We start from the raw sequence: 70,891 nt of genomic DNA on the forward strand, positions 1-70,891 counted from the left end.
GGTAAGCACAGGTGGCCTCTCTGACCCGGCTCTCCCTCCCACTCTCCCATACCCCTCTGCCCTCAGTCAAATGCTGGCAAAGAGAATCTGCTTTCGTAGATGTGTTCATTTGCAATCTTACCACACAATCACACCACTTCTAGGAATCCTCGTCACCTTTCCTTCTCTCTGCTGGACTGTGAGCCATCTCCAGAGAGCAGCAATCCTTACCAGAATCTCAACACTCCATTCGGACAACTCACAAGCATTCTGGAAGTCTGAACTTTGTAATGGGCAGCTTCTTGCCAGATTCTACAGTTCATACATAGCTTCCTAATTTACTTTACCATGAACTTATCTTATCTATTTCACTCACGTGGCAGCAAGAATTCCTATCTGCTAAGCCATCTCCCAAACTTATTATTGCTTCTAATACAAATTTTATGTATCAAACAAAAGCAATTTAAGAAAACTACCAAGGAGGAACCACACAAACAAAAATTTCTTCCAGTTGTGAAGCCTGTAACCCAAACACACAATACTCAAACTTATTAACGCACAGAACAATACCATAGGAAACTATTTCTTGGCCCTTTCCAGGAAGTCTCTCCTACACGGCAAGTCTCAGAAGCCTGCTCGATTCAGGGATCTCCTGACTCTTCCCAGGCTGGAGCTATAGGCGGGTTGCCATGACCACCAGCTTCTTACATGGATCCCGGAGATTCAGAGTCAGGTTCTCTTGCTTGCAGAGCTGAGCCATCTTCACCAGGCCCTCGTTTTAAAAATGAGCACAGAAAACTTTAGATCTCAATCCTGGCATTTTCAAGCTCCCGAGAAGCTATTGTTCTTGCTCTCATCCTTGAGCTGGGTTTGTTGATTTTCCTCTCTCCTCTTGTCTCACTGCCCACCTTGTATCCTATCCCTACCCCTTTACCATCTCGTGTACCACGTGTCCTATTACTCTCCGCCATTCCTGGAAGTCTCTTCCCCCCTCGCACAGTTTCCATTCTTGTTTCATACCCGGTACCCACACTCGACGTCTTTTACACGCTTACCTATAAACCTGAGATCTGCACATGAGACAAGATCTGCACATGCTGTTTTGACTTTGTAAGCCTGGCTCGGCTTATCTGGTATACTACCCAGATCCATCCACCCTCCCTGCAAACCTCAGGGTTTTATTTTCCCTTACAGCTGAACACATCCCACTGTGTATATGTATCCCGTTTCCACTATCCATTCATCTGTTGATACACATCTTGGCCCAGACAGAAGGACAGCCACTAAGAAATCTCCCGACAGCACAGGCTAAGTGGCTCTGTGAGTCAAGGCGGCTGAACTCGATGACCTGAATTCTATCTGCAGGGCTCATGTGGTGGAAGGAGAAAACTGACTCTTTTTTTTTTTTTTTTTTTTTTTTTTTTGACTGTTCTAAATTGTTTATTGGATATGAATTTTTACAAATAATACGTGTGTTAGCGGTAACGGTGGAGCTGGACAGTGTTGGGCCTTCTCCAGGCTGCATGGGCGAGATCTACCAATAGTGTGCTGGAACTTGTGACCCTTTCCAAGGACACAGCTCTTGCGGCCAGCAGATGTCAGCCCACGCATCTATCTGTGTTTGTGGACTGGTTTGGTGATCCTCTGGGTGTCAGGATTTCTTCTGATAGCTTTATGGAATGGATCAATGAGATTAACCTCGAAAAATTTATATGTGGAATCTTCACCAACCCAGTAGGAATTCAGGTCTCTCAAAGCCACGCAATGGCGCCCAGCTCTCTCCTCAGCAACAGACTGAAGGCTTCGGGCAAATTTCAGCTGGTTAACACCACGGTGGACAGGATTGCCGTAAGTTGCACCCTTAGGAACTGGGCGTTTGCGACCACCACATCGGACATGAACCCTGTAAATGACACAACCTTGCTTAGCCTTGTACCCCAGCCTTCGCTCTTTATCAGGCCGGGTGGGGCGGGGGAGCCCTGTGCAGTGCGGAGAGCTGGCGGGATTGCCAGCAGCGGACCCTCAGAAGAAAGCGCATCACTTCGGACTGCTTCTTCCTCCACAGCTCCTGGATGTTCTTGTATGCACCCATCTTGGCTCGCCTGATGGCTACCGCCAGAGGAAACCAGAAAACTGACTCTTACAAGCTGTCCTCTGACTGCCACAAGCTCACTGTGGTATATGCCTTCTTGCGACGAAACAAACAAACCGATAAGTGTAGTTTAAACATTTAAAAAGAAAACGTTCTGATGACAAATTCGTCCTAGGATACGAGGAAAGGGAAGCTTATTCACTGTTGGTGGAGCTGTAATTTAGCTCTACCATTATGGGAACCAACGTGGGGCTTTCTGAAAAACTTAAAATCTGTGTGTTCATTCGTTTCCCCCAATTTGACACAAGCCAGAGTCACCGGGGAAGAGGAGCCTCGGTTGATGAGTTACCTCTATCAGACTGGTTTGTGGGTTTGTCTATGTGGCATTCCCCCCCCCCTTGATTGTTGATTGATGTGGGAGGGCCCAGCCCACCGACAGAGGTGGGCTTGAAAGGGACAAGAAAGGTATGAGCCTGAGAGCAATCTAGCAATCAGCATTCTTTCATGGTTCCTGCAGCTGCTCCTTCTTGAGTTCCTACCCAGCTCCCCTCAGTGGTCAGCCGTGATGAGGATGTGTAAGTAAAACAAACACCTTTCTCCCAAAGTTGCTTTTGGTAAATATTTTTATCACAATGGAAACCAAACTAGGATACAAATTGGCACCAGAAAATGGGACCTTGTGATGGATGGGTCTGATTGTGGTGTTCTTTTGGGAGAGTTGTGGAAGTCTCTGGAACTTTGAGTTGGGAAAGCTCTCAAGAGCTTATTGAGATAAACTGTTGGAGACTGACTGGTGAGAAGGGCTGAGATAAATAGAAACAATAGAGTAGTGAAGTTTTAGACGGACATTTGGCAGTCTTAAAAGACTTTGTCTGGGATCTTTGCGTAAGACTTTGAATTAAGACTTTGTGGTTTCTGGTCAGCTGGGGCAGAGTCAGCAGTGATCAACAAGAGACCAGAGACACTGAAGTGAAACCTTTGCTTCACTGGGACAATTGATGCTGGTTTACCAGGGCTGAAAAAAATCATCTGTAACCAAGGAGAGACCGGCATCATTGAGGCAAATTCTTCTGGGAGCATTTCCTCATGGTTAGCACACAGAAGCTGTGGTCTAGGAAAGGCCAGGGCTGCACCTTAAGCTGGTAGCAGAACTTGGCAGTGTTTAAGAATCTCTCCCATGTATATTGGCTTTGGTGGTACAAAAGCTGCAAGACCAAAGGGTTAGCAGAGTGGCTGGATCCTGGCCTTGTGAGAAGTCACGGAAGGCCACTGGGGAAGGAGCAACCGCAGCAGATTGTGAATGTCAGAACCATGGGATGACAGCTTAGCACCGTGGCAGGTGTGAGCAGAGCTATGCTGAGCCTGCCTACAAGATACTCCAAATAATAGAACTGGAGAGGTGGGCAACCCAAGTCCTGTGGAGCCCAGATAATCACAAATAACCAAGCAGACACTGGGCACTGACCCCATTTACAGTTAAACTTTGGTTTTCTTTGATTGTATTGTAATTGTGTCCAGTTGTTCCCTCTTTAGACCAAGACAATATTTAAACTATTTCGGGCTATACAAGATTCCACAGTTAAGAATCTTTGGATTTCAAAAGAGGTTTTGGACTTTTAAAGTGCTGAAAAAATTTAAAGACTGAGAGACCTTTAAAGTTATATTAAGTTTTATGTTGTGATACTAATATGTGATCTGGGGGATAAGTAAGAAAGGGAAGGTTATGGTTTAATTGGCATTATGTTTATGCTGTTATGTGTCAAGTTGACAGGAGGTTAGTCATACTGGTTAGTTTTTATCAACTTGACAAACGGCAGAGTCACCTGAGAGGAGTAAATCTCAGTTGAGGAGTTGCTGTCTGTGTGGCATTTTGCTGACTTTTTATTGATAGGAGAGGACATAACCTACTGTGGGTGCTGCATTTCTGGCACAGTTGGTTGTGGGAGGTATAAAAAAGATAGCTGAACACAAACCTGAGATCAAGCCAATAAGCAGTATTCCTTCATGGTTTCTGCCTCTGTTCCTGCTTGAGTTGCTGCCCACCGTCCCTCAATGGTCAATTGATTGGGATCCATGAGCCAAATAAACCTTTCCTTTTTCAAGTTGCTTTTGGTGTTTCATCACAGCGATAGAAAACAAACTTGGATGGTTTACCGTATGATCTAATGAAACCGTTTCTGGGCATGCGCCCAAAAGACTACTAGAAAGACACTTGTACATCCATGTTAACTGCTGCTCTCTTCACAAAAGCGGGGGCGGGGGGGGGACAACTTATGTGCCCTTAACGCCCTTTGATTTCTTCCTGGGTGTTTCTGAGCTGCAGCACGGTGGTACACACTCACAATCCCTGCACTTCTGAGGTAGAGGTAGGATGCTTGTGGGTGTGAAGGCAGCCTGGATTACATAGTATGAAGCTATCCTGGGGCTTACATGGGACCCCCCTCATCTTATAGAAATAAAAAAGCAAAACAGAACAAACCCAAAAACCACAGAAGGAATTGCATTCCATAGAAGCACATGCAATCAAACACAAGTTACCACTGCTTCCTGTCTGCCTCCATTATCTGCCTCAACTTCTGGTTTCACTTCCTGCCTGCCTTCTTCGCTTCAAACCAAACAACTCCACTTGGGCTGCAGAATACACATTCTGGGGTAAAAGAAAATTTCTCCTGAAGTAACCAGGGTGCCCATGCTTTGCTGGTCCAGGTGGGTTGTTTCCCCTTCATTAATTTTTCTTTTACTTTCATTACACTTGTTCTTTCAGAATGGCAAGATAGCTCAGCAGATGAAAGTGTTTGTTATAGGCACCAAGCCTGATCACCTGAGTTTGATCCTCGAGTGGAAGAAAGAATGGATTCTAGGGAGTTGTCCCCTGACCCAAGGTGTGCCCCTGATAACCAGGGTAAATAAATAATAAAAGATTAATTATTTTTTTGACAGTTTTGATCACTGTCACCTCTCTGAATTCCTCAAACCTCTTTTGCCTTCTCTCCTCCCTATAACTCATGCATGGCATTTGTTTTATTTTGTGACCTCATGAGTTCAACCAGGACTGCCTGTGTGACCATGGGTTTGGAACTGTTCATCTCTGGGGTCTGATGGGCTTAAGGGTAGGTATGCCTCTGAAAAATGATGCCTCCCCCACCCCCAGAATTTGACAATAGCCGATAATTCAGAAGGGATTGGTAGGGACCCATGAGCTCCTCCTTAATCCACGAGTGACTATTGACAAGTCAAGTCTTTTGCAGGCCTAGGGCAGGTAACTTCTGCTGGTCACGACTGCAGTGGCTGAAATGCCAAGAAGACAGCATTTCACAGTGTTTCTCCCAATGTTCTTGCTCTTAAAATCTTCTGGGATGTTTCCCGAGCCTCCGAGGGAGAGGCAGCGGGACTGTTGAGGATGCAGGGACTTTGGGAATCTGTTTGGCAGGTTTATTTACATAAAGTTAAACACAAACTGTGATGGTTAGCATCGGCTGTCAATAGGGTCTAGGTTTCAGATTCCAGAAGCACCCAAGAGACAAGCCTCTAGGCACACCTGTGTGCAGGTTTCTAGACCAGGTCAATGGAGGTAGGAAGATCTACCCTGACTATGGGTGGCACCACTCCGTGGGGGTGGCTCTTAGCCTGAAGGTAGAGAGTGAGTTTGTTATCCTCTGCTTCCCAACTGTGGATCCGTGTGGCCCATTGCCTTAGACTCACACCACCGTTACTTTCCACCCATGAGGCTCCGAGCTCTTGAACTGTGAGGAAGAATAAATCTTTCTTTACTTTAGCTGCTCTTTGGGTATTTTGTGGAAACAATGGAACAGGTGACTAATGCCCACCTTCCCGTCATGATGCTATCGGAACCTGGCCCGAACATGCTGTTTGGACTTTTTAATCTCCCAGAAATATGCCAAACTAACTTCTTTACTTTGGGGAAAGTTTTAACGTTTCATTTTTTAAAATATCTAATTGCTAATCATTTTTTTTTGTGTGGCTTATATGTATGTGTGAACACACTCGTGTGGATGTGTGTTTATGGGCACATGCCTCCATGAAGGTGTACATGGAAGCCAGAGGTTAGTGTCAGGAGTTTTTCTCATTCCTTATTCCCTCACCTCGTCTTACTTTTTTTGGAGAGGGTCACTACGCCAGAGCTCACCAGAGTTCTGGTCACTAAGCCAGAGTTCCGCCTAGCCTGGCTGGCTGCAACCCCCCAGGGTCCACTCATTTCCTTTCTCCAACACTGGGCTTACAGATGCATACTCATGTGTCTGGTTTTTATGTGGGTCCAGGGAATCTCAGCTCAGTGTACTTACATAATTATACAGTAAACACTTTTCTTAACGAACCATCCCCCAGCTCTTCTCTTTTCTCTATAATGTGTGCAGCCTTAGGTATTTTTTTGTGTGTAATGAAAAACAGGTGACTTCATGCATTAAAAGGGCTCAGTGGTTAAGCTCACTTTCGGCTCTTGCAGAGGAGCGGAGTTTATCTCTCAGCACTTACAATGGGTGGCTCACAAGCCACATGTAACTCTTGATGCCCTCTTCTGGCCTCCATGAGCATTTTCATTAATGCGTCTATGCATACAAACCTGCACACAACACCCTGCCCCAAGATAAGCTATAAATAAATCTAATGCAGATCTTCACTAGATATTGTCATGATGTTTTTGGATTTTCCAGGTCCCAGAACCAAGTAAATTTCTGTTCTTTACAAACAATGTGGTCTCAAGTGTTTTGTTACAGCAAGAGAACTTTGAAAAAGAACAGCCATAGAAGATTGATTTATATTAATTCACATATAAGCAATCTAAACATCTACCAACAGGTACTTGGATATACAAATTGTGGCCCACTCACTCAGTCAAATAGGACTCAGCAATAAAAACGGCAATGCTCAACAACATGCCAGAAGTGTAGAGACAATAGATTATGTGTCCTGTATGGTTTCAGTATACACATGTAATATACTCAATGTATGTGGAGTGTGTGAGAGTGTGTGTTCATGGGGCTCATATGTGTGTAGGTGCGTGTTCTAGTTTATTACTCTGCTGAGTGACAAATCAACTTGGATCAGGAAAGGGTTTACCTCAGTTTACAGGTCCCGGCATGGAGAGAAGTCAGGGTAGGAGCACAAGGCGGAAACCAGAGGCAGACACTGAAGCAGAGACCCGCGAAGGAGTGCTGCCACTGGCTTGCTCTCCAAACCTTGCTCTGCCTGTTCTCTTATGGACCCCAGGACCACTGACCCAGGGTGGCACTACAGATGGTGGGCCAAACTCTCCCACATCAATTGTCAATCAATAAAATGTCCTATAGACATGCTCAGAGACTAGTATGATGGAGGTGACTCCTCAGCTGAGATTCTTCCAGGAGACTCTAGTTTGTGGCCACAGTGTCCATGTGTGCTCATGTGTGTGGAGGTTAGAGGTCAACTTCAGAGGCTACTCTTCAGAAGTCATGGACTTTGGTTTTTGAGACATTGCCTCTCTTAAATATCATATAATAAAAAGATGAGAATTGTGAGAACCTTTTTAAACTATCAAAGGTAATCAGCCTGATAGGAGCCCATATTTTCTGAACCTCCCCCTTCTTTGTGCCAATTAGCTGTCATGTCACAGTGTAAAACTGAGCTTCTGCCAATGGGATGAGGTGCAGTTATCACTTATATCAGAGATAAAAGACAGAGGAGAATTTGAGCAAGTGTGCGGTTGCTAGCCCACTTTTGGTGATAGCACACCCTTCCTAGAAAATAAATTACAAAGTATGTTGCTTTGTGGGATACAGAGACCATTTTTATCCAACAGAGATCCAGAGGCTAGATTATTTTTCAAACATTTATTCTCTCTCTCTCTCAAACATGTGTGTGTGTGTGTGTGTGTGTGTGTGTGTGTGTGTGTGTGTGTGTGAAGATAGCTCCAAGTCAGAGGGGTAAAATGGGGGATGAAGGAAGATGGAACAGCTCCAACACTGTCTAGGAAGGTAGGCAGGGGATCAGATGATCAGGGGTTTAGAGCAGTGATTTTGAGACCGACGGGTTAGACTAGAAAGTTTAGGCTGCCTCGTGAGTTAGAGCTGGGATCTCTGGTCAGGCTGAGTGGCTCTTATTAACTGAATGGTGCATTGGGAAAAAAATCGCCTTGGTAGTGGGCTCAAGGAATAGGAGACACACTTTGGATCTCCCCCCTTGAGGCAATGGACATGCGGTCAGCAACTGCTCCTCTTCTCACAGATCCAGCCATCTCTCTCATTGGAACACGGCGCATCATTCCACAGCCCCGAGTGTAGCATCATGACACAGTCCTCGTGCCCCCTGGAATCATTGGGCTCTCCAGAGTTCCAGTGGCTGTGGTGGTTCAGAGTGTTACTGGGACTGAGCATACACCTAGGGTCAGACCTTCCTTTCCAAGGCCTTGCTTGCTTGTTGCGTGGCTCTGCTGTAGACACCCTGAATGCCTAATTTGAGTTTCTATTTGCAGTGTACATTTGTAAGGACCCTTAGAATTTAACCCTTAGTTAATTCCTAGGATCTAGCATCTTCATTTCTTAAAAGGTTAGTTCAGGGGCTAGGATATTTCTCAGTGAGAAAGAATGCTCGCAGGATAAACATAAAGACCTGAGTTCAAATCCCAAATAGTCACATAAAAAGCTGTGTATGGTGGTGCATGTGCTTGTAACCCAAGCAGGGAAGGGTTTGGGGACAGGAGAGCCTCTGAGGTTTTCTGGCTGTTTGTCAACCTAGATCCAGGTTCACTGAGAGAGCCTGTCTTACTGGAATAAGGCAAGGGATGATAGACTAGACCTCCCAGAGTTTCCCCCTAGCCTTTGCACAAGCACGCATGGGTGTGCACGGTGACATATGCACTGTGCACAAGCCCACCAAAGCATCAGCAACCCTCCTTTCCCAGGAATTTAGTCTTCAGATATCCAAAAGCATTTTCCCTAGGGTCTAACTCAACCCCCTTTTCAAATTTCCCTTGGGAACTTCGCCTTACCTGAAGGTGAGTGAGGCTCCATCCACCCACTGGTAGCCTTGTATCTTATTAAGGTGGCGAACCGCCCTCAGACCCAGCCAGTAGCCCCGGCCACGTGTATGCTGACTCAAGAAGTTCTGGAAGGAAGTGGACATATCAGCTGCCTAAGTCTGCCAAACATCCTGGACCACAGCAGCTCAGGTAAACCGGGCTTCTCCGTTTCCAATCTGAGCACCTGCTCATTCAGTCCTCTGACAATCACCAGATGGCCACCTTGGCCTCCACAGTAGCTTTGTGCCGTATCCCATATGGCCTGTGTCTCAGAGAAATAATAGCAGGAGCCCTGGAAGGGTAACCAGGATGGTGGGCACTGCTCACAGGAGCCTGTCGGGTGGGGGTGGGAAGGATCAGATTGTTATGGAATGGAGCCATTGGGATGTGACGGATGGTGCTGGGTACCAGAGAAACAGGGGTGTGTCTGGTGGAAGGAGAAGCCCTGAAAACCCCCAGCTTGGCCCACTGTCCCCCATCCCTCGTCTCCTTTCTGGCTCACTGTTCTGGCGCTTGGCTGCTTCCAGTGCCCGGAACAGCTCTCGGCGGATGTTCTCACGGTCTCTGCTTGCTTTAGCCAAGTCCTGGGTTACTACGAGGTCAGAACAGCGAATATTGATTGGTGAGGTTAAGACTGGGACTTATGTATAGGTCAAAATATATGTCCATGGTCAGTTCATGGATGGTATCATGGTTGAGAATAACATCAGTTTGAATGTGGTGGTTTCAGTTACTCCAGATGGCTGAGGCAGAGGAGGATTGTAAGGCCAAAGCTAGCTTGGACTACACAGAAAGTTTAAGATCATCCTTGGCAACTTAGTGAGACCCCGTCTCAAAATAAAATGTAAAGCGAGTGCTGCTAATAACTTTGGCATTAGAGCACCTGCTTAGAATCCTGGCCGAGGCGCGGAGGGCTTGGGCGTGGCTCAGGAGTGGAAAGCCGAGGGACTGTAACCCAGGAGCGGCGTGGCTGTGGTTGGGGGTGAAGGTGAGGGAGCAGGGGGTTGTGTTCGGCTCTCACCACGCTCCTGCAATTCTTTAAGGAGGCTCTCCTGCTCCATCAGCTTTGCCTGTGCGTCCTTAAACTCCGCCAGTGTGGTTTGCAACTGTGCTTTTGTCACGGAGCCTGTGGGGGTGGGGCAACAGCCAGCGTCGCCCCCCCCACTTGCCTCTCCCCACCCACCTGCCCCATTTCCCAGCCCCTTAGCTTTCAAGCTTCCACTAATTTCTTACAGCAATTCCTGCAGGCTCCGACATCATCCTTCAGGGAACTCAGCATCACCTTCTGCTCTGAGGCTGGAACGACCCCACCACACACACACACACACACACACACACACAAGGTCAGGGGGACACCCTTTTCTAAATCAGTCAACCCTGTTACTGCAGGGGCCTTAGCTATTCACTACCCAGTCCCACCTCCCCGGCAGTCCCTCCCTCGCCCTGCCCCTGCAGCTCCTCACGCACCGTTTGTCTTCAGCAGGTCCTGGTGGCTGAGCAGCACCCTGAGCTTGCTGGAGGCTGCAGAAAGATGCAAGCAGGAGTTGTGAAGCCTCTGCCTGCTCAGAGTGTGTGAGGACACGCGTGTTGTTATCCACGAAGGCATAGGCTAGGAGACATGCATAATGCATACACACGGGGCGAAGCACCAGTGGTCCTCAACCTTCCTAATGCTGTGCATTCAAAACACGTAATTCATATCATGTAGTCCAAGTGTTTTCTGATCTCTTATGCCAACCCTGTGAAAGGGTCGCTCAACCCCAAAAGGGGTCGCGATTCATGGGAACCACAGTTTACACACATTGTCGTCCAGGACCCCATGTGGTACTCCGCATAGGAAGCAAGTTTGTGCTTTATCTATCAGGCAGCATAACTTGCCCCTGTAAAGGAATCACTCTGGTGGGCTGACGCGATGGGTCAGAGCTGCTGTCCCAGAGAACCTGAGTTTGGTTCTTAGCACCCGCACCCACATGCAGTGGCTCACAACTGCCTCTAACTCCAGCTGTAGGGGATCTGATGCCATCTGCCCATGGTGGGCACTTGCGCATCCGTGGAATATCCTCAGACACATACATGTGCACATAAACATACATCACTCACCGTTGGACAATAGCATGCTCAGAATGAGAGCCCACAGAACTGTGGCCACCAGGAAAACCGAGACCAGAAAGAAACGTTTTTGCTTGTAGTATTCCCAACGTCCCAACTGTCCTAGTAGAACACAGATAAATTCTGGATCCCTCCAGGACAGAGGTACAGACAGCTTAAGTACCCCACTACCACATATGGCAGAGTTAGAATTCTTTTTTTTTAAATTTACATTTAAAAATTTTTTTTATTTAAAATTTTTTATTGGTTATTTTATTTATTTACATGTCAAATGTTATATCATTCCCAGTTTCCCCTCCACGAACCCTTTATCCCATCCCCTAACCCCTGCTTTTATGAAGGTGCTCCTCCACCCACCGACCCACACTCCTGACTCACTGCCCTAGACTTCCCCTATGCTGGGGCCTTGAGCAGAGACGGAAGGAAAGGCCACCCAGAAACTGCCCCACCTGGGGGTTCATCCCATATGCAGACACCAAACCCAGTCACTATTGGGGATGCCAAGAAGTACTTTCTGACAGGAGCCTGATATAGCTGTCTCCCGAGAGACTCTGCCAGAGCCTGACCAATACAGATTCGGATGCTCGCAGCCAACCACTGGTCCGAGCACGGGGACCCCAGTGGAGGAGTTAGGGGAAGGACTGAAGGGGCTGGAGGGGCTTGCAACCCATAGGAAGAGCAGCAATATCCACTAACCAGACCATCCAGAGTGCCCAGGGACTAAATCACCAACCAAAGAGTACACATGGGGGGGACCCATGGCTCCAGCTGCATATGTAGCAATGCTAGAGTTCTTATGCAGTGTGACTGGGGTCTATATGTAGCAAGGTGATACCTGCCCCCCAAACAGGTTTTCCTGGGGGACACTCCGGTGATGCCCTTTCTCAGTCCAGGATCCAGGACCCAGCCCTTAGTCCTCAACCCAGGTTGTGATCTCCCCATACCTATGGTGCAGGCCCCACCTTTCTGTAGTCCTGTCCATACAGTGGTGTCTCCTGTATGGCTCTGTCTCTCCTTCTCCCCCAACCCCCCGCCCCCCGAAACTCCAAACATTAGAACAGAAGAGCCTTATGAAGGAGGATGAGGCGATCCTCTCTCTCCTACCTCGGGGGACCTCTTCGACTGTACTGCCCAGCTTGTTGTACCCACCACTGTTCATGACGGTGGTGGCATCCAGCCCTGGACAGAGATATAAATTTATCACCACCCTAGTCCTAGCCTATCTCCCTCCCTCCCTCCCTCCCTTCCTTCCTTCCTTCCCATGGCCTCAAGTCTTGTGAGTAGGAAGCCAGCTAATGGTCAGTCACAGTGCAGGGCAAGGCTGGGGCTGTGAGGGGCAGATCCAACCTCTGTGACTTGACCACTGTAGCTGTGTTTCCTGCTCAGAAGGTGCGAAGACCCATGTCTTGGTACCTACAGAAGTATAGGCCAGGAATACAGCACCAGAGCATAGATAGGAGACAGGCACAATGTTGTATACACGCAGTGCCAAGCACATATATGTTTGACTTATACCAGTGGTTCTCAAGCTCCTCTTTGTCTGTCTGTCTGTCTGTCTGTCTGTCTGTCTGTCTGTCTGTCTCTCTGTTCCTGTCTGTGTGTGCGCACACGCGCGCAATTGTGGAGACCAGAGGACAACTTCAGAAGCAGAGTACTTCTGATGGTCAGGTCTCTGTCTCTTATTGGCTCAGTTTTCTCCTGACCGGGAGAAACACCGAACCAGCCAAATGTCTCAGGACTCTGCTAGATCCTGACAAAGCTCCTTAAGTGTGGCCTTGAAAGCCAGCTTAGCCCCAAAGGTGTTGGTCGAACACTGTACTTGACCTTCATGTGATTATAGCTGACACTGATCAGAAAGAAGCACACAGATCTATGGGAGCTGTTAGCTGAGCTAGCTGGGGATGGGTAATGGCCTCCAGCTGCTGTGTGCTTTAAAAGTCTTCTCCTTGTGCTCGCTTCAGCAGCACATATACTAAAAGTCTTCTCCTTGGGGAAAAAGGAGGGACAGTGACAGGGCTTCTTCCAAGGGGCTGCTGGGATAAGGGGCTAAAGTTATGGGGCTGGGAGATGCTGTGAATTCAGGAGGGCCTGAATCTGATTTCTATTACTCATGGAAAAGCTGGGTGACGTGGAATGTGTTTGTAACCCCAGCACTGAGGAAGTGGACACAAGAAAGTCCCTGGAGCTGGCTGACCAGCCAGTATAGACAGCCTGTGAATGCCAGGTCCCTGTATCTCAGAAACGAGGTGGGGGCCAGTGAGATGGCTCATCTGGCAAAGGTACCTGCCTGATAACGTGTGTTTGATTCTACATGGTGGAAGGAGAGAACCAGCTTCTAAAAGTTTTCCTCTGACATGCACCTGTAAACCTGTGCACTAAATAAGTAAATATAATTAAAAATGAACACATACACACACACACACACATACATACATACACACATACTGAAAACCTGTACAACTCCTGAGGAAGAACACTTCAGTCTTATATGTGCCAAGGTAGAAGGATCTAGAGTTCAGAGATTAAGGTTCAGCCAGGATTATAATGTAATGAGCCCAAGCCTCAAAAAGAAAACAAAAAAGAAAAAATGAGCCCAAAGCTAAAAAAAAAAACCTCTTTAATAAACCACGAGCAAACATGAAGCTGGAGTTGCTGCTAAGTTAGAATATTTGTTGCCTACCATGCACAGAATCCTGGGTAGGATCCCCACGGGGGATGAACTGGATGTGGTTTTGCTCCTTTAATCTGAGCACAGGGGGAAGGCCAGTCTAAAAGATCAGATGTTCAGGTGATTCCTGTCTACTCAGTGAGTTCGAGGCCAGCCTGGGATACCTGAGACCTGCCACAAAGAAACAACAAACTCAAACCCCAAAGCCTAAATCAGCACTAAACATCTCCAACCACTAAGTGCAATGTGTTCTTTAAACAAATATTGGGTATCTGATGTTTGACTGAAATTTCTCTGACAGGTGGGTTGCATCAATGAACAAATTCTTTCTTCCTGGGTGGTAATATTTCCCAGGATGGTCAGGGGAGACAGGCACTATGTTAGATTTATCATGGGTGGGGCCACATGCCTCCAACAGGAGCTGTTGGCAGTTAAGAGGTGCTTGGATGGGGGTGGGGTAATGTTTTCTTAAGTGCTGTAACCCCTGGTTACTTACCCTGCTCCTGTAAATAAATAGTGTTCTGCCTGGGTTCATGGAAGCGACCCTAGCCAAACTCAGTGGGCCACACTCAAAAGAATACGTGGCCACAGGAGGGGAACTCACCGAGAAGGCTTTCACTGGGAGAGAGAGTGATGGAGGGATGGAGACAAATAAATTGCATTTCGTAAATACATTTTCAACTTTCAAACAAAAATCCCCTTTAAAAAATAAAATAAAAAAATTATAAAAAGCGAGTTAGGGAGTTCCTAGTAGCAGAGGAATGAATGGAGACAACATGGTTCACAAAGTCATAAAGGATAAATGAATGTCATTTACAGGAAAAGGGGTGGAGCTGAAGAAAAGCGCATCAGGTGAAAGAAGCCAGCTTCAGGAAGACGAATATTGAATGCTTTCTCTCTTTCGTGGTTCCTAGATTTTATAGTTAACGAAAAAACCACGGATGTATACATAACAAGGAAGTAGAAGTGAAACTCTGCAGGGGAGAGAAGGGGACTGAGAGGAGGGGGAGTGAGAACGGGAAGGCAAGAGATGTGTTTGATGCACGCTATGTACTTACCTAAAACGGTGCTTATGTGATGCATGACCTGTGCAACAAACACATACAATGACAATCTAAAATGAAAAGCAAAACAAAAACACCCCGGAGCTGAGAGTGGTGGTGAACTTCTGGAATGCCATGGTGGGGAGAGTGTGTCGAGAGCGTCATGAGTTCAAGCCCAGCCCGGCCCACATGGATTTCTAGGACAGTCCAAACTGCACACAGTGAGAGCATTTCTCAACAAGTAAACACAAAGTGAAGAAAACCAGCACGAACCGAAAAGGGAAGTTATTAAGGTGGGGGAAAAAAAGGGGGATCGTGGGAGAAGATGGAGGGCCAGCTATTAAAGGCATGTGCTGCCAAGCCCGATGATCTGAGTTTGATCCTTGGAACGCACTGACCCCTCACTGACCCTCTGGAAGTTGTCTTCTACACCAACATCACACATGTTACTACACCTGTTTTCTTTTAGCAGTTTTAGTGTTTCAGGTTTTACGTTTATACCTCTGATCCATTTGGAGTTAGTTTTTATGCACATGGGTCTGCCTTTATCGTTCTGCGTGCAGAACATTTTTCCCAGCATTATTTACTGAAGATGCTTTCTTTTCTCTAGCTTATCCTTTTTCTGTCATCTTTGCCAACTATTAAGCAGATGAAGTTATGAGTACTCACGTTTTGTTTTGTTTCATTGGTCATGCCTGTTTTGTTCCAGTGCCATAGGGGTCTAAGACAACCATAAACATGAGATGCCTTTCCATTTCTAGTGTCTTTTTCTCTTTTTATTACTGATATTTTATTTACATTCCAGCCACTGCCCCCCTCCAGGTCCCAACTCCCACAGTTCCTCATCCCATTCCCCCTCCTTGCCTCCAAGGGGGTGTCTCCTCCCACCCCCATGCACTCCCCCTTCCCTGGGGCCTCAAGGATTAGGCACATCTTCTGAGGCCACTGAAGATGGCAATCCTCTGCTATATCTGTGCTGGTGCCTTGGGCTAGCCCGTGTAGACTGCCTGGTTGGTGGCTCAGTCTCTGGGAGCTCCTAGGGGTCTGGGTTAGTTGAGACTGCTGGTCTTCCTATGGGGCCATCCTCCCCGTCAACTCCTGTGTCTTTATCTCTTTCTTCACAGGTCTGATGCTTTCACTGTAGAAGGTTCTTCACTTCTGTAGTCAGGCTCGTCCTTAGATATTTTTTTTCCCAGGCTATTATAAATGGGTATGTGCCTGTAGTCTCCTTCCCTATGTATTTGCTGATCACACTATAGATTGTGTAAGCTGATTCTGTATTTTGCCACACTATCGAATTCGTCTACCATTTCTAGAAGTTTTCCGGTAGAAAACTAATGGTTAGTATCGCATCAAATGGGGGGGGGTTTGACTTCTTTCTCTGTTTGCATCTCTTTAATTTCCTTATTGCTCTAGATGGTACTTTGAGCACAATATTGAAAAGGAGTGGGAATTGTGGACATTACTATTTAGTTCCCGATTTCAGTGGGATCTCTGCTCCCCCCCCCACCCCCGGCGCCTTGTGGAGAGCTCCAGGCTTTCAGATTCCATAAATCAGCAGCCACAATGGGATGGACCTCCGGTAATGCAGCTGCATTTAAGTTGTACATGCTTCTGTAAGCAACTCCTCACACACATTCCTGTGAATTTCCTCATGTGGATTTATCATGTTGGACTTTAGGGGTGGTATCTTTACTGTGGTTTGTTGCTGGTTCCCTATCCAGGTAAGCAGATCTGTGTTCACTTTTTTCAAGAATGGTGTCACAGGACCCTCCCCCACCCACCTGCACACATACACAGAGCTTTATGTATTTCTACATAACCTAGGATCTACAAACAGAGATCACTACAGAGGAAATTTAGCATTTGTCTGTTTCCTAATGTATTTTGCTTAACATGACAATTTTCAGTACAGCCATTTACAGCAGATACCAAAATTTCATTGTTTCTTGCGGATGAACAAGATTTCATTGTCAACAAATCACATTTTTAGTAGATAAATGTAAACATATTTATTCATTTTCTGTTGACGGACATGCTAATTCTTTATCTTGGCTATCATGAGTTGTAGAGCAATAAACCTGGATGTTCTTTGGTCTTTTTCATCTGTAACTGGGGATGACACAGCTGAGGCACAGGCAGTCGTAGTTGTTTCAATTTGGTGAACCGAGCTGTAAGCATACAACATTCATTTCTCTCTGCTCTTTACCCATGCTGTGATGCGTCCAGACACACTTTAACATCCCTCCATTTTGACTTCCTTGCTATGAAAGACTTCGTAACCTGGCACACAGTGGAGTTGGATTCTTTCATTAAAAGAAGAAACAAACAAACAAAAACCCCAAAACAAAACAAAAAAACAAAAAAAACCAAAACAAAACAAAAAACAAAACAAAACTAAAAAACAAAACAAAACAAAACAAAAAAACAATGTCACAAGGCAAAATAAGCCAGAAGGGCAACTATGACATGGTTTTTATCTTTTGCAGAGTCTGGATTTAGGGTGAAAAAGCTGACAAGAAAGTCTAACTACAAAAAAGGAGGACGAGTCTACGTGATGTGTTTGTGTGGGTTGGGGAGACTTCATTGGCACATCTAAAACTGATAATCACTCGCTTTCTGGAATCTGCAAAGGTATTTATTATGCAAATTAAAAAAATCTACAGACATTAGCAGAAAAGCAGGCCAAGGGAACGAAGCAGCAAAACGTAGAAGGGGAGACCCCACACAAATGTGCATGACTTCATGGTGGTTTGGGTTTGTGATCTCAGCACTCGGGGACTCATACAAGAGAACTGCGAGTTCAAGACCAGTCTGGATCACACAAGACCCTGGGTTCACACAGTTACATGTACACACTTATAAACACATATTTACAAAATATTAAAAACAAGCGGATAATCTTTCATTTGTACGTAGCTCAGGCTGGCTTTGTATTCACAACTCTATTTCAGCTTCCTGAGTTGTAGGATTACAGGTGTGTACCACTGCACCTAGGTGAAAGTGTGGGCAGTTGTTAGAGCCGGTGAGGATGTGGGGAGAAGAGAATCACTGTTCATTGCTGGCTGCAGTGTAAATTTGGTCATTTGGGAAAGCAATTCGGAAGGTGAAAGTACATAGTAAAAGTGTAACAGCAAATGTCCTGTGATAAATTTGTGCATGTGAATCTGTGGGTGTATGCATGTGTGTATATATATGATGCATGTGATATGTGTGCACATGTTAATGTTGTATGCGTATAATGTGTATGTACATGTATGCATGTGTATGGTGTGTGTATACATGTGTATATGTATATGATATGTATATATGTATGTGCATGTGTATGGTGTATATGTATGTATGTATATGATATGTATAATATGTGTGTGAATGTATATGGTATACTTGTGTGTATGTATATAATGTGTATGTACATGTATGCATGTGTATGGTGTGTGTATACATGTGTGTATGTATATGATATGTATGATACATGTGTGCATGTTTATGTTGTATATGTGTGTGTATGTATATGATATGTATGGTATGTGTGTGCCAGAGGTCAAGTCACATGTTATCCCTTATTGCTATACACATTATTTTTTATGTTCTCTCTGTATGTGGGCACATGTGGAGTTCAGAAGACAGCTTTGTAGGTTGGTTGTCTCTCAAGGCTCTCATGACATAGATTCTGGCCCCTAGGCTTGCAGGAGGAGCACTTTTACCCATCAAGCCACTCCACCAGTCTGACTATATCTTTTTCTTTTTTTTTTTTAATGAAAGGGATCTCTCATTGAACCTAGAACTAATTGTTCCGAGAGACTGGCTGGACAGTAAGTCCCGGGGATTCTCCTGTCTTCTCCCATGGCTGGAATCATAGATGCTTGCTGCTGAGTCACATACTTTTATGTGGGGATCTGAATTAGGTCCTCATGCTGGCAAATCAAGTTCTTTACTGATGGAGCCATCTCCCTAGACATTTAGAAAGTGTATATTCTTAAAGTGAGGTTGTTCCAAGGAAACATTTACTTCCCAGGAGGCTCATTCTGAGTTGTTTATGGCATCAGAGTTGGGGTTAATCCTCTTGTTCCCTTGTGCATGAGTGGTGAATGAATTCACATGGTTTGATGAGGACATAGATCAGCCAATCAGTCACTCCTTAGTCATTCAGATCTCAAAGAACTGATGATGGGAGAAAGGGAAATTACTTCACAGTTAAAAGAAATGGGGGGATTAAAATGAAGAGGTTGGAGGCACAGGAAAGGATAAACAAAAGGGCTTGCAGCTGGGTGGGAGAGAGCCAACCCAGCCTGCGAAGGACCAGGCTCTGTGGGAATAAAGGCCCATCTGGGCTCCCATCGGTGCCTTTAGGAGCTGTTTCTAAAGGAGCACAAAATCCTGTTCCCTGAGGTACACACACAAGGCACCATTGCTCTTTCTTCTAGGTAACTTCTCAATTTTAGTCATAGTTATAATTTTATATGTCCTTTTAGTTCAGCTGCATTTAATTGTACCAGACTGAATTGTGGGTAAAGATGGCTCCAAGAAAACCTCTACCTGCCCCAGGAAGGAGACATTCACAATCCCTTCTCATGACCAAGGAGGGGAGGAAAAACAAAAGAATAAGACATTTAAGTGGCAGCCCTCACTAGGGGCCACTGAGCTGAGTGAAAGCCAACCCCTTTGGATGGTAGACTTTGCTTTTTTTTCTTTCGGTGTCTCCTAAAAACAAATATTGACTTCTATCTCACTCTACATGTGCTCCAGCATGAATTCTTCCTGTTTGGGAGCTGAAGGCACAAAATTACTGCTGCAGTTTGGATGGGGGATTTCGGAAGGCATCTCCCACCTGTAGCAGGAATAACAGGTGATGTAATTACACACACACACATACACACACACACACACACACACACACACACACAGAGAGAGAGAGAGAGAGAGAGAGAGAGAGAGAGAGAGAGAGATAGAGAGAGAGAGAGTCATGTGTAAACTTTAAGCACCTGCATCAAACACATTTTCATGGACCTCTAGGATAAAGAGTTAAACCCCTTGGGTTATCAGTGCTTAAAGGAGTCCTGTAGGGCAAGGCAGTTGTCTTTCCAAGAAAACAGGGAGGCCCTACTTTTCTTCTCAGAATATTTCTTGTTGAGAATGGCACTTCTATTTCCTTCACTATCGGGAAATGATGGGCAGGGCATGTCAGGACCAGAGCTTCCAGGCAGGGCACACCCCAAGTAGTTAAGAAGAAGAAGAAGAAGAAGAGGAGGAGGAGGAGATGGTGGCATAGGAGGAGGAGAATAATAGAATGATGAGGAAGACAGACAGATAGGTAGAGAGAGGGAGATTGTATGACATCTTTTAGACATACTTAAGAAAGGGTTCATATGGAATTGATTCATCGGCTCTGATAAAGGAGAACATGTTAATATACTTGGCAGAGGAGGATTTCTGAGAGAGATACTGTTGGGCACATGTGCAAGGTCTAACTATGTAGCCTTGGTTGACTTGATCCTCACAGAGACGAACCTGCCTCTGGTTCCCAAATACTGGGATTAAAGGCTGGATTCTGCTTTGAAATGCTATTATTTATGTATTTATTGTTTTTAGTTTTAGTTTTTGTTGTTGTTGTTGTTGTTGTGTGTGTGTGTGTGTGTATGCACGTGTGTGTGCACGCACAAGAGTGTATGTATGCCATGCTGCTTGTGTGGAGGTCAAGCACAACTTTTGGAAGTTAGTTTCCTTCTACCAAAAGGGTCTCAGGTATTGAACTCAGGTCATTAGGCTTGGCAGCAAGTGTGTTTAACCTGAGACATCCTGCCAGCCCCTAGCTTCCTCCTTTTCATGTAGTCTAGGACTGAACGCCATCCACCTTTAGGGTGAGTATTTCTACTTCAATTTAATCAACCCAGCACCTCACCCCTCCTCTGCCCAAATCCTTGTTCACTAGGTAATTCTGGATCTATCCAACTCCTTGGAGTTGGAGGCTTAAGAGAACTGCTCTCCTTGGAGATGCTAAGATGAATGGAGGGAACTCATCTGAGGTCAGGTGTCAGCTCTGGCTAGACTATATAAAGCAAGCATAGAGTTTTGATCTGGACTAATCGGGGAAGACGTGAACCCAGGATTGAGCCTCAAGGCAAGGAACCTTCTATAGCTTGCATCCTCTTTAGCTCTCTGTGGCCAGAGCATCCTGGAAAATCTCCTTTGACTCCCCAGGTAAATGAATGAGTCCCTCACCCCTTTCTGTTTCCATGTGTCTGTTTCTGTATGTATTTCACATGTGCATGTATGTGCATGTACATGTGAAAGCCCAAGGTTGATGTTAGAAAACTTCAACCACTTAACTGTAAAAAAATAAAGGATAAAAAAAGATTTTATTTATTTATGTGTATGAGTACACTGTAGCTCTCTTCAGACACCCCAGAAGAGGGCATAGGATTTCATGAACCACCATGTGGTTGTTGGGAATTGAACTCAGGACCTCTGGAAGAGCAGTCAGTGCTCTTAACTGCTGAGCCATCTCTCCAGCCCCAGACCATTTTATCATCTTTTTTTAAAAACCTATCTATCTATCTATCTATCTATCTATCTATCTATCTATCTATCTATCTATCTATCTATCTATCATCTATCTATCATCTATCTATCTATCATCTATCTATCTCTCTATCATCTATCTATCATCGATTATTTATTTATTGAGCATGTGTGTGTGTGTGTGTGTGTATGTGTGTGTGTGTGTATTTGTGTCTGTGAGTGCATGGGAGTGAAGATGGGAGGCCAGAGAGGGTGTTGGATTCCCTGGAGCTAGAGTTACAGCACTTGTGAAGCTGCCTGACACTGGTTCTGGGAGCTGAACACAGGTCCCGATAAGAGCAGGATGTACTCTTAGCCACTATTTCTCCACTCCTTAGATATTTAGATATTCTTAAAGGCAAAGAAAACAAAACAGATACAGTGGACATTTTAGAAGATGCTCAGTCCCTGCGTGGTATTGTTTTCTTGATTCTGTCTCCAAGGAGTTTCATTCTGAAAGTTGGTGTTCATAATATTTTAAAAAAACCTTTACGTGTTGGCCCATTGACAGTCTATTGGGTTGTTTTGTACATTTAGAAGATTCATAAACATGGCCCACATCCTTCCTGATCTTGATTTTGTCTCTTCCTCATTACAATCATGAGATACTTGTACGCAACAGCTGTAAACATGCAAAAATAAAATCCTTAGCAAGCAACAGATAAGAGAAAGCTTCTTTAGCTGAATAAGGGGCCAGTTACAGGAATGTTTTACTTAGTCATGGGATATGAAAACAATGTTTTTAATAAATTTAAGAAGAAGATAAAGATAGCTCTAGGCGAGGAAGTTTGAATTTCCCTAAAAAGGAATTAAGTTGTGGTGAGGAGCTGGGAGTGGTGGCCCGTGTTTCTTATCCCAGTGCTGGTGGAGCTGGGGCAGAAGGTTGCTGTAATCAGCTTGGGCTGCACAGTAGGTTTCAGGCCAGTGTGGACTATAGTGAGGTCCTGTTTCAAAACACAAAGCAGGGCAAAGGAGACGCCTTAAACTTGTTTCTCAAGCCTGATGACTTGAATTCAATCCCTGGATGCTCTGTAAATGTCAAAGGAGAGATCAGACTCCACAAAGTCATCTTTTGGCTTTCACACTTGTGTGGTGGCTCATGTGTGTGCATATGTGCATGTGCATGCACACAGACACACAGACACATTATAAGGAGCCCAAATTTGGCTTCTCAGGTTAGTGGACATCTTTAATCTCAGTACTGGGGATGCTCAGAGAACAGTAGATTCAAGGGAGCTGTTAGACATGCAGCAGCCTAGGTATAGCAGCAAAATCCATGTTCAGTGATAGACCGTATCTCAGAAAACAAGACGGAGGGGCTGGAGAGATGGCATTTGTTGCTCTTGCAGAAGAATCAGCACCTACATTGTGGCTCACAATCATCTAATTTCTGTAAAAGTCACTATAGCTTTTATGTATATACCAGTGGCACACACAAACACACACAAAGATACAGACATACGCATGTGCACGCGCGCGCGCACACACACACACACACACACAGAAGGTAGATGGTGTCTGATAAATGATACCTAAGATTTATTCCTGGCCTCCACATGCATTTGTGCAAATATGCAACCCCAATGTATGTACCAGCCAGCACACACAAATGCACATGTGTACACATACAAGCACTAATAACTAATAATATTTTATAAATTAAAAATAAGGTGAAGAGTAATGGGAGACATCTGATTTTCTCTCTGGCCTCCATGTGTACACATACATGTGTGTGCCTGCACTCACATGTGAACACGAACACATACCTAATAAAACAAAGATGCCTCTTGCTCTTTTCTTCATGCAATAGAAAGCAACAAATAGAAAATACTATACATATTGGAAAGGTCAAAGCAACCATCATTCGGCTAAGAAAGTTCTAAGTTATAGACTTAATGTTTGAGTTTTTTGATGGGTCTTGCAGGATTGACCTAAAAATCACAGCATTCTCATTTTCCATATAAGAATATGTATGTGTATGTGATGTACACGATGTATATATGTATATTTGTATGTCATATATATGACATATATATGGAAATTATTTGGATATGTACTTAAAGAGTCTCTTCAATTCTTTTCCTTATTATCATTTTTTTATGTGTCTAAGTTCTTTAAAAACCACAAAGCAATGGGTGGTGGGGCTGGGGCGCTGTGATGGTGGACCCCGGGGTTCCCGGACCGTTCGAAAGAGCCATGGGAACCCTGGGGGTGCAGGAGGCAGCGGGTCCTGGAGGAGCCCTGGTGGAGCTCACCCTGACCCTCGGCGGCCTGGCTGTGGTTGAGGCCCTATCCCACCCACCGGGTTGGGGACCCTTAGACCCTTTGGTGCTCACCGAGCAGATGCAGAAGGCTGATGAGTTCATCCAAGCAAATGCTACACAAGCTGACAGACATTGCTGAGCAAATCCAGCATTTGCAAGGCCAAGCTAGGATGGCGCTGGAAGATGCTCGCAGAGATGCTGACTTGCACCGTGTGGCTTGTAATATGGTGGAAAAACCTGGCAACACTGACTTTCTACCAGTGGGAAAGTGGCCAGTCCTTTTCCATTATTTCTTCAGAGGAATGGGGAGCAGGCTGTCCTCACGACTTCTTTGGTGCCTACAAGCTGCAACGTGGCATGTTGTGGATTTCATATGAAGACCTGAAGAAGCAGGATGCTAAAATCGGCATGATGGACAAGCTGCTGAGCCAGCCTGTGGCCTTGCCCCCATGCACTGAACCCCGCTTCCAGGGAGTGACTCACCGAGTATGGCTCTGACTAGCAGCCCTTATGACAGAGGCCTGAGCCATACCCACCTCCTGTCCACATTCTCTCCCTGGGAGGGGGAACTATGAGTCTTTGGGCGAATCATGAACTACTTGGAGGAGGTCTTGACGGATGTAGCTTCTGATTTTGCTGTCAGTTGGGATGGTAAGAAGTCACAGAATTGTGGGATCTTCTTGGGTCCACTGATGCCTGGTCAGTTGGTTTCCAAGGTTTGGTCAGTGCTTTCCTTTACCTCCAGATGTTCCTCCCTTTAAGTCAAAACACTGGAGAAAGAAGAGCCTTCTCCCTAGCGAGTTGGTGAGTCATTTTCCAAGAGGAACTGTCTATCTTTTGGGGTTGGTACTGAAGCTGTCTTCATAGGGCTGCCATGCCAATTTCAGGTTGACCCAGGAACCCAAGTGTTGCCTAAAAAGGATTGAAATACCAACCAACCAACCAACCAACCAACCAACCAACCAACCAACCAACCCCTATAGAGCATTGTTTCTGTCTTATGTCTGTCTGAGAAGAAATCCTGATAATCATATAGGAAAACATTGCCGTCTTCTTTCTCCTGCCTCTCCTCCATCTTTGAGAGGACAAGCATGTGTCCTGATGCCAAGTTCTGGCCATTGAACTCGGGTCCTCATGCTTGTGGGGCAAGCACTTGGCCAACTGAGCTTCACCCCGGTCCAGACACAACACGGTTCTTCAGACGCTCTTTTTCCCACTAATCCACCCATTAGCCAGAGCGTCTGTCTTCAGGCCCTACCTGCAGCAATGACAGAATAGGTACTCAGATGAATTCCTGTGTATTCCTGCATTTCTTATTGGAATCCATCTGGGAAGAAAACCTAATGGATTTTCTGAAGGGTCATCTTTAATTATCAACATGATACAACACAGAATCACCTTTGTAGAGATGTGTCTGAAGACAGCCACAGTGTACTTATATATAATAAATAAATCTTAAAATGAGGAACTCTATCTATCTCTGCCTCCACCCCCAGTGTTGGGCTTACTCTAGTGTTCCAGCAAGCTCCAGCATCACCTGACTTTTACCTGGGTATTAGGGATCTGAATTTAGTGCTTTAGCAACCACTGAGCCATCTCTTCAGCCCAATAGATGGAGTTCTGAAGCTTATTGTCCAGCCATTCTAGCCAGCTAATAAGTGCCAGGTTCACGGAAAGGTCCTCAGAAAACAAGACAGAGGGCGACTGAGAAGGACAACTGATTTTGACCTTTGGCCTGCATATACCCACATGCACATATGCGCACATCTATACCACAAACTGATATACATTCACACACCACACACACAGATACATACACACACACCCATACACGTGCACATACAGAGCACACACTATAAACACCACACACATCCATATAGTATGCACACACACATGCACACCTAACATATATACACACATATCACACACACACACACACACACATACACGTAGAGAAACTCAGTGAAGGATTGACTAGGTGACTGTTCTCTGGCTGGACACTGGGATGTATAAGAATAGACAAAGTGAGCTGAGCTTGTTCTCTCTGCTCTTGGTTTGGTGTGTGCTTTGGCTCACTGCTTCAAGTCCTACCTGTGGGACTTCTCAGCAGTAATAGGGTATAACCTGGATTTGTGAGCTGTAAAATCTTCTTTCAGCTTTTTTTTTCTTTTTTGTCAAGAGATTTTATTATGGTGAAGGAAATGAAACTAGGATTGGGTGTTCCCACCCCATCCCCCCCAAAATAAACAACTTTAGGTCTGCAGTATTCTTCATGTTGGGGGATGGAAGTCACAGAGCTCTCACACAAATCCACGTCCTGCCAGAAATATCCCCAGTCTGAAAGATCTCCTATTGGAGTATAGCTCTTTTTAGTTTTTCTTTTTAAAAAAAGATTTATTTTATTTCACTCTGGGATGGAGACATAACTCAATGGTCAAGAGCATGTACAACTTTCCCAGGGTACCCGTGCTGAATGTCACTCACAGGTGCCTGTGACTGTAGCTCTAGGGAACGGGACTCCATCTCTGGTTTCTGCAGACCTCAGAGAAAGCAGTTGATGCAGTGATCTAGTGGGCGGGGGTAAGGGGGTAGTGAAGGGAGTTGGCCATCACTTGCTTGGGCAGGAAGTTTTAAGTTTCTTGCAGATCCAGAATTTCTTGTTGTTACATTTGGTGTCATTCCAGCCATCATCTCTGAACTCTGCACAGTCTTCCTCTCCCAGGTTGTTAGGTTCCCCTTCATTCCAGTATTTCATGAAGCTGCAAAGACAAGGAGACATGAGATTCTGTCACCGCCATAGTCAGAAAGCCAGGAAGCAGTGAGTCGTGTTCCTCTATGGTTTCTGTTTTAGTTCCTGTCTTCAGTCCCTGCCCTGACTTTCTGCAGTGATGGAGTGTGACCTGGGAGTTGTAAGGGGAAATAAATCTGCTCCTCTCCACCTTATTTCTCATTGTGATGTTCACCACCACAACACAAGGCAGGCCAGGAGAGCCAGCACCTAGAACTCACTAACATTTTAAAACACTCCCACCAAAACCTCCTTGATCCACACCATCCATTTCTTTCCTTGACACCTCAACCAAGGCCTTTGTTCAAATCTCCTGATCCCTCCACATCTAGAGGCCAGATCCTTGGTCTGCCACACCATCAAATGTTGATTAAACTCCTCTTTGGACCTTTGAGTACAACAAGCTTTGGGCATAGTTTTTTCTTTTTGTGGTGTGTGTGTGTGTATGTGTGTGTGTGTGTGTGTGTATGTGTGTGCATGTGTGTTTATGTCCCTGAGTGTGCAGGTGCATGTGCACATATGTGAGTATAGGTGAATACAGAGATGGAATTACAGGTAGTTGTGAGCTCACTGATGTTAAAACTTGGAACCAAACTCGTGTTATCTGGAAGTTTCAGGTGTTTTGCAGATCTAGAATTAAGGACTCCCAGGTTCTTAATCACTGAACAATCTTTTCAGTTTCACCTACAAGTTATATTGTTAATGCCAACAGTAATTTTATACCTCTGTGTGATCATGTATGTGTGCGTGTGCTTGTGTTTGTGTGTGTGTGTGTGTGTGTGTGTGTGTGTGTGTGTGTGTGTGTACATAAGCATGTGGGAGTCATAGAAACTTCAGCTATTATACCCTAGGACATTCTCCAACTTGACCAGAACTTGCTCTTTGGCTAGGCTGGCTGTCCAGCAAGCCCTAGGGAGCCTCCTGTTTCTGCTTTTCTGGTTCATGGATTACAAGTGCATGCCACCACAACACCATTTGTGTTTACATGGGTTCTGAAAATGCTCTTTTCCAATGGAGCCAATTTCCAGGCTTAGATTTCCTATATGATCATTGTTATTTAATGCCCCTCTGACTGCAATCCTTTTCTGAAGTTTTGATGTTGGGACCTCAGGCACCTGCCATCCTGTCTGGACTTCCTTTTCTTTATGCCACTCAGAAAATGTTCCAAGCTCTACTGCCTAGGTGACCAGATGGAGGAGACAAGCCCCAAGTCAGAGCTTCATCATAGTCCGTAGGGTGTTCCTTTCTTCTAGTACTTACCTGAGTGTCAGAGGCGAACCATCTACCCAGTGCCATGTGGATTCCTTGTTCATGTCAATGAGTCCCATCCAAGTGTAGCCTCTCTTCTTAGAAGTTTTTTGTAGAAAGTTCTAGAAAATATAGAAGAGGAAGAGTCAGAAGGGAGCTCCGCTCCCCTCTTTTAACTAGTGTTTCCTTAAACTCTTGGTAAGAAGATCTGCCTACAATTTGATGTTTATACCTTATAAGGCCACAAACACCATGAGTTCTGGGTCCTTCCATACCTGTGTGCTATGGGCAGATGTGTTATCTCTAGCACATAGTATGTGCAGACTTGGCAATATCATATACTTGTCTGTCTGAAAGTTATGTGTATGTCCACATGAACTTACTCATTGTTGGGTTTGGTTGGCTGCACCAGATCAAACAAATGAATGAATATTGAGTATGTTAGTGACCTCTGCTTAGCTCTGAAATGTCTCACTGGTGCTTAGAACCAGCAAGGCCGGTACTGTTTACACCAGGGGAATTAGCAATAGACATACATCAGGAATTTTTTTAAACCAACAGAGGAAGTTGTTACGTGAAGGCCATATATTTTAAGTGTTCCTCCCAAAGTACCAGTCACATTAAAAACTATAGTAGTGAGGATGAGGAGATGGCTGGGTCAACTAAGTGTGTGCCACACAAGCCCGAGGCCCCGAGTCTGACCCCTAGCAATCGCGTGAAAAAGCCAGCCGTGATGGTACACATTTGTAATTCCAGCACGAGGGAGTCATAGACAGGAGAACCCCTGGGACTTGTTGACCAGCCAGCTTAGCCTAAACGGTGAGCTCCAGGTTAATGAGAGACTATGTCTTAAAGAAACGGTGAAAAGAACTTGAGGGATAACACTCAAGGCTGACTTCTGGCCTGCACATGTACATACATGCACCTACCCATGAATGTGCATGTGCACACACATATGTGTACATCAGAGGACAACTTTAGGTGTAAACACTCACTTTACAGGCTCTCTTGTTATTTCTGTGTATGTCTTTGAGACATGCCTATCAGCTTCCATGGGATCTCTTGTCCCTACCTCCCATTTTAGCATAGGAACACTGGGATCATAAATGTGTGTCCTCATGCTGGCCTTTGTGTAGGTTTGAGGAATCCAAACTCAGGTCCTCATGTTTGCTGGCAAGCACTTTACCTACTGAGCCTCTTCTCCAGCCCTAGAGTGTCTTTTTGCAAGTGCTCAGGTCTCATCCATAATCTTATCTTCCCTCTCCAGGCAAGCAGCCTCTTTTCTAGAATATTGTATCCAACACCTCTCCTCCCTTTAGCCAGTGGCCTTGATGCATCTTCAGCTGAGGACTGGGCCTCACCAGGCATACCTGCTCTTCATCACTCTTTATGACCACAAGTTGAGCCCCCACATTGTGACAGGCAGTGGCAGAATCATTCCAGGTCTTCTGGGCCACAGAGAAAAAGTAGCAGCTTTCTTGGAAGGGCGTCCAGTCCCAGGGGCAGGAGCGACACAGGCGATCTGTTGGAGAAATCAGGTCAGTATGGACACATCTTCAACCTTCAAGTCCTCCAGAATCAGACCCTTTCTTGACACAGCATGTTCCTTACTCCACTTCTTGAGCTACTTCTATATCCAGGAGCACCCAGGAGTCTTAGCCTGATCCTTTCCAGACTGGAAGAAGTTGGATCTTAGAGCTAGGAATAGAAGCCAGGAGGCAGGCTTAATTGAGGACCTACCATGTGATACTCATGTGAACACCAAGCACCTAATGAGTACATAATCTCTGTGAGTGTTGAGTGTCTAACTCTGTGAACTTTGAGAGCTTACTTTGAACATTATCTGTTCTGTCCAGGCACCTGTGACTATTGAGTGCTTATTTTGTGCATAATCCCTATGAACACCGACTACTTATTGTATACATGAACTCTAGCCAACACCAGTGAGATGCCTTCCTCATGTCTATCCCCAAGGTGAGGAAACTAAGGCTCAGGGAAGAGTAGGCATTTAAGCAAAGTGACTCTGTGTAGACCTTTTTAGGGTGTGAGATCCTTCGCTTCCAGTCACTCACCCACACCAGCCTTCAACTGGGTCAGTTTCTGATAGATATTCTGACGGGACTCCTCCTGTCCTTGAGAACTGGGGATCTTGTAGACTGGGCCAAGAAAAATAATCACTGTAGTTATTAAACGCTTATTGTGTTTCTTGGTCAATACTGGGTCCCCTCCCTCTCTTCCTCTCCCTCTTTTTCACCTCCCTCCTTGTCTTCCTCCTTTCTTTCTTTCTTTCTTTCTTTCTTTCTTTCTTTCTTTCTTTCTTTCTTTCTTTCTTCCTTTCTCTCTCTCGTTCTTTCTTTCTTTGTCTCTTTCTCTCTCTCCCTTCCTTCCTCTTTCTGTCTCTGTCCCTCTTCTCTTCTCTTCTCTTCTCTTCTCTTCTCTTCTCTTCTCTTCTCTCTCTCTCTCTCTCTCTCTCTCTCTCTCTCTCTCTCTCTCTCTCTCTCTTGGCTTCATATAGTTCAGGCTGCAAAACTTCTACGTAGATGCCTCTGTGAGCCTCTCCTGTCTGTGTTTTCTGAGTTCTGGGATTATAGAAATGCACCATTACACCCAGTTTAATGCAATGCTTAGGATAGAACACAAGATTTTGGGCTTGTGAAGTAAGCATCCTCCCACTCGATCAACGTCTTCAGTCCAGCATTGTTTTCAAGACCCAAACCTTAATCCTGCCTGACCTTTGACAAAGATGACAAGCAGCAGCACAGAGAATACAGCGAGGAAGAACACCTGCAGTGCCAAAAGTACATGGCTGTGGACTAGGAACCCTGTGGGAGAGAAGAATGGAATTTTAGCACCTCAGTGGCCCCAGTCAGACAATCCATCAGTCTTACTCCCCACACACAGGATTCCAGTTCCCAGCCTCCGAGGTTCCCAGGAGTCCAGGTCCCAGATTCAACATCTGAGCTTCCAACTCTCTGAACATCAGTGGCCTGAGTCCCAACCTCCATCGCCCAAGGAACCCAAGCTTCTGTCAAAAGCTGACCACTCCATCATCCTTCGTCCTGTTTTACTTGTGAAACGACTGAATCCAGACTTTGATTGGAAGCCAAAGCCTTTGATGGTGTATCTGGTGTGGCTGGATATCAGCAGTTCCTCATCTAAGTGAATAGAGCATCATCATGTACAGGGTAGTCTGAGACAAGCACTGCTCGAGCTGTGCCTCTCCCCCAAGCTCCCAGAGCATCAGCTCAGTCTCACCCAGAGGGCCAAGCTGCTTCTTCTCCATTTCCTTAGAACCACTCATGCTTCACAGCCACGTCTCATTGCCAGAATCCGATGGAGACAACAGCTTTTATTCACCACCTCTTTGAATCTTACTTAGGAAGAGAAATTGGGAAGTGGGTACTGGTGCCGGAAGAGTGAGAGGGAGGGGGCTGAGCATCTGATACACCAGGCAAGAGATACATTTTTCAGAAATTTCAGAGAGGGGCGAGAGGCCCTGACTTCACAGCAGAAATAACTGGTTCACTTCCAGTATGGCCAGCTCTGGATGTCTTCTATAAAAACCAGCAACTTGTGAAATAAAGTGACCCTTGGGTCTCTTTCAGTTGTGATTGGGTGTGGGCTAGCAACAGCATATCTTCCCAGAAACACCACCCTGCTGATACCAGGCATTTTCATCTTGGTTTACTGATGGTGGCAGTCATGGTGAGTTCCTTCTTTTCTCCTCTGTTTTTGAGACAGGATTTTATGTAGCTCAGGCTGGTCTCAAACTTGACACGTGGCAGGAATGGCTTGAACTGCTTCATCCCTTCATCTCCTGAATTAGCTAGGACTAACTGAGTCACATACCCACCCTCTTTTTTATTTCTATGCATTTATCAAATTGTACAAGTCACTTTCTCCCGCCCTCACACCCAGAGACAGCTTGACTCCCAGGAGGTCCATCATAATCAGACTCACAGGTGAGACCCCAACCACAATATCTGACCTAACGGGGACCCCTATGGGGCCCAGCAGATGCAGGACATATCTATCCTGAAAGACATATTTTTCTTTCAGTCCACAACTTTGCTCAGGGCAGATTGGGCACTCCAGCCTACCTGCCCACACCCAGAGACAGCTTGGTTCCCAGGAGGGTTACTGTAAACAGGGTCACAGGAGGCCTGCCCTAACTAGGGACACAGGGGTTTCCCCCTAACCAGAGAAAGCACTATTTGCCACCCAGAAGTCTTGCTTTAACTCAGCTCACAGAGCTCTACCTTCCTACAAGGAGGGACAGACTTCAGTCCCTGTCAGAGACAGCAAGTCCAGTTAAGACCAGAGGTAACCAGATGGCAAGAGGCAAACACAAGAACATAGGCAACATAAACCAATGCTACTTGGCACCATCAGAACCCAGTTCTCCCATCACAGCAAGCCTTGGATACCTTAATATGCCTAAAAAGCAAGATTCTGACCTAAAATATCATTTCATGATGATGATAGAGACCTTCAAGGAAGATATAATTCCCTTAGAGAAACACAGGCGAACACAGGCAAACAAGTAGAAGCCCTTAAAAAGAAAACACAAAAATCCCTTAAAGAAATACAGGAAAACATAATCAAACAGGTGAAGGAATTGAACAAAACTGTTGAGAATCTAAAAATGGGAAAATTAGCTATTGTTTATTTCCATGGAGATGGAAAACCTAGAAAAGAGATTAGGAGTTACAGATACAAGCATTGCCAACAGAATACAAGGGATAGAAGAGAGAATCTCAGGTGTAGAAGATACCATAGAAGAAATGACATAAGAGTCAAAGTGCAAAAAGCATCAAATCTAAAACATCCCAGATATCCAGGACAAAATGAAATGATCAAACCTAAGAATAATAGGAATACAAGAGAGTGAGGATACCCAGTTCAAAGGGCCAGAAAACATCTTTAACAAAACCATAGAAGAAAACTTCTCTAACCTAAAGAAAGATGTGGCCATAAACATACAAGAAGTCTACAGAACACCAAGTAGATTGGACCAGAAAAGAAAATCCTTCTGCCACATAATAACCAAAACACCAAATGCACAGAACAAAGAAAGAATACTAAAAGTACTAAGGGAAAAAGGCCAAGTAAGATATAAAGGCAGATCTATCAGAATCACACCGGATTTCACAACAGAGACTCTAAAAACCAGATCTTGGATAGATGTCATGCAGACCCTAAGAGAACACAAATGCCAGCCCAGGATACTATAGCAAAACTCTTAATCACCAAAAATGGAGAAATGAAGATATTCCATGATGAAACCAAATTTAAACAATATCACTTCACTAATCCAGCCCCAGAGAGGATACTAGAAGGAAATGAGACAATACCAGGAGGGAAACTACACCCAAGAAAAAAAACAAGAAATTAAGCATCTTACAACAAACTCAAAAGAAGAGAACTACATAATACCACTTGTAACAACAAAAATAGCAGGAACCAACAATTATTGGTCTTTAATACCTCTTAACATCAATAGACTCAATTCCACAATAAAGGGACATAGGCTAACAGACTGGATGGGTAAACAAAACCCAGCATTTTGTTGCATTCAGGAAAGACCAGCGAAGACCAGCGAAGAAATTGCACAGTGCAGCAATGCATGAGCCTCTTTTCAGTGCTTGTGGGGTTCTCAAATGTCTATTTTCATCAAAACATCAATACCCTTCTCACAAGACAGCCTCCAGAAGAACATCGTATGCATACCCTCTCACGGAAAAACATCACGTGACACAACTGAGTTGTGAAAGAAACCGGAAATTTCCACTTCACTAATTACATTGGAAGTCCAAAACATAGTAAGATTGATTACTTTGTTTTCCCTTTTCTTCACTTAAAAATATTCTGAGGTTATAATATAATTACATAATTTCTCCCTTCCATTTCTTCATTCCAAATTCTTCCACATACACCTACTTGCAATTTTTCATTAAGTGCACACATGTATATGTACATGCATGTGTATTAATAAATGCTACCTGCTCAGTTTGTACAACATGCTTCATATGCACATTTTCAGAGCCCACCACTTTGTATTGAATGGCTAATTGCTGTGCTTTTCCCTGGCTCAGACTATTTCTCCTCCTCTCAGCATTTCTTAATTGTCTTTAGTTTTTCTTTTTTCTTTTCTTTTTGTCTTCTTCCAAGACAGAGTTTCTATGTAGCTCTGTAGACCAGGCTGGTGTCTGAGTCACAGAGATCCTCCTGCTTCTGCCTCCCAAAAGACTGGGATTAGAGGCACATGTCGCCACTGTCCTCGGTTTCTTTTCCCAGTCCACTCTGGCATGTCTTCATTGTTCAGTTCTTGATGTTTTCCTCCTTTATTACCCCCCAAAAGCTGGTGTCTTCATTATCAGCTTAAGTTTAGGAAGTCATGTTGGTGAGACTTTATGAGTATAGCTTCTGACATTTACAATCTTTCGGTCCCCTCTTCTATAATGTTCCCTGAGTCTTAGGAGAGTATGTTTTGTAGATGGGATTGGGCTCCACTCTGCACTTTGGTTGGTTGTGGTTTTCTGTAATGGTCTTCATCTGTTATAAAGAGACATGTCCTTGATGAAGGACAAGAACTATACTTATCTGTGGATATAAGGGCAAATGTTTAGGAAGTAGTTAGGGATTATGGTGATTTACCAAAAGTGGTAGTTGCAGGTTTCCATCCATGATTTCATTACCCCTATGTAATTTGCTAGGTTTCCACTACAAGCATGGCATCCCTCTTGGTAAAGTGGACTTAAGTCTAATTAGGAAGCTGTTGGTTACTCATAAGGCATATGTGCCATTAGTGCCATATGCACGCTCAGGGTTACTGTGCCATCCTTGCTGCTGTGGTTCATGGGCGTCCTAGCTGTTCAGGGCTAATGGTTGCTCCTTTGTTTTATAAACTTGTTTGGCAGTTTGTGGTTCCATGAAAGCAGGTCCTCAGAGGCATTTAGATTAGTTCTAACTCAGGAACCTCTGGACCATGTTTCTGAAATGCATGGTGTCTTCAGAAATAGGGGCTTACCTCCCACCTATGAGGAACAGCCAAGGACAACAGCAGTAGATTGGATGTTTGAAGGCTCTTTTAGGCAAACCCGACAACTTAAAGTAGGGTTTCTCGGGCCTCGCATTGTGGTCTTTCTTAGATAGTCATTGGCACTTAGAGGGAGCATTGTCAATCCAGATGAAAAAAATCATTTAACTATATTTGTACATTTCTATACAGAATTAAGTGTATTATAGTTAATTGCATGATTTCGTATGACTTTTAAGATATCCTGTCACTTTACCCTCCCCTCTCCTTCTTCAGTATTGATGTTCCTTTCCCCCTCTTTAAAGAAACCATCTCTCCCATTTCCATGATCATCATTTGCTCCCTGCCCCATATCCTGGTAACATTCCCTTTTACTTTCATGGCTGTAACAGTTTCTCCAGGATGTGTACTCATATCTGAAGATTTATAGCTAGGAGTCTCAGACTAGAGAGAACAAGTGATGTTCATAACCCATGTGGGTTACATGTGGGTTACCTCAATTAACGTAATCGTTTTCAGTTACACCTCTTTACATGCAAATTTAATTATTTCAACGTTGACAGCTCAATACTATTTCATTTCTACATTATTCCACATTTTCACTATCCTTTTGTCAGCTGGAGAACAGTTAGGTTGTTTCCATTTCCTAGATTCTGTGGGTAAAGCAGCAATGAATATGACACATGCTTAGGAGTGGTATAGCCGGGCCATATGGCAGGTTTATTTTTAGCTTTCTGAGAATTCTCTACACTGATTTCCAGAGCATATGCTCAGAGGACTTGACACTGATCCCATCCCAGAGATACTTGCACAGCCATGTTCATTGCTGCTTTATCCATAAAATCTAGGAAATGGAAACACAAACAACCTAAATATCCTTCAACCGACAAAAGAATACATCAGTTTTCCTTCTTTATTTTAAGATCTATATTTTTTAAAAATTAGACACTCTGTATTTACATTTGAAATGTTATCCCTTTACCCTGCCCTGCTCCCATTCCCCTCACCCTACATTTGCCTTCACAAAGGTGCACTCCTTTCTGATCCCCCTCTCCACCTCATTGCCTTGGCATTCCCATTGCCAGACACTGCTATCATCAGCTACATATGCAACTGGATCAATAGGTCTCTCAAAGTGCGCACAAAGGTTAGTGTTTTACTCCAGGGGAGTTTCGGAGGGTTTGTTTGGTTGATAATGTTGTTATCTTCCCATGAGGTTGCAGCCCCTTTCAGCTCCTTAGGTCCTTTCTTTAGCAACCTCATTGGGATCCCAGAGTTCAGACCAATGATTAGCTGCAAGCATGCTCAGCTGTATCTAGTATAGACCCTGAGGGGGCATCTCTGTCTGGTTTCTGCCAGTAAGTACTTTTTTTGGATCAGCTATAGATAGTGCTTGGATTTGGTGACTGCATCACCAACATCAAAAGAACAAGAATTAACAATTATTGGTCATTAAATTCTCTCAACATCAATGGACTTAGTTCCCCAATAAAAAGACACAGGCCAACAGAATGGATGTGAAATTAGGATCCATCTTCTGCTGCATAAAAGAAACATATTTCAGCAACAAAGATACACATCTTCTCAGAGTAAAGACCTGAAAAGAAGTTTTCCAATCAATTGGACCCAAGAAACAAGCTAGAGTAGCCATTCTCATATCTAATAAAATAGATTTTTTACCAAAATTAATCAAAAGAGAGGGGGAAGGACACTTCATACTCATCAAAGGAAAAACTCCACCAATGGCACACAGAACTAAACAGAATTTAAAAAAAATTAAATGTGCTGCCCTTTCCCAATCTCCTCTCACAGAAACCCTCCCTCCATATCCTTCCCCCTTTCCTCTGAGAGTATGCCTTCCCCCATCCCCCCCCACCCTGGTACACCAAGTCTCTGCCAGAGTAGTAGCATCCTCTCCCACTGAGGCCACACAAAGCAGCCCCGATGGGGAACAGATTCCACAGTCAGGCTGCAGCTTTAGGGAAGAGCTTCTGCTACAGTTGTTGGGGGGCCCACATGGAGACTGAGCTTCATATCTGCTGAATATATGTTGGGGTCCTAGTTTCAGCTTGTGTGTGTTCTTTGGTTGGTGGCTCAGTCTCTGGGAGCTCCCAGAGGCCCAGATTAGTTGACTTTGCTGGTCCACCTGTGAGATTCCCATCTTCTTTAGGGCTTTTAATTCTTCTCCCAACTCTTCCATAAGAGTCTATGACCTCTGTCCAATGTTTGGTTGTGGGTATCTGCTTCTGTCTCAACTCTGAGTAGAGCTGCTCAGAGGACAGTTGAGCTAGTCTCTGTCTGCAAGCATAACAGAGTATCTATTAATGTCAGGGAATGCTGTTTGCCAATGGAATGGGTCTCAATTTGGACTGGTTATTGGTTGGCCATTCCTTCAGTCTCTCTTCCATCTTTGACCCTGCATTTTGTAGCAATCTGTGTTCTCATGCTAATTGTGTTATTCCAAAAAACCTGTTTGCATTATCCTGAATGTAGGCTAAAGGAAGTTTGTCCACAATCTGACTGGTAAATAAAGTTGTCAACAGCAAATGGTTGGGCAGGGAGTCAGAGGTGAGACTTGTAGATTTCCTGGACAAGGGACAAAGGGAAGAGGAAGGAGCAAAATCGCCATGATGAGAAAGCAGAGAGATCAGACTTAAAGTCCACCAACAAGTAAGAATGCAGGAAAGTGGCCCCAGGGGGCCACTCCCTGATTGGATCCAGGATAGCAGAAATATAATATAGATTTAGCAAGTATTAATTCAGAAATACTGAAACGGGATGTGTGATAGCTGTGGGGAGCTCTGGAAATGCCCAACCATTGAGCTAGTTAAGGCTGTTGAATATAGTTGCATGTACATACGTGTGCATGTTGTGAATCCAGAGCTCTTGGGTGGGTACAGAGCTTAGGAACATCGACCAGCTTTTAAATGTTTATACACATTTCTTTTAGACAAGACAAATTTTGGGTCAAAAGTTTTGAAGGCGGGTAAGTTGATGTCCTAAATGGAATTTTCAATGGTGGAATTTCTAATGGCCATGAAGATCTCAAAGAAAATTTCTATGTCCTTAGTCAACAGGGAGATGCAAATCAAAATGATTGTGAAATTTTATCTTGTACTCATCAGAATGGCTAAGATAAAAAACTCAGTGATAGCACATGCTGATGAGGATGTAGAGAAAGAGGAACACTCCTCCATTGCTGAGACTAGTGCAAACTTTTGTACAACCCCTGTAGAAATCAACTTGACAGTTTCTCAGAAAATTGTGAGCAGTTCTGCCTCAAGACCTGGTTATACCACTCATGGGCATATATCCAAAAGATGCTACACCATACCACAAGGACACTTCCTCAACTATGTTCATAACAACTCTATTTTTAGTAGCCAGAAACTGGAAACAACTTATATGTCCCTCAAACAAAGAATTATTTTAAAAAAATATAGTATATTTATACAATGGAATTCTACTCAGATAAATAAGAACATCATGAAATTTTGCAGACAAATGAATAGAACTAGAAAATATCTTGATTAAGGTAATTCAGACACAGAAAGATACACATTATACATAATCACTTATAAGTAGATATTAGCTATAAAGTACAGGATAAACATGCTTCAATCCACAGATTCAAGGAAGGTAAGTAACAGAGAGGGCTTAGGAGGATGCTTGAGTCTCACTCGGAAGGGGACATAAAATAGACATTGAAGATGGATGGAGGAAGGGAACTGAGTGGGAGAGGGAGTGGGGAGGGGACTGGGACTGGGGTTTAGGTGTAGGGAGCAAGGGGAGGGCTGGGAGAGGAAAGAGAAATGGGTAGGGGAAGCATCTCTAGGAAGAGCTGGATAGTGGGATGGAGGATCTTTAGGGAGGGTATGGGGCTGATTCTAGCTGAGAGTCATACTACTAGGGAGGTGAGGAGGGGATTTAGAGACTAAAGTTGACAGCTCCAGTATCCAGGCAGAGCTTCCATGGAAGGAGGGTGACACCAACTTCCACAAAACCTTTAACCACAAATTATTCCTACCTATAAGATGTTCAGGGATAAGATGGAGCATTCAAATGCTTTTAAAAATATTTTAATATTGATTTTACAAAATCATGTATTTATTTATGGCTTTTCCCTCTATCCTCAGTTTGTGTTTATTCCCTATCCCTCCTTCTCCAACCTTCTCACCTTGTCCCTACCTAAACATTTCCACTCCCAATACTACTACATATGTCCTATTATCCTCTCTTCTGAAGGCACGTTTCCCTTCATAGTCTCACTGACCCTTTCTCACTGCCTGACATACATACACAGCCATTCCAAGTTAATTATACAACTAAAATTTCAAAGCCAGGAAACACAGAGTTATTATGGGAAAGTGTGTTTTCATTCTGTCATTTGGTGATGTCATAGTGTTTGGTTTTTCCCTTTTTGCTTAACTGCATTTATAGCATGATTTGTTGGTGTTTGTATGTTTGTGTGTCTTTGTGAGAAGACTCCACTCTCCTTAAATCTCAAATATTCTTTAATCTATCTTATATTTGGTGGTTTATCAGTCTGAGCTCCTTTATCCCACTTGCATCATGGAAAGTGTTCTTCTTTAGCTATGATAGATAGCAATTGGGTATAGAAGTCTGGCTTGGTAGCTGCTGTCTTTTAGAACTTGAAATATATTCACCTGTTAGGCCCTCTTAGCTTTTAATGATGAGCCTTAGCTTTGGTGATGCTCTGGTGGGCCTCTGTTTTTGTGTGACTTGATGTTTCTCTCTTGTTACTTTCAGGGCACTTTCTTGTTATGTGCATTTGTGTTTTAATTAAAGCAGGATGAATGGAGGTTCTCTTCTGCTTCTGTTTGTCTGAATCCTCCTGGGTCTGGACTGGCATCTGTTTTCCCAACTTGGGAAGACTTTCTGTTATGGTTATTTAAAAACTGTTTCCTATGCCTTTAGCAAAGGGCCTCTCTGTGCACAGCATCCACAGATTCAGTCTTTTAGTGATGCCATGAGCACTTTGGAATTCTCACATATTCCTTCCTTGTTGGATTGTTCCAGTTACTCCACCTTATCTTCAGGCATAGGTATTTTGTCTTTTTGATCCACTGTATTGATAAAAAAAAAATCACAGAACTTTTAATTTGACATTTTTTTCATTTTTAGCATTTTCAAAATTATTTTTTCTTTAGTATTTTTATTACTAGATTTGTTTCCCTAAATTTATTTTTATTTTATTCTGACGCTACAGTATTTGTCATGTCTTCGGAGGAACCAGCCTTCCTTGGGTGATTGGCAGCCCAGCTGGCTGTTGATTCCTCTTTCACATCCTGCATTCCTTGACAGAGATGTCTTTGATTTCTTTGTCATTAATTTTGTAGGGTTGATTTGTCTTACAACAGTCTGTCACTAAAGGAAGGCCAGGCAGAGACCTGCAGGCAGAAACTGAAGCAGAGGTGACACAGAATGCTACTTATAGTTTTTCACTCTCTAGCTCACCTTTTTAAATGTTCTTATGGTTATTTTTTGAGTCATTTTTTTCTTGGATTTATTCTCATTAGATGTCTACAAGCCGTAATTTTTTTTTTTTTTTTTGAGAAATTATGTTGCCTTCATTTTTGGAGTTTCCTGTGTTACAGACTTGGAGTTGGGGTTGCTTGTGGAATTTTAAAATGTCAATCAGAGACAGGTAGGGGAGGTGGCACTAGAGATAGCCAGATGGCAAGAGGCAAGCAAAAGAACATAAAGCAACAGAAACTAAGGCTATTTGGCATCATCAGAATATAAGGAAATAAGAGCTGAAATCAACCAAGTAGAAACAAAAAAGAAAACACACAAATTAGAAACAGAAGGAACACTGTCCAATTTCTTCTATGAAGCAACAATTATGCTTATACCTAAACCACACAAAGACCCAACTAAGTAGGAAAACTTCAGTTTCTATTTTGTGGAATAGATGAAGAGTATTGGTATTAGGTTGTCAATGACTGTCTGATAGAATTCTGCACTGAACCCATCTGGTCCTGGGCTTTTTTTTTTTGGGAGGGGGAGGGGAGGCTTTTGATGACTGCTTCTATTTCTTTTGGTGTGTTGGGATTGTTTAGATGGTTTATCTGATCTTGATTTAACTTTGGTATCTGGTATGCGTCTAGAAATGTATCCATTTCCTCCAGAGTTTCCAGTTTTGTTGAGTATAGGCTTTTGTAGTAGGATCTGATGATTTCTTGAATTTCCTCAGTTTCTGTTGTTATGTCTCCTTTTTCATTTCTGATTTTGTTAGTTTGGATGCTCTCTCTGTGCCCTCTGGTTAGTCTGGCTAAGGGTTTATTGATCTTGTTGATTTTCTCAAAGAACCAGATCCTGGTTTAGTTGATTCTTTGAATGGTTCTTTTTGTTTCTACTTTGTTGATTTCTGCTCTCAGTTTGATTATTTCCTGCCATCTACTTCTCTTGGGTGTATCTGCTTCTTTTTGTTCTAGAGCTTTCAGGTGTGCTGTAAGCTGTCAGTGTATGATCTCTGCAATTTCTTTTTAAAGGCACTCAGAGCTATGAGTTTTCCTGTTAGCACTGCTTTCATTGTGTCCCATAAGTTTGGGTATGTTGTGCTATAATTTTCAGTAAATTCTAAAAAGTCTTTGATTTCTTTTTTTCTTCCCTGACCAAACTATCATTGAGTAGAGCATTGTTCAGTTTCCATGTGTATGTGGGCTTGAATGAATGGAATTATTTTGATGTTGTATCTGTTGATGTCTGTTTTGTGACTGACTATATAATCAATTTTGGAGAAGTTGCTCTGAGGTGCTGAGAAACCGACTGGGAAAGTTGAGGCAGGCAGCTGGAGTTTGCTGTCTCTTCATTGCTGAGCTCCTCATGGGTGAACTTCTGGCTTCTTAGTTCCGCTGTGTCGCACCCAACCTCGACCAGCAAGGAAGACACGGCCTGGGGAAGATCTTCAAGCAGTTTATTCAGGATCCTTGAACAAGCTTCTGCTTCTACTTCTGTCTCTGCCCCCGCCTCCGGGGGAACGTCCCCACAGGCTTAAATTCCCTTGAGCCCACCAACCCCTGTAAGCCACATGGGCCCTGCAGATAGGCTGCTTCAATGCAGAAGCAGGCAAGCTGAACAGGCACAGCCAAATAAGGACTTGTTTACTACTGAGAGCACTGGCCATCAAGGAGGTGGAAGGCGGAAACCAGCGCCATCTTTGGGGGGGGGGCGCGGCACCTCGAAGCACTCTACACCGCTGCAGGCACTTTCCTACCATGGGATAAACATGGATAACACCTGTTGGTGATGTTCACCTTCTAGCTGTTCTCAAGGATGTAATGTGTTTATTCTTAAACTGTCTCCGTGATCTCTTCCCTCCCTGTTACACAGTTGGGTCGGGGCTGCCCAACCCTAGACAAGGTCTTTGAATGACACTTTGAGATCAACATGCTTTGGTGTTACAGGGTAACCCCTAATTTCAGTTTCTCTGTGAGCTCAAATAGTATGTGACAGTTTGCCAAGATAACGGGTATTATAATTATTATGGTAATGTAAACCTTCTGAGCCCAAGGAGAAAGACAGGAGAAGTGAATAGAACACACCCAGCCCATCAGTGGACACACAACTTCAATGCAGACAGATTCAATGGTGAAACTACAACTGTGCCAGTAGGAGTTCAGAGACATCAAAGAAGGACATCAGTGGTCCGGCACCATAGTGACTAATGAAGGAGATTGATATGTCCCAGAGGTAATACTAAGATTTCCATGCCCATAGACAGGGAGAAGGAACTGGGAAACACATGAGTAAAAGTCCATTGCCCAGCTGGGATGTTTAGGTGGTGCAAGTCTCGGAGAAGGTCCAGTAATCACTTGCTGGAACAGGTAGTTGCAAGTTTTTTGCAGATCCAGAGTTTTATTTCATCACATCTGGCATCATTCCAGCCATCATTTCTGAATTCCACACAGTCTTGTCCCTTATAATTGTTGGGCTGGTCTTTGTTCCAATATCTCCCAAAGCTGCAAAATCGATTCACAGTTATACAAAACAAACACATGCAAAGCAGCAGCATTTCTATATATGAAAGACAATCATACAGAGAAAATAAAAATCAGGGAAACAATCCCATTCGCAATAGTCTAAAAATACCTTGGAATAAACCTAATCAAGTATATTAGGGATCTCTACACTGGAAACTTTAAAACCTAGAAGAGCCTGAAAAAGACAAGTGCTGGAGTGACCTTCTGTGCTCAGAATTAACATCACGGAAAGGCCATTGTGCTAGCTGGTTTTGTGTCAACTTGACACAAGTTGGAGTTATCACAGGGAAAGGAGCCTCAGTTGAGGAAATGCCTCCATGAGATCCAGCTGTAAGGCATTTTCTCAACTAGTGATCAAGGTGGGAGGGCCCAGTCCATTGTGGGTGGTGCCATCCCTGGGCTGGTAGACCTAAGTTATAAGAAAGCAGGTTGAGCAAGCCAGGGAAAGCAAGCCAGTAAGTGACATCCCTCCATAGCCTCTGCATCAGCTCCTGCTTCTTATCCTGCTTGGGTTCCAGTCCTGACTTCCTTTGGCGATGAACAGCAATGTGGAAGTGTAAGCTGAATAAACCCTTTCCTCCCCAACTTGCTTCTTGGTCATGATGTTTGTGCAGGAATAGAGACCCTGACTAAGACAGCCATCATACCCAAAGCAACCTACAGATTTAGCACAATCCCCACCGAAATGCCAATGCAATTTTTCTTGTAAGTAAAAAAAAATCTTACACTGGAAACACAGTGGTTCAGGAGAGCCAAAAACAATCCTGAACATTGAAAACACTGTTGGAGATATCGACACTCTTCATGTCAAGAAACCCTATAGAGATGTAGAAACGACAATAGCATAGTACTAGCATAAATACACACATGCTGAGTGATGGAATAGAACTGAATACCCAGACTTATAGCCACCTGCCACTTTAAATAGTGAGGTCATCAATGCATATTGGATCAAAGGCTGCACCCACAGTGCTACCTGCACCTTATCAACCCTTTCTCATAGCTACTGGGAACTGGCACTTTTCTACCTTCCTTGCATGTGTGTGACAAAAATTTCCTGTATGCCACTTTGACCTCTACCCTTTCCTCCTATGCTGGATAAGAGTTGCCCCACAGGGTGCATGGCTAAAAGATGCAACTACCCAATGTGAACGTTCCACATCCAGACACCTCCTTCACTGGGCTCTTGTTCTCTGAGTCAATCAATATATAGAAGCCCAGGGCTAAAAATCAAACAACCAGGGACGGTGCCTACACTCTAGAACTTACCACTTACCTACATCCAAGCTGTACTCCTTCCCTTGACATCTTACATAGGGTCTTACCCGCAGCTCCTGTTCCCACTGCATTCCCACTAGCCCTGGTTCTGGCTGATGTTCCTCACATGGGATGAATCCTTCTCTTAGGAGGATCTGTGAGTATAACAGGCAGTCTTTTCATATATGTGTGCATATGTGTGTATGATGGGTACATGCATGTGTGTGGTGTGTGTACATTTGTAAGTGCATGCAAGTGTCATGTGTATGTGTGTCCATTCACATGTGGACATGCATGTGTATGTGTAATATCCATGTATGTATCTGTGCATATATGAGTGTGTGATGCATGTATTTGTGCTCATGTCTGCATGCATGTATGGTGTGTATGTGCTTGGGCTTGTGTGTGTGTGTGTGTATGTGTGTGTGTATGTGTGTGTGTATATATGTGTCTGTGCATGTGTGTGTGTGTGTTTGTGTATAGGCCAGAGGTGAACCTTAGGCGTCATCCTTCAAGGAGCCCTCAGTAGCCATCTACCTTTTTTCTGAAGCAGGGTCTTCTACTGAATTAGAACCACCAGGTTAGGTGACTTTTCCCATGCATCCAGCAATTCATCTTTCTCTGCCTACCCCGAGTTGCAATTACATGCATAATCAACTATGTTCAGCTTTTAAAAAAACAAATGAACAAACACTTTTTCAACAAACATTATAAAGATCGAACTCTGGTCCTTTCTTATAGCTGTGCTCCAAGCAGTTGACTGACTGAGATATCGCTCCAGTCCAACACGATACTCTTTAAAATGTTGTAATCCCTTGACCTAGTGACCTTCCTTATGGAGCTGCCCACGATTTCATTTAGACCACCCACCCAGGCTCCAGACTCCTCCTTCAGCTCTGTTGGTAGGACCTCATTTCTATGTGAACATCAGGTCCTCCTTCCTCCATATTATAAAGGGATGTTATTAACTCTTATTTCTAGAAGGCCAGGGAAGGTGCTGGCAGAGTTTGGGGGGACTAGAAGGGTAGTACAATAGTACAAGTCAGACCCGGCCCCTTCCCTTCTGCTCTTCAGGGTACTCCCTTTGCTGGGATTACCTGCCTGACAGAGGTGAACCATCCAGCCAGCACCACTCGCCTTCCTTGTTCAGATCTGACAGCCCCATCCAGGTGTAGCCATTTTTCTTGGAAGTCTGCTGCAGGAAGCTCTGGAGGGGGAGAGAAAGAGTCAGGAAGCAGCCTTATTCTCTATTCCCTGTTCCCTGTTCCCCATTTCCCACCCCTCGTTCCCCATTCCCCATTCCCTATTCCCTATTCTCTATTCCCTTGTTTGTGTTCATCAGTGAGTTCCAAAACCTTTGTACTTTTGGTAAATGAACTCAGCAACTGTTAACTGCCTATAGATCCTGAGGGAGGGGTGGGGCCTTTGTAATCTAACATTTCTACCGTTAGTAACTGCCTGTCAATCCTCAGGGAGAAGTAGACTGGATTTAGTCCTTGACATTATGTGTAGGCTATGGAAGCTGGGAAATGTGGCTTAGATGGAGGAGGTACAGTGGAGGTATCTTTGGAAGGGAGTCTTGTCCCTGGTCCCTCTGCTATGCCTTTATACTATGTTTCTGTCTTGCCACAGATAAAAAAAGAAATGGGTCCATCTGACTATGGACTGAAGTCTCTAAACTATGAGACATAATTTCCTTCCTGGAGCTGGTTTCATATATTTTGGTATGACAATGAAAAACTATTATGCTCCCAAATCTCTTGGCAGCAGTGTCTGCTTGAAATCTGATTTTATTTATTCATATTTTTGGTACACCAGCCAGGATCCTGCATAACTTCTCAGCAGCTCATTTTGTTCTCTTTGACACAGGTCTCGTGTCCTCAAGCCTGGCTTTTGTGGCACTTAGGATTGAGTTCATGTATACTAGGCAAGCACTCTTAAATTTGAGCTCCACCCTCAACCTGATGTTCCCAGGAATTAATCATTTTAATACCTGGGTCCTATGGGCAGATGCACTTAGACTTATGCCAATAGTGTGCATAGCTGACCACCCATCACATGCACTTGATAACACTACATGTTTCTGTGTCTTACATGTTCTGAGTATGTTTACATAAATTTACTCAAGGTCAGTTATGATAAAGCCAGATTACATCAGTTTGTGACTGTGGGTCATGCATTTGGTCTTTAGGTCTTCATTGAATGAGCCTCACTGGTCACTTGAAATCAACCCTGGTGAGAATATTTACACCAAGGGTTAAAAAAAAAATACCTCCTTCAAAGAAACTGTTATGTACTTGGCCGGTACTCTCACATCATTTTAAATGTTCCTCACAACATTTATCCATGTTGGGAGCTTGGGTATGCCTATTTTCAAGATGCCTGGGAACATCTGTAGAGAGAGTAGCCCATTTTCTAGAAACCATCATATAAAGAACAGTCATACACATTATATAAATAAGTTACATCATATAAATAACATATATTTTGCAGTATCCAGATGAATGCCCCAGGACAGTTAGCCAGTCATACCTGCTCCTCATGACTTTTGATGACGACTAGTTGGGCCTCCATTTCTTGGCAGGCAGTGATGGAGTTGTGCCAGTCCCGTTGCGACTTGGAGAAGAAGTAACAGTTTCCATTGAAGAATGTCCAGTCCCATGGGCAGGATCGACAGAGGCTATCTGTTGGTGAAAGCAGATCAGGTTGGACTCATATTTGAATCTCTTTGCTCCTGTGTTTGTCTAGTTTCAAGACCCCTAGAGTGAGGATCCTCCATTGACATAGTACCTGGTCAAACCATTTCCCTCCCTCTCTCTATTTCTTAAGCCCTTTCTTCATTCCAAGACAGCCCAGGATACCTGGACCCATTTTCTCCACAGGTGACAGAAGATTGGTTTAATTGACTGCCTACTGTGTGCATGATCTTCATTGACCTTCACAAGCTTTTTTTTTTTTTTAAATTACTATTTCAAATTCACAGATAAGGGATTGAAAGTACAGAGATGACTAGCAACTAAAACAGAGTGACCCCCCACACGTAGGCCCGCTCAGAACCAGGGACATTTTGGTTTTGCTCACTTACCAACTTCAGACTTCAGTTGGCTCAGATCCTGGTACGTTTTCTCTTGCTTGGCTTGTTCCCACTGAAATTCTTCTGAGCTGGGGATCTTGGAAACTTGACAGAAAAAAAAAAGATGTAATTAGTAAACTTCCACTGCCTGTCATATATCACATAAAATCTAACTCAAAGATGAGAAATCTGAATACCCAGGAACTCCCTACTGCTTCCATTCCACCCCCAGACTGAAATAAAAATGGAGGGGTTCCAAGAAACTGCTAGCTACTGCTGAAGGACCCATTGCTCTTGTCAAGTCCTCCCCATTTTAAACCTAGACATCTGAGCTGAAAGGTCACCCAAGGGAGCCCCAACCTGCAAGATGATCCTGACCTTGGATGACAATGGCCACCAGGAGTCCAGCAAAGAGAATGAGGAGCAGCGTTTGCAGCACCAGGGGAATGTGGCCTCGGTCTAGAAATCCTCCTGCAAGGCCAAGGATGAATAATTTGCTACCTGGCCCAGGGAACCCAGACATAGCTTCTTTGTGCCAGAATCTATACCCTTAGCTTTCATATCCCCAGGAAGGAGTTCCAAAGTCAGTTTCCAACCAAAGGCCTGGATCTATAACTTTCCCCTTTTCATGACTCGAGTGTCCAGATCTGGAGCCTCAAACTCCCCAGAATCTAGGTATTGAGTCTCAACTCCACCTTCTCGGGACTCAGAAGTCCAGAGACTCGACTTCTATCTCTCCAGGATTGAGGGACTAATATCCACAACCTCCACTTCCCTGGGTCCTAGGGTTTCAGAAGCCAGCTTTCAGCCAGGGGTGTAGCTGTAGAAACTTCACCCCCCAGGAACCCAGGGACCCAGACCACCAGTCTTCATCTTCTAAGACCAAATTTTCAATGGGAGACATCGACTCCTCATCCCATGATATTTCTATACCTGGAAAACTGTTGAGTTCTAAAGCTGGTCAAAATCTGAGCCTATTTATCAAGTATTTGTTACCATAAGTTGTCAGCTGTTCCTCATCTAAGTGGGCAGAGCTTTGGTCAGAGCCTAGATAGGCTGAGACCTGAGCTGACGGTCACCCAAATTACCTCCCCAAGCTCCCAGACTTCTAGAGTTGTCTTACCTAGAGAGCCCATTTGCTGTACCCTAATTTCTTTGGAGTCACAAATGGTGCTGTTCTTTGGTGCCTGGTCCTGCTTAGAGCAACAGCTTTTATCTGCCACCCACTGTGTCTTACACCTCGCAGCTGCTCTTTCTTAGGAAGAGAAACAAGGAACTTGATTCCAGCACCGGAAAAGGGTAGAGGAGAAGGAGATTTTGACACAATATAGCAAAGACCTCAAATTCCAAGAATTTCAGAGGGGTTGTATATCTTCTGACATCAATATACAAGAAATCTGGTTCCTTTATGGGATGGCCAAACTATGTGATGATTTTCATGGAAATAGTAACTTGTAATATGACATTACTTTAAATTTGTGTGTACACACATGTTTCATGTACCGATATATGTATGTGCTCATGCATATGTGAGTACACGTGTGTGCACAAATGTGATGTGTGTGCACAGCCTATGGAAGCCAGATAATAACTTTGGATATAATACTTTATGTACTATCCATATTTTTAAAAAAATTTAATGTAGTTTAGAGAGATGGCTTAGCTATTAACAGAGTTGTTGCCGTTCCAGAAAACTGGACTTCAGTTCCCTGTACCCATGTCAGGCAGCCCACAGTGGCCTGTCGCTACAGGCCTGGGGACTTGACACCCTCTTCTGGCTCTTAAGGCATTGCACTGAAGTGACATACACACAGACTCACACAGACCTAAAAAATAAAATTAAATCTTTTAAAATGTTTCACTAGGATATTCCAATTACACATAACAAGGAGTTTTATTAAGCTTTTTGCATCCACCCACACAATACATTTTCAAAAGATTCATTTTATTTTTAAGTGTGTGTGTGTGCAAGCATGCTCATGTGTGTGTGTGTGTGTGTGTGTGTGTGTGTGTGTGCAAATTTCATTGGACTTTGTTCACAGAAGAAACACTGGGAGAGGGTTTATTTACAGGAGGATGGATATCTTATTGGTGTCTACACCACTGAAGAAAATGTTTCTCCCTCACTAACATTTAACTACATTCTCTCACACACACACTTCACAGTCAGAATATGAATTATCTGTCACTGGTCTGGAACTCCAGACTGCTAAGTAGGCAGTCAGCAAGCCCCAAGAATCTGCTGTTCTGTTCCTCCTCAGAACTGGAGTGCCACCACACCTGACTTGTTTTTTTTAAATGTGGTTTTGGGAACTGAATTCAGGACTTTCTGCTTCTGGGGCAAGCACTTTTTTTTTTTTTTTTTTTTTTTTTTTTTAAATGGAGACTTCACTCTAACCTTCTAATTTCTTCTAGTTCCTTTTAATTTCTTCTCCATCATTAGCAAAGTCACGGGTTTGCAATGTCCCCAGTCTTCCCAGAAAACCCTGCCCTACGACATCAGGCTCCATTGGTGCTATAAATCACAGTGATTTCTGCTGACTGGGAAGCTGGGCTGATGCTTCATTGTATCTCATTAACGCATTATTAATTCATCTGTTACTTTCTCCTTTCCCCTTCCTGCTCATCTCCTCCCTCTCCAACCACTCCCTCTACTTTCTGGATAATTTTTGTGCATGTGTAGACATGTTAAGGGGTGTGTATATGTGTGTGTGTGTGTGTGTGTGTGCGCGCGCGCACACACACACACACACGCATGAAAATGGCTCAGTGGGTAAAGGTGCTTGCCACCAAGCCTGACGACTCGTGTTCAATACCAGAGACCTGTATGGTCTAAGGAGAGAATCAGCTTCCTCCAGTCTTCCTCCAGTCTTCACATCTTTCCCCAAGCTAAGTAAAGGTAATTACAATGAAAAACTACAGTAGCATAGAAAGTATCAGGATTCATTATGATCTTTTTGAAACAGAATTTGTTTTTAATCATTTTTTTACCCCTTCTTCCTCACTCCTTCCTCCCCTCCCACCCCTTGTTCCCCATTCCCTACTCCCCTGAAGCTTTTTGTCCCCAATGGCTTCTGTTTTCAGGCCCCATGTCCTGGTGCCTTCTCATAATTACTCAATACCTCTTCCTCTCCTCTTCTGGTCTCAGTTCCAGGTTTGCAGACCACACACACACACACACACACACACACACACACACACATACACACACACACACATTAAATGTTGGGATTTACATATGTAAGAGAACATGTAGTATTGTTTGTCTGAGTCTCAGTAACTTCAATGTAACGTTTTCCAGATTCATGCATGCATTATCCTGAAAATTTTATTTCTTACAGTGGAACAAAATTCCACAGTAGATATAAAGTACATTTTCATTATGTGTCCATCTGTTGAAGGATATCTAGGCTGATTCCTTCTCCTTGCTATTGTGATTAGTGTAGTGATAAATATAGATTTGTGGGGATTCCCATTAGGGCCTTTTCTAAGGTGCTTCATAGTTACATTCATTTATTGCTTTGACCCACCCAGTTTATAGGTGGATCATTTTGATCCAACATGGCCAGATAATGGGCCCAAGGTTTCACAGTCAGAAATGGTAGAACAATAAAATAATAGGAGGGGCTCAAGAGGCCCCACCCCTTCAGGAGGAGGGGCTTACAATGCCCCTCCCTCCTTGAGAGTTTTGCAGGCTGTTAGTGCCTCTGGGAGATGAAGGAACATTTTCTTCAGTGGTATAGTCATTGAAAAGGTTCCCATTTTCCTGCAAACAACCTGTTATCCTTGCACATAATCCCAACTCTGTTAGGGGATCTGCAGAAATGGGGAGATAATGAGGTGAATGCAATCTAAATGCATTACGCAGCAGGGGGTAATGGCATATACCTTTTATCCCAGAATTCATGAGGCAGAGGGAGGAAGGTCTCTGTGAGTTCAAGACCAGCCTGATCTACATAGTGAGTTCCAGGACAGTCAGAGCTACATAGTGAGATCCTGTCTCAAACAAACAAACAAACACACACACACATACACACACACACACACTCACACACACACACACACTCACACACACACACACACTCACACACAGAACACACACAAAATGCATTGTATATGTAATTGAAAAGGCACTGATAAAACCCCCTATTATGCATACTTAATATATTCTAATAAAACATTTAGGAAGAAAATTATCCTAATAATGATGAATTTCTATTTCTAAAGGTCACGGGGTTAGGAAAATGGAGGACAGAGCCTGACCGCACTGTACAGGACGTGCATTAAGGATGCAGCTGTGATGTGAGCTGGCACAGTAGCTCTTGAAACTCCAGGCCAGTCTCTATTCCGCCACAGATGTGATGCAGCAGACGACCCTTAGGTCTTCCCACATAGCACTACCCACATTGGGGTAGTGCTAGAGAGTTTTTAATTGGCTGCTGGAAACATCTCTTTGAAAACAGGGTCATCCAGTGACACCTGTTATTTTATACAGTTCGCATGCTGCAACAAAAATGTTAAAAAATCATTAAAAAACTACCTAGTTTGTTTCCACAGGGCACATTTGCTCCAAGGAAAGCTACGCAATCTTAAGGAGGAAACAAAAAGCTGCCTAGGTTTCTTTAGGATGGCTGTATGTTGGAAAGTTCAATGTGGCCATCAATAAGTGAGTGGGAGAAAAACAGTGGTTCTTTAACAGAAGGAAGACTATATAGCCATGAACAAGGAAATTCTTAATGAAGGCAACAGCATGTGTAGAAGAACAAAGCATTCCGATACAAATGTTCCAGGAGCTCAGGATGTGATTCATTTAATAAAGTATTAACTGTACAAACACAAGTTCACTGAAGCTTTACAATCTTAGTGGTGTTTTTGTTTTTTGTTTTAGAAAGCCAGTTTGGCACCTCTACCTGCACCCCTGGCATGCCCACTCCCACAGCCCAGTCTGTCTCCCAGGAGAACTGCTTTAACTAGGGACACAGTTAGGGCCTGCTCTAACCCAGGACATACAGCTCCACCTGCCTCTGGGGAGGCCTGTTTGAAACTGAGGCACCCAAGCCAGTCAACACCAGAGACAACCAGATGGCCAAAGGTCAGCACAAGAACAGAATCAATAGAAGCCAATACAATTTGGCATCATCAGAACCCAGCTCTCTCACTACAGCAAGCCCTGCACATCCTAACACACCTGGAGAGCAAGACTGTGATCTCAAAGCCCATCTCATGAAGATGACAGAGGCCTCTAAGGAGGATATAAATAATTCCTTTAAAGAAATACAAGACAATCCAGTCAAACAGGTGAAGGGAATAAACAAAATCATCTAAGATCGGAAAATAGTAATAGGAACAAGAAAGAAATGCCAAATGGAGGCAACGCTGGAGATGGAAAGCCTGGGAAAGAGAACAGGAATTACAGACACAGCATCACCAACAGAATAGAAGAGGTAGAAGAGAGAACTTCAGGTTTAGAAGATATTGACACACAACAGTCAAAGAAAATGCCAAGTGTGAAGAGGTCTTAACCCAAAACATCTAGGAAATTTGGGACAAAATGAAAAAGGCCAAATCTAAGAATAATAAGAATAGAAGAGAAGTTCCAAGTTCAAAGGGCCGGAAAACATCTTTAACAAAATCATAGAATGCACCCTTAACGTAAAGAAACGACCATAAACGTACAAGAAGCCCAAGAACACCAAACTGATTGGACCAGCAAAGAGAATTATCCCATCATATAATAATCAAAGCACTAAATGTACAGGTCAAAGAAAGAATATTGAAAACTGTAAGGGTTGTGAAGAGCTTTTGGTGCCACTTATAGAAATTTGCAAGTACTTGTCATTGGGCTCAAGGAAGTAGGCTCAGATAAGAATATCCACATTTGGGGCTGGAGAGATGGCTCAGGGGTTAAGAGCACTGACTGCTCTCCCAGAGGTCCTGAGTTCAATTCCCAGCAACCACATGGTGGCTCACAACCATCTGTAATGGGATCTAATTTTGCTTCTGGTGTGTCTGGAGACAACTACAGTGTACTCATATAAAGAAGTAAATACATAAATAAATAAATATTTTTTTAAAAAAAGAATATCTACATTTGGGCTAATGCAAGAATAGTCACATTTGGGCTAATGCCAATGTAGATACTGCCAAGGAATGTGTGACTTCCCTTTTGTCTTGATAATCCTTTAAGCCCCCAGACCCAGTAACTCTGCGGACCTATGCTGAGGCATCTCTTCCCCTTGAGGGACCAGCCACATGACAGTATATAATAGAGTATAGAATAGAATTTATTCAGGGCATGGGGAGGGGAGAAGAGAGAGAGAGAGAGAGAGAGAGAGAGAGAGAGAGAGAGAGAGAGAGAGAGAGAGAGAGAGAGAGAAGGAGTAGAGAAGTATAGGTCAGCCATGAGCACATGAAAAGAGGAGTAGGGACAAAGTGAGTAAGGGCAAGAGAAGAGAGAGCAAGAGAGAGCAAAAGAGAGATAGAGGAGGGGGTAAGCAGCCCCTTTTATAGTGCCAGGTAACTGTGGGGTGGGGTTTATAGAATCCCAACAGTAAGAAATTTGTTAAAGAAATCTACTGTCATGCTCTGAAGTAAACATTTTTGGATTATATCTTTTAACTTTAAAATTCTAGAAAGTGTCAAGAGCATTATTTTTCCTTTTCTGGGATGAGGCAGGAAGGACTACATATTTGCATTTAATATGGAATCAGAACAATTCCATCAACAGGAAACAGGCAACTCAGGAAGATGCCAACATCTGAGGCATCATCAGTGAGATGTCCTCCATCCTGCTGGCCTGACCGACACGAACAACAATGGGAAGCTTATGGCTCTGCACAATAAAAATCCAGTGGGACAAGACGAGTGAAGGCCTGCAATCAAGGCTTGGGTAGTAGGGTACTGTCGAGTATGGAACATTTAGGTGAAGAGAGTACATGGAGATCCCCCTCCCCCATTTGCTTTGTCTGGTTGTGATGGTTTGCATATGCTTGGCCCAGGGAGTGGCACTAGTAGAAGGTGTGGCCTTGTTGGAGGAAGTGTGTCACTCTTGGAGTGGGCTTGGAGACACTCCTCCTAGCTGCCTGAGGATGCTCAGTCTGTTGCTGGCTTCCTTTGGATAACGATGTAGAACTCTCAGCTCCTCCTGAACCATGACTGCCTGGATGCTGCCATGTTCCCGCCTTGATGGTACTGGATTGAACCTCTGAACCTGTAAGCCAGCCCCAATTAAATGTTGTTATTTATAAGACTTGTCTTGGTCATGGTGTCTGTTCACAGCAATAAAACCCTAACTAAGACACTGGTCAACTGCCTTCTGCAAATGAAGAAAAACAGCTTTTTCTGTACCAACACACTGAGCAGAGAACCCACAACACTTCCACACGATGCCATAAACTTTTACTGCTCACTGGGCTGCCTGCCATTGTGTCTCTGCCTGTCACAACCCATGAGTGAATACTTACTCGGCAAAGCTGGTTCTGTCAGTGAGTTTCCTTCTGTCATCTCAGAAGAATCTAGTAATAACAAGGTGATAGATGGTAACTTTAGACTGTACAAATAAATAATTTGGAAAACTACCACCACAGGTAGTTTTTCAAGACAAAAATATTGTGAATGTTCCGTTGCTCCTTTGACTATTTCTGAAATTGGTCCTAAAATTTTAAGATAGCAGTTTTCCATGACATCGTTAGATAGCAAAACCACAGCCCACAGTTCTACACTTGTAGAAACAAGCTCCTGGACATACCAACAATGGCCTCCAGTCATTTCTAGGAGGCCGGCTTGTTTCACTGTTGGGAAAAAGGGTTCTCTCAGATAAATTACAGGAGAAAGACTCCATTTAGGATGTCATTTTCTCACCATCTACAAGACCAAAGGTTCCTGGCTACCTTTCATGCCCTAATGGTAGATCAGGGTTGCAAGGAAAAATTAAAAAAAAACCAAAAACCAAAAAACCAAAAAAACCCTCTAACATTAGAATCCATTATCAATAGACTAGAAACTGCCTGGACCATAGAATGTATGAATCACAGTCTTTTTTTTGTTTTTATTTTTATTTATTTTTGTATTAGATACTCTGTATTTACATTTGAGATGTTATTCCCCTCCCCCCTCCCCCGCTCCCATTTCCCCTCCCCCTCCATTTGTCTTCACAAATGTGCACTCCCTCCTAATCACCCTCTCCACCACAGTGTCTTAGCATTCCCCTACCTTGGGAAAACGTGCCCTCCCTGGAACAAAAGCCCCTTCTCACATTGATGCCAGACACTGTTATCTTCAGCCTCATGTGCAACTGAATCAATAGGTCTCTCAATGTGTGCTCAAAGGTTAATGTTTAAGTTCATGGGAATTTTGGAGGGTTTGGTTGGTTGATAATGTTCTTCCCATGAGGTTGTAACCCCTTTCAGCTCCTTCAGTCCTTTCTTTAGCACCTTCATTGGGGTCCTGCTGGTTAGCTGCAAGCATGCTCAGCTGGATCTATATGACTCTGACAGAGTCCCTGAGGAGGCATCTCTATCTGGTTCCTGCCGGTAAGTACTTCTTGGCATCAGCAATAGTGCTTGGATTTGGTGGCTGCATATGTGGTGGATCCCTGGGGGAGGAGGCCTCTGAATGATCTTTTCTTCAATCCCTGTTCCTCTATTTGACCTTGCATTTCCTCCTGTGAGTGTTTTGTTCTCCCTTCTAAGAAGGACTGAGACATCCTCATTTTGGCCTTTCTTCTTTCTGAGCTTAATAATGTCTGTGAATTGTTTCTTGGGTATCCAGAGCTTTCTTGGGCAAGTATCCAATTATCAGTGACTGCATACTATGTGTGTTCTTCTGTGACTGGGTCACCACACTCAGGATGATAATCTCTAGTTCTATCCATTTGCCTAGGAATTTAATGAAGTCATTGTTTCTAATAGCTGAGTAGTACTCCATTGTGTAAATGTACCACATTTTCTGTATCCATTCTTCTGTTTCTGACATCTGTGGGTGCCTAAACCAGACTCCTAATTTAAAACATAATTTTGGAGATGTTGGGAGCTATGCCCACCCACCATCAGCTAAGGGTTAGTTGAACTTTCTGCTTGCATGCCATGACTTTGGGAAAACAACATGCCTTGGCCCAGTTACTAATTGGCCCAATCACAAGCCCATGCTCCACACTTGTCCTGCTTTTGGCTACCTCATGATATAGACTCACCCCAGGGGTGACACTTCTACCAGGCAGCTAGGGAATTTGCATACTGCCTGTAAGTGTATATCTGGAGCTGAGTTGCTGTTGGAGTTGGAGTTTAGAGTAAAGCATTTCTGGTAACATGAATATTCGAGTCATGTCTTTCTTTTAAATCTTCAGGCCTTTGCCCAATTTGGAGTAGCTGTTTGTGGTGCGGGTACCACACACCATATCACAAGGACACATGTTCTATTATGGCCATTGTCACCTTATCTGTAATAGCCAGAAACTGGAAGCAACCTAGATGCTTTTCACCCAAAGAATGCATATGGAAAATGTGGTTCATTTACACAATGAAATCGTATTTGGCTATTAAAACCAAGGACATTGTGAATTTTGCAGGTAAATGGATGGAACTAGAAAGTATCATCCTGAGTGAGATGACCCAGACCCCAAAGGACATGCATGGCATGTACTTACTGATAAGTGGATATTAGCCATAAAGTATAGAATAGTCATGTTACACCCCATAGGCCTTAAGAAATTAATAAGAAGGAAGGTTTAAGTGAGGATGCTTTGATCTCACTTACGAGAGGGAAGAAAATAGTCCTGGAAGTCAGAAGAATGGAGGGACCTGGGTGTTAGTGGGGAGTGGGAGGGCAAAGGGGAGGCAGGATCAGGTGGGGGGGGGGAGACAGGAGAGCGCCCCAGAGGGCCAGGAGAGTGAATGAAAGTATGCAGCAGTGGGGTATGTGGTGAGATTCTAGAAAGTCCTAGAGACCTGGGGTGGGGGAAGCTCTCAAAACTCAATGTGTGTCATCTTAGCTGCAGTGCTTAGTAATGGGGATGTGAAACCTGAAGAGACCACTTCCAGTACTCAGACATGACTCCCAGTGAAGGGATGAGGACACCAACCCACCTACAAATCGTCAATCTTAAGCTGCTCCTGTCTTCAAGACAAAGCAAAGCAAAGCAAAGCAAGTAAGCAAGCAAAGCAAAGCAAAGCAAAGCAAAGCAAAGCAAAGCAAAGCAAAGCAAAGCAAAGCAAGCAAAGCAAAGCAAGCAAGCAAGCGAAATACAACATGCAGAGACAAAAATGGAGGAAAGATTGAAGGAAATGTCCAACCAGTGAATGGCCCAACTTGGGATCTATCCCATAGATGGACACCAAACCCTGACACTATTTCTGATGCTATGTTGTGCCTGAGACAGACACAGATGCTCACAACCAAGCAACAGACAGAGGTTGGGGACCACTATGGAAGAATTGGGGGAAGAATGGAAGGAGCTGAAGGGGATGGCAACTCCATAGAAAGACCCACAGTGTCAGCTAACTTGAACTCGTGGGAGCTCCCAGATACTGATCCCCTAACCAGAGAACATATAAGGGCTTGTCCATGACCCCAGACACATATGTAGTAGAGGGCTGCCTTGTGTGGCCTCAGTGGTAGAGGATGTAGTTAATCCTATAGAGACTTGATGCCCCAGAGTTAGGGGATACCCGGTGGGGGCCCACCCTCTCAGAGTAGAAGGAGAGGATGAACAAGGGGGAGAACTTTGTAAAGAGGGACCAGGAGGAAAGCAACATTTTGGATGTAAAGTAAAATAATAATGATGATGATGATGATGATGATGATGATGATGATAATGATGACAGTAATAAAAGCCAGTCATTGTGGTGAGTGTTTGTACTCCTGGTGCTTCGGAGGCACAGATATTTAGATCCCTGGGGCTTGCTAGTTAGCATGTCAAGGTTTTCTTGGCCATTGGGCAGACCCTGTACAAATAGAGGCAAAGCTTTGTGGTGGGAATGAAATGGCTCAGTGTGTAAAGTAAAGGCACTTATCACCAAGCCTGAAGACCTGAGTTTGATCCTTAGGACACACACATGTATTCTGGTATATGCATACCCCTCTCCCCCAATAAATAACTAATTATAAAAAAACGTTTTTAGGAAGGTGGACGGTGTTTTAGAAATGACACCATAGGTTGTCCTCTGGCTTCCATACACATGTATATCCATGCATCTACACATGCCTGTGCATCCCACACATGTGCACATATATGCTCATATGTATACACACCCATTAAAGTGAATCAAGTGACTAGCACAATGCATTTTTGTGCTATTCAGTTTGTGTAAGTGTGTGTGTGAATATGTGAGAGTATGTACGTGCAATGTGGGTATCATGGGGACGTATTCAAATGCCTGATAAGTGCTGTTAGGTACAGAAGAAAGAGGAGCAGCAGGTGCCTTGGTTTAGAAAGGAGCTGACACACTTAGCATTGAAAAATTAGCTTTAGTAAGCGAAAGGCACCACAATGATAAGAGCCATGAACCACACTCCAGGTAGGGAGCATTAGAAAAATCACATTTATTGTATCTGATAAAAACGAGTCAAGCCTCCAAAGAAGGGTGGCATCTTATAAAAGCTGGAGAGAAACTGCATTAAGAAAGATAGCATAAGATAGGTAAGTAACCATCATGGATAGGTGGCCCAAAGGCCAAGAACACGAGAGTCCCCTCGGATTCTGCCATTCCCATTATCTCAGTGGACATATGTAAGATGTAAGGAACTTTGGGGATGCTTGAAAGAATTCCAGCAGCATAGGGAAAGTCTGAGGCTGAAGTGCTGCTCTGGGGATCTAGTGGCATTGGGAGCTCCCAAGAAACCATGTGGGTGTGGCTACCTCGGCTTGATCAGTAGTCTAGGCAAGTATGAGCCAGTTCATTATGTGGATTGAAGTGCCCAGAAGAAAAAAAGAAAAAAAGAAAATAAAAGAGAGAAACACTGGACTGGGGGGAGGGGAAGGACGGTACCTCTTGTTAAAGATTCTACAAGGTCAATGACAGAATTTTGAAATTATGGAGAATTAAAATGTCCCAGACCAGAGCAATTTTTGGTCTCTTTATATGCTGTCCACTGCCCACTCCTGTGTCTGACCTAAAAACTTAGCAACTCTCAAACCTTACAGTGTATTTGTTAGCAGAGCACTAACTTCTACTGATCTAAAAGCCAAGGATATCACCAGATGGCACCTGAAATCTGTGGCAGAGGTTTTCCCACTTTTCTGAAACCTGCCTAGCCATAAATGTGTTTGGCAAATACTTTGATTTATGGATTTATTTTTTTTATGTAACTAATAAAATTTTGTGTAGCCACTGCATGACAGAACATAGAACCCGGGGAAACCGGAATGTATGCGCCCAGGCTATTTATTCATGTGTGATTCCGAAATCAGCTCTCTCCTATTTTTCTTGAGGGTACCTTTATCTGTCAGGATCCACGTGTCTCCCAGCATTGGTGCTATGTTGTTGAGGATTTGCAGTGGCCTCTCAAATTTACCCATCTTAACAGTGTTGGCTCTTTTGGGTAGCTTCTGGCTAGTATGTGAGTCTTTATCCCATGGATAAATTTAGCTAACAGCCCATAGAACAGCATAATATGGACAGCATACTCTTCACTTCCGCTACAGAAGTCTGGGGAAAGCAAGGATGTAGGGACAGAAGGGAGAGGAGAGGTGCCTCAGGTGTGAGTCTCCTATGACAGCTATGCAGAGAAGGAGGCAGGGAAACAGACCCATTGGAAAAGCCCCTGCTGGCTGGAAGCTCCAGCTTTTATAGGATCTCGCATGAACAACCCTTGAAGTTAACAGGTTCTAGTGCAGCAAGGCAAGGAATTGGACCAGGGACACATAGTTAGAAGGAGTTGTGGAGAGTTGATTAAGAAAGGGAAAGTGCTTCTGAGAGTAGGAGTGGCCAGTGAGAAAAGAGCCCCCAGAGGACTGGTGATCCTGTGTTTTGTGACACAATTGCTGTTGTGTCTCGTGTGTCTGGGCTCTTCTTAGGCATGAACAGTTTGTCATCTGTAGACCACACAGGGAAGAACATCCAGTCTTTCTCTGCCGGTGGCTCGTTTTATGTGTCAGTCTTGAGGCTGCTGCCTTTAGTCCTTACTTTTTGAAAGGTTTCTCCGGTCAGGGACAAGGGGAACACTGAGGCACACTGATTTTTTGAGCAAGAAGTTTAATAGCAGAGTTATCAATACCAAGAGAATGCAGGCGTACATTCTCATATACATATACAGCAGTATAGCAAGGGCTGTAAGGAGAGTTGAGGTCTCACTTCCACAGATAGGCAGGCAACATGGCGGGTGCTCTAATGAGAATCCAGGTCCAATGAATCAGAGTGGAGGTCATTTCATATAGATCTCAGAGGATGGTGGAAAATCTAGTATTCGGCCCGTCTCTGATTCCTTAGTCAGTGGCAAGGGAGGTGGAAGGAATTCCAGGTAGGAGGATGTGTGTCTGTACCACTAACCCTCATGATGTCTTAGAGACTCTGGCAACCTGACATCATGAACTTTCTTGGGGAAGTGGGAACGGAACCTGTGATTCTCCTAGGGTCCAGACAACTGGGGTTAGAAACTCATGGGCTGATGGTTGGGAGGGGTCTTCCCATTCCATTCCAAGGGCTGTGGCTTTGGTTTGGGAAGCAGTTTCCTACAGCACATGAACATTTCCTTCAGTACCATTTCATGTGCACTCAGTGTTTCTAGATCTTTATTGTCCTGACTTATGAGCAGTGTACCAGGAAGAAGTCTGGACTTGGAGAGGTCAGCTCTTTACATCCCTATATCAAAACATGAACAGGCTGAATGTGACAGCTGCTTTAAAGAAATCCCAGAAGCTAGCAGATATGTTTACCCTTGAGCAGAGAGCTAGGAGACTCCCTTCTCAAGACCCAGCATGGATTCTCACTGGCTAAAGGGAGTTGGGGTATTCTTATCTCAGTGCCCAATAATGAATGATCGACTGGGGGAATTATTTCCTGGGTGCCTTCATTTGCAAGAATGGGCTATGTTAACCAGGGAAGGTTCCCTGTTGTGGTGGTTGCTATTGTCATGTCAACAAGATCTAAAATCACTAAAAGGGATCTTTGGATGGAAGCTTCTAGATTTGGTTAATGGAGGGGGTGGTGGTGTGTGTGAAGACACGTCCTAAATATAGATGGCCCCATTTCATGATCTATAGTCCCAGAAGGAAGAAAAAGGAGAAAGGGAGCTGAGAACCAGCACTCGTCTCTACTCTCTGAATATAGTTGCAGTATGAGCTGCCTAGACTTCTGCACCACGCCTTCACCTCTGTGATAATTCTTTACCCTCAAACTGTGAGCCCAAGTACCCCCCTCAAGTTGTTTTTGTCAGGTGTTTTGTCATAGCAGAAAAAATAAGACATTGCCCGAAGGGCTCAGGGGGAGCTGGGTGGAAATTGAGCAGATGGATAGGAAATGTGCAGGGATGGGTTCAAGTCCCAGGGGACAAAACAGCTGTGACACCACAGTGAAAATGCTCTGAGTTCCCCCCACCCCCAAGGGTCTTGAATGTGTCCTGTATCTGGTAAAAACATTAAGTTGACAAGGTAGGAGACAACCAGGAGACCTGAGCCATGGAAGATCTGAACCCTTCCCCAGTCTGGAAGCTGAATTTGAAGGAAGCAGTGGCCCAAACCCATAGAGGTTGAGGACTCTGACAGAGAAACATGGTGCCTTTATTAGCATCCTAATGTCAAAAGACAAGGAGAAGGAGCAAGGACACGTGTCAGGTTCATCCGCTTGTCATAGTTTGGGATGCGGAGGCTGAGATGAAGTCTTTCATTTGTTGGGGCATGATGAGGTTGAAACTTTTTTACAGATCCAGAAAATTAGAGAATCGCATCTGAGGTCATTCCAGCCATCCCCAGAGAAGTGTGCACAATCTTCATCACCGACATTGTTGGGCTCCCCTCTGTTCCAATACTGTGTAAAGCTGCAAGGCCAGTTGTGACAGTTAGTTTAGTTGTCAACTTGACACCATTTAGAATCCCTGGAGAACAGAGTCTCAGTGAGGCATTGTCTAGATTAGTTTAGCCTGTGGATGTGTCTGAGGAATTTTAAAAATTGGATTGACTGAGATGGGAAAACACCCAGATGTGGGTGTCATTATGACATGGGCTGTTGCTTGAAACGAGGGAAGGCTATAGTCATCCTCTTTCTCTGCTCTCGACTGTGGATGTGAGCAGATGTTTCAAGTTCCTGCCTTGATTTCCTTCCAAAAAATGCTCTGTGTGCTGGCTAGTTTTCTGTCAACTAGAGTCACTGGAGAAGTGGGAGCCTTAATTGAGAAAGCACCTTTGTAAGACTGGGTTCTAAGCAAGCCTGTGAAACATTTTCTTAATCTGTGATCGATGGGGAAGGGCCCAGCCCACTGTGGTTGGAACACCCCTGGGCCAGTTGTTCGAGGTTTTATAAGAGAGCAGGTTTTATAAGGCATAGTCCTGCATCCAAGTTCTCACCCTGTTTGAATTCCTGCCCTGACTTCCTTCAGTCGTGGACTACAGATGTAGAAAAAAGTGTTTATTTCTTCCCCAACTTGCTTTTGGACATAGTATTTCATCACAACAATAAGACAGACTGTAACCTGAACTTGTGATTCCAATAACCTTTTCTTCCTTCAAGTTACTTTTGCCAGGATAGTTTATCACAGCAACAACAACCAAAGCAAACCAAACCAAAACCAAAACAACCCCCCCCACCAAAACCAAATAAACATACGCACAGAAAAAGAAAACTATAACACCAGTTCATAGAACCTTAATCTGCTCCACTGGCATGGTACAAATGACAGTTTTAGTTTCTGGAAGCTCAGTGCCTTCACATCCTCTCTCAATGCAGGTTCCCTTCCTTCCATTCCCACCCCCTTCCCTCCCTCCCTTCCTCCTTTCCTTCCTTCCCTCCTTTTCTTTCCCCTCCCCTTCCTTCCCTCTCTTCTCCTATCTCCTCTTCTTCCTTTACCTTCATTTTCTTTTTCTTTTTTGAGACAGGGTCTCATGTCCCCCTGGCTGGTCTCAAAGTCACAATGTAACTAAGGATGAACTCCAATTTCTAATTCTTCTGTCTCTACCTCCTTAAAGCTGGAATTATAGGCATGTAATACCACGCTTGGCATACATGTTGCTGGGGACAGAACCAGGGCTTTATATTTTTAGGCAACCACCCAATCAACAGTTACATTTTCAGTCTAACTAACCTTTTCCATAGTAATAGTGGCCATGCTTAATAGTTCCCTTTCCCAGTGACCTCACTTTATTTTGTATTTTATATCTATATACCTATACTAAATACCCTACATTAAGATCCATATCCTTCAGAGGGGTGCATCTCTTGCTGATTTAATGGTGGAATTTGCGGCTATTCTGTTTGTCTGTGCATGGGTAGGAAGATCTTCCATTAACAGAAGTGGAAGATCTTTTTCCTAAGGGGCCATGAGGAAAGGAGGATGAGCCCCCAAACAGCTCAAGTCAGAGTGACAGAGACAAGCATACACTGTGCACAGTGTACCTTTCATTGTAGACCTACCTGGGTGACAGAGGTGAGCCATCCACCCAGTGCCACATAGATTCATTATGCAGGTCTGAGAGCCCCATCCAGGTTGGTCCTTTAGACTTAGATGTCTGCTGCAGGAAACTCTGGAGTGGGACATGAGGAGGAGTCAAAGGAGGAGAGCTTTTGTCGTCATGAACGTTTGCAGGAAATTCTACTTGCAATTTGACTTCCCTTTCTGCCCTACTGGGTCATGGGCACTCATTGGTACCTAGGTGGTTTCCGCTGTTCACATATATGTATCTTATAGGCAGATGGACTGTGGTACACAGACACACAGCTGGCCTTCCCAGAAACACACTTAGAAATGTCTGTCTTGGGTGATCTGAGAACGGTTGTTGGAATTGACTTGTGACTAGCTTTAATGTGATGGAGGTATTTGTACCAATTCACGATGGTTGCTAAATATATATATCAGCCATGCCCAGCTCTGCACTGGATGATGTTCTATTGAGGAGAATAAACACCAAGGAAATGGGAAGAGCTATACATTAAGATTGTTTTATTTTGCATGTGTGTATGTGTGCAGTGTCTATATGTATACGTGTGTCTATATTTGGCCATATGTGAGTACGGGTGCATGTGTAAACAGCTGGGAAGTTCAGAGGCCAGCATTCAGTATATTCTTCAATTGCCCTATACACAGTTTTAAGATAAACTTTTCTCATTGGATCTACAGTTCAATCAGGTAGACGAGTTGCTCAGCAAGAGTTAGAAATGTGCTGTTTCTGCTTCCCCGGTGCAGGCATTAGGCTCACTAGCTTTCAAAGTACCTGGAAGTGTTACAAGTGTTATGGGAGAAAAGTGAACAACAGTCTTACCCAGCAGTGAACAACATGACCTGCAGTAATACCAACCTGGCATTACTATATACCCATGCCTGCAACATCAGTATACTGTTATGGGGGTAACCATCTGCTTTCTGCTTGGATTTAAAGCTTATTCCATAAGAGGAAACACATGCCTTGTTCTTTAAATCTGGCCAAGAACTCACGGTTGGGGAGCTTATAGGCCCCAGGGATGAACCTACTACAATTATTTTGTTAACACCCCTAACTTCATGTTTCTATAGCTGTGGATTATAGTGCAGATTTTAGACCTCACTGGAGAAGCTTCTTTGTGTGGTGGATAATGGCTGAAACAGAATCTCATAGCTGCTCGAAGCACAGAGAATAAGTGTTTGTGTAGTGCTCGGCCCTATGTGGGACATCTGTATCCTGTTTGCCCTCAAGGCTCTGGTTTCAGACTCAAGTCCTTGTGTTTTCAAGACAAGCACTTCCATGAAAAACATTTCCCTAGTATGCAGTCTAGTAGGAAATATACCCCCAGTGAGAAAGGAGTTTGATACAGCCTGGCTCACAAATAGAGCAACTACATTTTAGGTTTTCCCTCAGTGTGGGACTCTGGTTCCCGGTTGAGAGGAGGCTTGAGACCCCAGTGACCCTGGAAGGAACGGTAGGAGTTTTGCTTTACTCGTGAAACCAGGCCCCTGTCACTTGCCACAGTCCTCCATAAATTTGTGGCCATCAGTCATGTAAGGGCAATGCCCCAAACCCCTCCACAGGTGAGGGCGTGACTACAGGTCATGAAGGATCAAGACATCTTCATTATAATGAGGTACCTAAAGGCTTGAAGGTTTAGCCAATCAGCCTTTCTTCCCAGACACTCCTCCCTGCAAAAGATATTTGATCTCAGGACCACCCTGAGAAATGGGGTATGGTTTTACTCATCCACTTCTGTCCATGACAATAAATGCCTTAAAACCATGGACTGTCTCTTTTCGTAGACCGCTGTAGGGAGCCTTAGAGAAGACCTTTGTCTACAAGAGTTTAATCTCCAGTTAGAAGGCCTCTCTGCACTCTCAGCCGCAGCTGCGACCAAACCCAAGCCTTAAGCCCACCGATGATAAGACAAAGACGTCCTCTCCTTCCCCCCTCTCCCGCGGGATCAGCCAGAGCTCCCCTCCGCCCCCATACTCTCCTCCACCCCGCTATACTCAGCCCTTGGACCCCCACTGTATTCTTCTCTCTTCCGTGGCATCCAATGGGATCCCCCTCCCCAGTGAGTTCTGATTGACCATCCTGACCATGCTTCCCCACCCCCAGAGGATCAGGGACCTGTGGCTTCCCACAGCCCAACAACTGCCTGGCTTACCCCAACCTTGTGTGGGGTAAGAGCCGTCAAATGACCCATGCTCTACCTCTCTGATCGAGCAGCTGTGCCCTGTGGCAGATGTGGGAACCCCCAACCATTAACCCTACACCCCAATGCACCAGAAATGTTTAAGTCTTATGTGTGATTCTTTAGGGGAATACTGAGGTGGGGGGCTTCATTTCCCTTCTCCATTCAAATAGAAAAAGCAGCATCTTACTCATAGCCTTGTCTAACAAATGGTCTCACTCTCAGGTGACCACAGCCAGATGCATATTCCAAGCAAGGATGGGACCCCATCTGGCTTACCTGCTCCTCATCAGTCTCTATGATGACCAACTGAGCCCCCAGTTCCTGGCAGGCAGTGATGGAGTTATGCCAATTTCTTTGGGACTTGGAGAAGAAGTAACAGCTTCTATTGAAGAAAGTCCAATCCCTGGGGCAGGGTTGACACAAGCCGTCTGTTGGAGGAAGCAGATCGGGTGGGCATACTTAGATATCTGTGTTCCCATTTCTTTTTAACCGTTAAGGTCTCCAGAGCCAGGGCCCTTACTCATCACAAGATTCTGGGGGAGCCATTCCCCTCTGCGCTTCCTTATCCTCTTCTTCACCCAGAGAAAATCTAGCACAGAGGTCAGGACTAGCTTGACCAAGAACCTACTGTGTGCACAACTTCTGTGAATTTAGAGTGCCCATGGTATACATGGCTCTTGTGAACACTGAGTGATTGTTGTGTACATAGCCCCTGTGAACACTGTATGCTTACAGTTTACATAACCCCTTTGAGCACCGAATGTCTTTTGTGTAAATGGTTACCGTGAGCATTGTCTATGCTGCACACAGTTTCTGTGAACACGGAGTGCCTACTGTGTGCATGGCTGCTGTAAACACCAAGTTCTGTTCTCAGTGTTGCATTGTGATCTCAATTCACAGAGAAGGAAATTGACATTCAAAGAATCTGATGACTAAAGGAAACTGACTCCCCTCCCATGGAGACCTGAAGTTCCTGGATCCCTGGTCTTTGGTTACTCACCATGAATTTCAGTCTTCAGCTGCATGAGTTCCTTGTAGATTTTATTCTGAACCTCCAAGCTGGGGGGGACCTTTGAGACTTAGCCAAGACAGAAAAAATTTTTTCTGCAGTTATTAAATACCTCCATTTTGCCATAGCTTGCACTGGCTCCCTTGGGTCATTGTATTGTTTTTTGGAAGGTGGGTCTCACTTAAGAGATTTCTCCCAGTCCCGGGCGTATGTTCTCATCTCAGCTTCACAAGTAGTTAGGATTTCAAGCACATGCTTCCACCTCAGTGTCTAGGACCATTTCTGCCTGATGTCTTTGTTGGTTTGTTTACTTGTTCCTATCTTATGTTTATGACTGTTTTGCCTTTGTATGTATATCCTCCATGTGTTGTCTTGTCTGAGGAGTTCTAAAGAGGGCGTCGGATACCCTGATACTAGGGTTTGAAATGGCTGTGTGCCGTGGTGTGTATGCTGAGAAACAAACCTAGGTCTTCTAGAAGAACAGTAAGTGGTCTTAACTGTTCAGACAACTCTCCTGCCCTTGGTTAATACCTTTAAAGGCTAGGAAACAAGACACGCAGAGAAAGGTGACCTATCAGGAGAAATGGAGCCACAGCTCTTCTCTGCGACCCGCCCCTCTCTGCCGGTACCAGACATGGGGGTGATGTCCCTGAGAAGTTCCTAGCAACACTGGACTTTATGGCTCCCAACTTGCATCCCCCATCACGTCCCCAGACAGACCCAGAGCCAGATCAGAGAACCGAGCCCTTCATGGTGCCTGACCTAGGACAAGAATGATCAGTAGAAGCCCAGCCAAGAACAGGAAGGAGAGCAGCTTCAGGACCAAGGGCTTGTGCCTCTGCTTCATATACTCTGCAGAACAGAAAGTAGTTGTATCAGAATCATAGTGCCCTTGCCTCAGCATGGCCCCAGGACAGACTTACTGCTGTCACCCTCCTCCTACGGGGCACAGGAGTCTGGACTCTGAGCCTTTTCCTCCAACTCCATCACCCAGCCTCCATCTCCCAGGACTGAATGAGTTTAGGATCTCAACATCAGTTCTCCAGGACTCATTTCTGGGGAAGATTGCCCACTTTGCCTCAGCAAACTTGTACCTGTCAAACTTTTGATTCCAAATTTTGTTTGTAATTGAGAGCTGACAGCGGAATGCCTGGTACCACTCGTTAAATACTCTTCATCCTCTGGAGAAACAGCACCAGTCAGAGCCTGGACAGGCTCAGCCACAAGCTACCCCTGAGGCCTGCCTCACTGAGATCCCACACCTCTCTGCCCATCCTTACCTGGGGTGCCCAGTTGCTGTGTCATTGGTTCCATGGAGTCACTCATGGTTGCTGTTCTGTTGCTAGTGCCCGGGACTGCGAGGGACCAATTTTTGTTGTCCCCTAATACCTACTTTTAGACATTCTGATTGGAAGAGAAAAAAGGAACTGAGCACAGTGCAGAAGAGGGAGGAACTGCATCCCTGACACAGCTTATTTGGTGCCAGACAACCAATCAATTTTTTTTTTTTTTTTTTTGCTTTTTACTCAGGTTTATATATTCAACTCTCAATCCACAAACTCTCTACACAACAAGATTGAATTGAATAAACAAAGATACAAATTGCCCTTCTATATGAGATGTTAGACCTATAAAATCCTTAGTGTTCATAGCTTTTTAACACCAATCAATCCCACCTGGGTCCAGCTGGTCCTTGGGAAGCTCCATGTTGCCAGGACCTTCCCCACTCTGTCTTCAGACTTCCTCAGACCTCTCAGCCCTCTCTACTTTCCTCACCCCGGACCAGTCACAGGCTTTCCTTTATTTTACTAATTAAATGGGAAAGTTCAGTTGGTGTTTTGTGTCTAGGCAGCCCTTCTTGGGGAAGTGGAATTAACATTAAAATACAGCTTCAGGACAATCTACATTTCCTTCTTTTTGGTCAGTTAAAAAAGTTTTTTTCCCCAACTATAAGATGAAGATAACTCTTACAATTTTACAATTTATAAAGTATAAGACAGCCTTAACATCTAGCCTATCGATTTTGTCTATTAAATAAAGCACCTTTTTATCTATCTTGAAAGACTATGATTCTATATCTTACTTATATCTTGGTTTTAGATTGTATATTATCTGAAAGTCACCTTTTGAGATCTATATTAACTTTCTTAATGCCAAACAGTAGAGCAACGTCAGAAATCTCAGAATGACTGATATTACCTGATAATGAGAAGCACAAAACAGAGCTTCCAAAACTAGCCAATATATAGAGCCTGCTGCTGATCACTAGGACAGTCCCACATCTCTCAAAATGTTGGAGCATCAGTCTTCAGTCTTCTAGCCCAGGATCATATCTGACAGACCTTTTTAATGCAGAAATCTGAAGGGCTCATAATTTTGGCTTGGCAAAGATTATCTGTCGACTATTCCGCAAAAGTGTCCCTTTCTGTAGATGAATGATGCAGTTCTTGCCTAGTGACTCTCTCGCCACAACTGCAGTGACTCTATTGATGCTCAATTTCTTCTTAGAATCTAAGAAGGGTGCTGTCAGGAGCAGACAGGTCTCTCGTCAAATGATCTTTAATTTAAAAAGTTTATAAATATCATATTCTGTGAACTTCTGACGCCTTTGAAGATTATCTATCTACACAAAGCATCTCTGAACTGTTAGGCCTTGACTACTCTTGGCTATCTTAAATTGAAATTATCTTTTTTTAAAAAGCACCTTTTAATGACTCAGAAACATAAGCTTGTTATCCAGCCTTCAACTAGTATTGTTTAACCAACTAAACACAATGTTTAAACTTTAAATCTGTATCAAATTAATTTTTAGTACTGTAAGAATTATAACCTTAACTTTGTATCAATTAGATTCTTACCAATGAAGATATGACTTAGCTTAGTTCTAAAATAGGATAATGAATGTATAATCAAATCTGGCTAATTCTTCCCTGTATGATTATGACCATTTCTAAAATTTTTATAAAATCCCACTCCCTCCCCTCCAAAGTCCAGGGAATTGGGCAATGACTCATCTTAAGCTTCTTTAAGCTGAATATATGGGCGTTGACAATTTAGAAGTGGGGAAGGGAATGAAGAAGCTGGACAGGCTTCAGGAGGAGAAGCCACATTGATGGTTGTTGTAGTCTCTGATGTCTGGAATCAGTTCAGCATTCTGATGACAAGCTTTATCATAATTGTACATTCTGAAACATATATAAAACTCAACAGAAAACATTTTAGTATCAAGAGATATTTTCTTTGATCTTAATTTAGTTTTCCAGGTGGTCTACCTCTATCAAATCTAATCCAAATAACTCTGGAAGGCACATAGAGTCGAATCACACTTTTTAAAAACAAAAAAACAAAACCTTTCTTCCAAAATAGCGTGTCCTTTAGTTGGCAACTAGAATATCTTGTATCTTGTATTTTCTCCCATAGAAATAATATGAACACAAAACTCAACATCATATCTATTTTGAAATAATGTAAACAATTAAGATAATTGTTATAAAGTCTCACTAGCTGGCATCTGACAAGCCACATGGCCTTAGCAGGATAATTCACAAAACAAACTACTATCACATACAAATTAATAAGTAAACAATGTGTAAAACCAAGACCTTGGTTTATATATTTTAATCTGTCTAGCTCTCAATCTGGAGTATCAGATCTTCAATTATTAATAACTTCCCTAATATATGTCTGTATATACTCTCTGTGACACAGATCTCTATCAGTGAGAAACCTTTAACCTGCAAAAATCACCTCTCTCTCTTGGAGTCAGTGACTAATTTTCTTTATCTAATTTTGAACCAACTTTTTATACATTTACTAACAATTCTGTAAATCTAGGACCTTAGTCCAAAGTATTTCGATCTGTCTTTCTCTGTCTGGAAAATCAGATCTTCATTATTAATACCTAACTTAATATTCGTCTGTATTCACTATTCTGGTGTACAGACTTATCTTAGTTCTGCACCACTGGTGAAAA

General features: G+C 43.9%; 4 protein-coding genes and 2 pseudogenes across 7 annotated transcripts; 1 reads left to right on the plus strand and 5 right to left on the minus strand.

The window, feature by feature from the left end:
- Nucleotides 1–1,454: 1,454 nt before the first annotated feature.
- Nucleotides 1,455–2,071, minus strand: LOC308439032 (large ribosomal subunit protein eL15-like; annotated as a pseudogene). The gene has a single exon. The product of its transcript is annotated as a large ribosomal subunit protein eL15-like (transcript).
- A 6,197-nt stretch (nucleotides 2,072–8,268) lies between these two features.
- Nucleotides 8,269–12,354, minus strand: CLEC4G (C-type lectin domain family 4 member G; the record flags this gene model as incomplete). The annotated part of the gene is made up of 9 exons (XM_080941156.1): nucleotides 8,269–8,407; nucleotides 9,057–9,172; nucleotides 9,271–9,419; nucleotides 9,589–9,678; nucleotides 10,108–10,212; nucleotides 10,320–10,382; nucleotides 10,554–10,607; nucleotides 11,187–11,297; nucleotides 12,300–12,354. The coding sequence occupies 9 exons, from the start codon at nucleotides 12,352–12,354 to the stop codon at nucleotides 8,269–8,271; spliced, it is 882 nt and encodes a 293-aa protein (XP_080797282.1).
- Nucleotides 12,355–23,624: 11,270 nt separating this feature from the next.
- On the plus strand, nucleotides 23,625–24,229 carry LOC308439297 (uncharacterized protein C1orf50 homolog; annotated as a pseudogene). The gene has a single exon. The product of its transcript is annotated as an uncharacterized protein C1orf50 homolog (transcript).
- A 1,978-nt stretch (nucleotides 24,230–26,207) lies between these two features.
- On the minus strand, nucleotides 26,208–31,068 carry LOC308439029 (CD209 antigen-like protein A; the record flags this gene model as incomplete). Its single annotated transcript, XM_080940608.1, has 7 exons — nucleotides 26,208–26,490; nucleotides 27,780–27,889; nucleotides 29,138–29,289; nucleotides 29,840–29,923; nucleotides 30,500–30,589; nucleotides 30,836–30,922; nucleotides 31,023–31,068. The coding sequence occupies 7 exons, from the start codon at nucleotides 31,066–31,068 to the stop codon at nucleotides 26,340–26,342; spliced, it is 720 nt and encodes a 239-aa protein (XP_080796734.1). The 3' UTR covers nucleotides 26,208–26,339.
- Nucleotides 31,069–42,388: 11,320 nt separating this feature from the next.
- On the minus strand, nucleotides 42,389–48,333 carry LOC308439030 (CD209 antigen-like protein E). Its single transcript, XM_080940609.1, has 6 exons — nucleotides 48,266–48,333; nucleotides 47,521–47,613; nucleotides 47,155–47,247; nucleotides 46,602–46,753; nucleotides 45,167–45,276; nucleotides 42,389–42,791 (listed from the first exon to the last, which is right to left on the minus strand). The coding sequence occupies exons 1-6, from the start codon at nucleotides 48,276–48,278 to the stop codon at nucleotides 42,641–42,643; spliced, it is 612 nt and encodes a 203-aa protein (XP_080796735.1). The 5' UTR covers nucleotides 48,279–48,333; the 3' UTR covers nucleotides 42,389–42,640.
- A 13,589-nt stretch (nucleotides 48,334–61,922) lies between these two features.
- LOC308439458 (CD209 antigen-like protein D) lies at nucleotides 61,923–68,317 on the minus strand. 2 transcript variants are annotated; one of them, XM_080941269.1, is made up of 7 exons: nucleotides 68,199–68,317; nucleotides 68,013–68,099; nucleotides 67,681–67,770; nucleotides 66,910–66,987; nucleotides 66,186–66,337; nucleotides 63,702–63,811; nucleotides 61,923–62,112 (listed from the first exon to the last, which is right to left on the minus strand). In XM_080941269.1, the coding sequence occupies exons 1-7, from the start codon at nucleotides 68,242–68,244 to the stop codon at nucleotides 61,959–61,961; spliced, it is 717 nt and encodes a 238-aa protein (XP_080797395.1). In that variant the 5' UTR covers nucleotides 68,245–68,317; the 3' UTR covers nucleotides 61,923–61,958. The 2 variants fall into 2 exon arrangements, with proteins under 2 accessions (XP_080797395.1, XP_080797396.1); XM_080941270.1 differs by lacking the exon at nucleotides 68,013–68,099 and having other exon boundaries at nucleotides 68,199–68,257.
- Nucleotides 68,318–70,891: the final 2,574 nt, after the last annotated feature.

The sequence above is a fragment of the Micromys minutus genome, assembly GCF_963924665.1.
Source record: "Micromys minutus genome assembly, chromosome: 29".
NCBI lineage: Eukaryota > Metazoa > Chordata > Mammalia > Rodentia > Muridae > Micromys > Micromys minutus.

Excerpts from the sequence above, each read along its gene's own strand:
- LOC308439030 (XM_080940609.1), bottom strand. Across the intron at positions 47,248-47,520 it reads GGTGGCCATTGTCATCCAAG|TTTCCAAGATCCCCAGCTCA; the intron begins GTCAGGATCATC and ends TTTTCTGTCAAG. Across the intron at positions 46,754-47,154 it reads CCAACTGAAGTCTGAAGTTG|ATAGCCTCTGTCGATCCTGC; the intron begins GTAAGTGAGCAA and ends TTTCACCAACAG.
- LOC308439458 (XM_080941269.1), bottom strand. The coding sequence starts at position 68,244 with ATGAGTGACTCCATGGAACCAATGACACAGCAACTGGGCACCCCAG. Across the intron at positions 66,338-66,909 it reads GCTGAAGACTGAAATTCATG|ACGGCTTGTGTCAACCCTGC; the intron begins GTGAGTAACCAA and ends TTCCTCCAACAG. Across the intron at positions 62,113-63,701 it reads GGCTCACCTCTGTCACCCAG|CTTTACACAGTATTGGAACA; the intron begins GTAGGTCTACAA and ends CTGGCCTTGCAG.